The following is a 72089-nucleotide window of genomic DNA, read 5'->3' as shown; positions in this document are numbered from 1 at the left end:
TGTGTGACCCACAACCCATTGGCATGTGGTTTATTGAGGTTTTCAACCCCCAGTAGGCCAACCATTGATAAATCCAAGAAAAGAAAAGTTTCAGAAGAAACAGAACATTTAATTCAACTACATATGATAGTTTTGTGGCTGCTCAAGAAACAGTCAGCCATGGGATGGATTTTGTGGCTCCCAGTGTTTTCTTTTCTGTGGGAAACGGGTCCAAATGGCTCTCTGAGTGTTTAAGGTTGCAGACCCCTGAGTTAGGGATATGAACAAAAGAGAACAAAAACTAATGGGATGACCATGATTATGACAATGTAATTTGAATATTAAAGTCATTTTTTTCTTAAAACTCCTACAGTCCAGTGTATTAATGTTTTTCCATAAAATTTCATAAAAGAAGGAAGGAAAGAAATTGAAAATATTATGTCAGGGAAGTAGGTGTTTCATTGTTTATATTCCATTTATTAAAGTAAGGCTGGAAATATCTGGGGTCATAACTGGTTTCACCAATTTTTGGGAGGTTTCCAAGGTAAGATAAATTTATGTGCCTAAAGCACTCAGAAATAATAAGAGGATTCCCATGACTTGCAACAGCTTCATTCTGGGTCAGTTCTAATTCCAGAGTGGTCTTCAATGAATGTTTCTTTCACTGAACCAGTCATGGAATTATATTTCTTCTTTCTTGCCTCTCATTAATTGTTTTTTAGTATTCAAATCAGGCCTTAGTAGAATGACAAAGCATTTGGGAAAAAATATGCAGCCTAGTAGTCCTGCACTAGATGACAATATGGAAAAGATCTCCACAGCTACCATGTACTTCCCCTTGGTGCTCAGATAGGTTGGAAAAAAGGACAACCAGACACTGCAAAAACACAACAGGCTGAAGAAGATGAACTTGGTCTCATTAAAACTGTCTGGTAAATGCCGACCTTGAAAAGCCACATTAAAACCAACAATGGCAAGGAAAAGCAGGTAGAGTAAGATAAGATAAAACATGACAGTAGAACCTTCATTACATCCTAGGATGATTTCATCTGCCACTAAGTTCATATCAGTATCTGGATATGGGGGTGAGATTGCAAGCCATATGGTACAAACAACAACTTGAATGAGGGAGCAGGAAACAACTATGTAATTATCTAAATGTTTGCCCAGCCATCGTCTCATCTTGGATCCTGGCACTGAAGCCATGAAAGCTAAAATCACAATGATGGTTTTGGCCAATACACAAGAAATGGCTACTGAGAAGATGATCCCAAAAGCAGTTTGTCGTAAAAGGCAGGTCACCTTTTCAGGTTGTCCGATGAATAATAAACTACAAAGGAATGAGAGCACAAGGGAGATGAGGAGAAGGTAGGTGATGTTCCGATTGTTGGCCTTGACTATGGGAGTGTCCTGGTATTTGATGAAGATCCCAAGAACCACCGTGGCAATGCAAGCAAAGATGAGTGAAGTAGTGGCCAAAGTAGTCCCTAATAGGTCTTCATAAGACAGGAAAACTATCTGTTTTGGGAGGCATGAATCGTGGTTGTTATTTGGATACTGTCCTTCTGGGCATGGCAAACAATCATCCATGTCTATGAAAACAAAGGAAATTTAGCAGAAGCAAAAGCAATAGTATTTAGACTTATATATCACCCCATAGTACTTTGCGGCATTAAAGTAACAGAGTCAGTATATTGCCCGAACAATTTGGGTTCTCTTGTTACTGAATTCAGAATGATGGAAGAGTTCAGAATGATGAAGTTTCAGCCAGTCAGAATCAAACTCCTGGCTGTGGGCAAAGTTCACTTGCAATACTGAATTCTAACAACTACATCATCATGGCTCAAAATTTAGCAAAATGGTCCCCAGTTAATGCTTCAAATAGAGCCATTGTGGGAGTTATAGAGCTATTATCTACGGTAGAAGCACTGATAAACCATTTGATAATGGTTTGATAAACCAAATTTTTAGATGCCAGTTTTTCATCTCAAATTGAATTTGAGGTTCATTATAAATATTCATCACCATGTTCAAAATGGCTGACAGGAACAATATCTGGGGATAAGGAGAGTTTCTAGGAGAAATTAATCTCACAGGTTTTCTAAATAGTTTGTTTAGAAGACTCCACAATTTCATTGCTTATTTACAGTGTAGCAGGTAGCTTGACTAACCTAAAAATTGGGGCGACGCAAACCTTTAATATAAATTTATGCAAATTAGAATATGCATGTGATTAGACTCATGCATTAGGGACATGGTGGCTCAGTGGTTAAAATGCTGAGCTTGTCGGTAGAAAGATTGGCAGTTCAGTGGTTCAAATTCCTAGTGCCGTGTAACGGGGTGACCTCCCATTACTTGTCCCAGCTTCTGCCAACCTAGCAGTTCAAAAGCACATTAAAAAATGCAAGTAGAAATATAGGGACCACCTTTGGTGGGAAGGTAACAGTATTCCGTGCACCTTTGGCATTTAGTTATGCTGGCCACATAAGCATAGAGAAGGCTTTGGACAGTGCTGGCTCTTCAGCTTTGAAACAGAGATGAGCACCACCCCCTAGAGTCGGGAACAACTAGCTCATATGTGCAAGGGGAACCTTTACCTTTATCTTTAGACATAGCCAGAAAAGTTTTTTTTTATTAAATAGAATAGCACATCAGGTTTTTAGTGAGAAATTTAGAGCAGAACTACAAATGCAATGCCAGTCTTAAGAGAAGTCTACAGTATTTCATCAACAGCCACCTTGAGTCGCCATGTGCAAGTAATATAAATTTTCTATAAATAATACAGTTTTTCTTGTAGAGTTGATGTTAAATTTCCTTTAATTTCCAGAATCTGTACTATCCTTTTGCATTTTAGCAACAGTAATTGCCTGGAGGTCTTAAGGCTGAGATGACAAAGTTTATCTTTTGCGGAAGTTAATTGGGGGAGGGGAGGGATAAAGTACTTTCCTACATTTCACTCATCTCAAACGTTTTTGTAAAATATCCTATAATAAACACATACATTCTGAAAATATTTCACATAGGTTTTAGTAAGTTAGAGGTAATGGTAACTAGTAAATTAGAGGTAATGGTTAAAGGTAATGAAGAAAAATTACCTTTCTGATTTGTCACCTTCCCTTCTGGACATGAAAAGCAGTCATAGCAGCAAAATGGCTTTCCTTCTATTTTGACCTTACTTGAACCAGAGTGACAATAGTCATTACACAGGGATTGGGGTCTTTTCTGAATGAAGGAGATGAAAAATAAAGGAATCAGTCTGGTAGCTCTGCCATGCCATGTGGCATTCCTTTTATTAAACCATAGATACATATTTGCTATATTTATTGTTTGAGAATGAGATATTGTCAGATGACTATTATGGTTATCACTGCCTACATGGTGTGTAAGTTTCATGGCATTTATAGTATTCATCTTGGATCTGATGAATGACACACACTAAACATTGAGCAGCAAACAGGTTCAATTTACCTCAGATATTGGTCAGTTATCCAAGATAATGCCCTCATTCTACTTACTATCAAAGTCAGCTTCTCAACAACAGCATGGAAGTAGTTTACTATTGTCCTCCAAGATTTTTTTTTTCACAACCCAGCCTATGTCCTGGAATTTTTATTTAGGCAACTCTTCCAGTTCTCAATAAGAATCACATACCACTTTTTAGAGCAATTTAATTCAAAACATGATTTCAGTATCTCAATACGGTAATTAATGTTACAGTTGGAAGAGTAGAACATCACTTTCAATATTCATAATGTGGTTCAAAATTGTCTTCAACCCTAAGCAAAATAGTGTGTCCATCCATTTAAGTTTTCTAGTCCATAAAATGGAATCCTTTAGAATGTCAATCATTTTGAGAAATATCTGAGTGTCATATTATTCAGAATGTTGTCAAGATACTGTGATATAATTTTACACTAAACTATATAGCACATCAAATTCAAAACAGAAGTAAAGTATCAGAATAGATGAAGAAGTCAATTTTTAAAAACAATATCTATTCAAAAATGTAGGTTACCTATACAAAATATGTACCTGGTTAAATCTTGTAGGCCATACAATAGAGTCCTCATGAATCGTGAGAGTTTTGGAGGTAGATGGGTTTGGGTCTACCCATCCAACTTTGACTTTTGCAAATGTGTTATTTTCATAGGTTACCCAATTAAAAATGTCAAATCCAGAAATTAAATGTCCTTTGTCATCAAAGGAAATATTTTCTCCAGCACTGTTTCTAAAGAAAGTATTTCTTATAAACTTGTGGAGCTAAATTGAAGAGAAGATAGAGAGGAAATGAGGCCATGGAGAACATTCATAATAATCCTAACACAATTTAAAACTAAGATGAATGAGCACTGATGATACCTAGCTTGGATAATGAAATATCTGCAAGAAAACAAGAGAGCATCCTTCATTTCAAACCTGAGTTAGAAATATTGTCTGTTATTGGTAAGACAAATAATTTTGAAGGGGAAAACCTACAGGAGAAGGAGAAGGAGAAGGAGAAGGAGAAGGAGAAGGAGAAGGAGAAGGAGAAGGAGAAGGAGAAGGAGAAGGAGAAGGAGAAGGAGAAGGAGAAGGAGAAGGAGAAGGAGAAGGAGAAGGAGGAAGGAACATTCAAGTCAGTTGCTCGGATGCTATCTGAAAGTTTTGGAAAGAAATTTGGAAGAGTAATGCCTTTAATATAAGAGAAATTGCTTTCATTTATTATGCTGTCTTTCTCTCTTTATTTAAGAAAAAAATCAGCTTTTTTCAAATCAGATTTTGGTAGAGGAAAATTTATAATGCAAAAATATTATCAAGTTTTGACTTTGAGATTTGAGGATTAGATTGGATTTTTCTGGGAGGGAAAATGGAGCATTTTAATATATGTTTGTTTACATTTGACAATTTATTTTGTGTTACATTAAAATTTAGAGAAAATTATATTATGGCTCCTTTTTTAATTATTATTCCCTTCTCCCTTTTCCTTTTATGTTAGTTTATATTTTAATGTTTAACTTGGTAATTTAATAAAGGTATTATAAAAATATAACCTAGGAAAGGTTTGCACTATCTTTACAGTAATGAAAACATGGCCACACACACAAATCAAAATCTTTTTTTGTACAGAAATATATAACATTTCATCTCTTCTTAACATTCTGAATATGTAATACATATTCAGAAATTATATATGTAAAAAGTAAGAGGGAAAAATCAGAAAGAGAAATTTGTTCCTTCTTTAATTATTTAAACATGATGTATCTTCCCTTAATTTTTGCAATTTTCCCCAGAAGGCAACCAACATTACATCTCAAGATCTCTGATAAATATTTATGAGTTAAGGGAATAATTGCTCTTTCTTTGGGCCTCTTTTACATATCTTTCCTGGCACTTAAGTGGTAATATATCCTTTAAGAGTGATGGTAGCACAGTGGTTAGAATGCAGAACTTCAGTCTACTTCTGCTGACTTCTGGCTGTCAGCAGTTTGGCAGTCCGATTCTCCCCAGCTCAAGGTTGACTCACCCTTCCATCCTTTCAAAATCAGTAAAACGAGGACCCAGATTGTTCGGGGCAATATGCTGATTCTGTAAATTGCTTAGAGAGGGATGTAAAACACTGTGAAGTGGTATATACCGTATTTTTTGGACTATAAGAAGCACTGAAGTATAAGATTCACCATAGTTTTTGGGGAGGAAAATAAGAAAAAAGCTGATTGGTGAGTGGACGGCCTCCTGGAATACCCCCAATCCGCTGTTCCCAGAGGTGAACTTTAGCAACAGGTTCATTGGTTGTGAGCTCTGTGCCTTGCTTTTTTTTCCAGCCTCTGAAACTTCCCTTTAAGAGGCTTTTTTCAGCTTCTGAAACTTCTGTTTCAGAGGCTGGGCAGGGCTACATTCAGTGTATAAGACGCATCCAAATTTTCACCCTCTTTTAGGTGGGGGAAGGTGCATCTTATACTCTGAAAAATATGATAAGTCTAAGTGATATTGCGGGTATTGCTAATAATTTGTCTCAATATTCTATGTTGTGACATACTTAATTATCTAATTAAAAGAGCTCTTCTACATTCTTGGAAGATACCTGCCAGGGCTCTTCAAGTAGATATTGTTGTCTCCTGCTTTTTATCATTGTCCTCTCTTTTGACTTGGATGAAGTTATGGCATACAAAGCATATGCCATAATGTAAACTGCATTGTAGATACTATAACTGTGGCCAGACATCCTTGTTTCAAACAGGGTCCCAGGCAGACTATCCAATTTTTCTTCTCCAGTGCAGATCTTCTCATTTCTCTGTGGTAGACTGAAATCTGAGAAATCACAATTAAATGCATCTTTCCAGAAAATTCGGATAAACCCATCTCTGGTTTCTAAAGCAGGTTTTCTTTCCTTTAAAAATTGCTGGAATCCTCTAGAATGATTTGAATGAACAGCAAGTGACAGAGCACCATGAAGGAAATGTATGTCCCAATCTCTTAGAAAACCAGGAGATGCAAAATCCATCTGGGCTGTCACAATCCACACTCGGTTTTCAATTGTTATATCATAAAACTGTGAAAAGTGGAAAATTGTTCTTAAGACACTCATAGTATGTATTTCACCTTGAATAATAACAGTATTGGCAGTAGTTCCTATGACAATACGTGAGGTTGCAAACCATTCTATTGCAGTTTCAGCAATGTCACTTGAAAAAGATGTTTTGGGCATGGGTTCTAAGAAGTCCACACAGATACCCTTCTGAGAATATAAAGGAAGTATATCCTGTACGAACACATCTCCATTGTCATCATCATAAACAATTGCACCAATCCAGGTCCACTTGAAATGCAGTAGTAACTCTAGAATGCACATATATTGATGGGTCCCACTTGGAAACATTTGGTGAAAAAAATCTTCTTTGGTTTTGTCATTTATTATTGGAGAAGACCCATATAAGACCTTGACCAAAAAAATAAATAAAATAAAAATGGGAAGAGCTCAGTAACAATTAAAAAAATGAACCTTCTCATACTTTTAGTAGAAAAAGAGATCATTAGAATAGTTTTCATTCTTTTTTCTTTTCATATTTTTACCTTACAGTATATACTCTTGTAATTTATATATTTCTTATGATAAATCTTCAATGCAGTATATTTGTTCTAAACCACATGAAATATAATGATTTATTAAGATTTTTGCTATTGAACAGTATTGATTTCAATCTTTACACGTACGTTTACACTTTCTAAAGATTTTTTTCAAAAGCTCCTGATCATCGATTCTCAGTAAATGTAGAATTTATATTGATGTATAGATGTATTACTGGAAAATATTCCCATTTATAATAATTACAACACAGTTCCCCAAAATTTTCAGCACCCAAATATAGACTGAACAACTACTTTCTCAGTACTTCATAAATAGATTTCCTAGCAAACCAATAAGGTTTCCATTTTCTATTTCATTTAAAAATAAACATAATGAACCTGAACCTTTCATCTTTTTTTTACCTGCGGAAGTTTGTAGGCGCTCAAGATGTTGGTCATGTGGAGACAGACTTCAGAAGTAGGTCCCCCAATGACTCCCACAATCCTATTCTGAATATCACATTTGTAGTTAGGGATGAACTTTTCCTGAGTGGATAGAAGTTCCATTGAGGCTAGATAAGTCCACCTTGCCAAAAAATAGCTGTTTAAGATATGGAATCCCAAACTGACATTGGGTAAGATTTGGAGATTCTCATTGAGTTCCTTCACAGCAAATGCCAAGGCCAAGATGTGCTGGTAATTCTGAGTGAACATCCTAGGTTATGAGCAATAGTTTCCTGGTTACCACATTCTTTAGAACTTATTACTAATTCTATGTAGATAAGGTCATTCTTGTAACTGACCCCATGAAAATAGAAGACTGATTGTATTGAATATGTTTGAAATCTATAATAATCTATAATATATACATGAATAGTAGCAATCCTTTCTAATGAATTAAATTCACCCCAATATGTTATATACTTTTTTTTTTCATATATTAAAAGCCTGAAGCAGATATTGTTTGTCTATAAGAAACACATACCTGTGAAAGGAATAAAAATCTGGAGAAGAGAATATAACTGCTGCACAGAATAAAAAAAATGAAATAATAATTTATATCAGATCACCTGCCTGGGAAAATTTAGATTAATCAAAAGATAGCAAGGAGGGATCCTTGGTGATCTCTGACTTTGTTTTCTGCAGATGTTTCATCAGTAGAGTTAGCTAAATTAACAGAATAACAGAGTTGGAAGGGACTTTGTAGGTCTTTGAATCTAATCTCCTCAATCAGAAGACCCTATACCTTCCAGACAAGTCGCTGTCCAGTCTTAAATACCTCTAGTGTTGGAGTACCCACAACTTCTGGAAGCATTTCGTTCCTCTGATTAATTGTTCTAAGTGTCAGGAAATTTCTCCTTATTTCTAGGTTGCTTCTCTCCTTGATTAGTTTCCATCCATTGCTTCTTGTCCTGCCTTCAGGTGTTTTGCAGAATAGGTTGACCCCTTTTCTCAACCCCTTAGATATTGGAACACTGCTATCACATCACCCCTGTGTGTGTGTGTGTGTGTGTGTGTGTGTGTGTGTGTGTGTGTGTGTGTTCTAGAGAGGAACTTTAAATTTTGAACACAAGTAAACTTTTCTATTCTGTGGTTTTCATTTTTTCAAAGTAGAAAATATTTTTTTATATACAATAGGTGATTGTATCTCACATTCATCATCAAAGATAAATATAGGAAGTTATACATGGGAGTTCTGGGTATACTATCATACCTTGTACAATTTGCAATTTTCAGTAAGGATAAGCACATAAAAAATATTTATGCTCCAAACTATTGAATAAAATTTGTCATCTTTTTCTCTTCTTTTCACCCCTAATTTGGAGCTACAGAACAAACAGCTAGATGAAGTGAAGGAACATGAAAGCTATCTTACCACATAGAAAATGTATTTTATTTTTCAACCTAAGGTACTTACAAAAGGTCATCAAACGTTTCCTCAGAAGGCGGCTTCTGAAATGTTACTGGACTTGAAAAAATGTAGACTTGAGAGGTAATGCTAGCAATAATAAAATCCCCAGGCTGGTAATACTTGTGGAGAACAGGCAGAGGTGCCTTAATAGGACACTTAGCCAGAGGAATCTTTCTCTGACCATAAAGTGCAACTACTAGGATTACCATCAATGCCAAAAATAACATGACTTTAACTGAGAGTCTTCTTGCTTTATTCCAAATAGTCTGCCCCTTACTGATTTTTTTAACATTGATAATTCACGTGACATCACTCAGGTGACTGAAAGTCAAAATCCTATAGAATCAACTACCAGGAATTCTAGCAATGTAGTTCTTCCTGTCTCATCCCTGATGAAAGGGAACATTAGATCATTGTTCATATCAATAAAAAATGAGATATTAGTACACTTGATTAACCTCCTGTCCTGAGGGAATGTTCATGAACCCAAAGTTACTGTATAAATTTAATTATGGTTATTTCATAATTACAGTGAGATGGGGAATAGTTACCAATTTTGAATTCTGTATTGTTTCAAAAAGTTTCAGAGCACAACATGTTGATGTTTATAACACTTTGTGATGTCTTCACCCTAATCTATCTCTTTGAAAGAATTGTCTGTAGTAGTACCTGCCCTCTGAAATGAGATTAGCTACCCCTAAGATCTGGAGTCCCCCAACTCTTTGGATTTCTACACACACACACACCTCAGTGGTGAGATGCTGCTGGTTTAACAACCAGTCTGGTGAGTGTGTGCTTTGCGCGCAGCGCTGAAAATGGAGCATTTAGAAGCTCAGCTGCTTACCTTCCAAGTCAGCAACAATAAGTAGAAGAGCGAGGGGAGGAAATCAGCTGTGCCACACAATTAAAATGAGGTACAAAGCAGGAAATAAAGGACAGGATAGAGTGGGGGTGGGTACGCGGGGCCAACTGATCGTCGGAGCTACCGATTTGCCCGAACTGGTTCAAAACAGCTGAATACCACCTCTGACACACAGTCATATACTATCTATCTATCTATCTATCTATCATTCATCTATCTATCATCTATCATTCATCTATCATCTATATTGTATACATATTTATACATATACACATACATATATGTTCAATACATTAAAAGTATACAAAAGTAAATAAAGATAAATTAAGGAAAAAAGAAAAGTAAGAAAAAAAAAGGAAATGAGTGAAAAGACATGAAAACATATACCGTAGTTATATCTCCCACATTTATTTTATTGAATAACTATAATCTCATGCTTTTCTCAATCTTCTTTGGCCCTTTTATTCCCCAATTCCAAAAATTATCATTTTTTTCTTTCAACAAAACATCCATATAAGTTTTCCAGTCATTCAAAAAAAAATTTTTTTTTCCTGTCAGCTTTGCCATTTTTGGTCAGCTTTGCCATTTTTGCAAGTTCAGTTAATTATATAATTAACTTTGTCATTTTTGCAAGTTCAGTTAATTATATAATTAACTTTGTCATTTTTGCAAGTTCAGTTAATTATATAATTAACTTTGCCATTTTTGCAAGTTCAGTTAATTATATAATTAACTTTGTCATTTTTGCAAGTTCAGTTAATTATATAATTGAATCTTACACTATGGCATTTTGTTACTTTTTCAGCTTTTTGCACTTAACAAGCTTGCCCTGTTACTCCAAATCTGTACTTGCCTAAGAAGAGCCATAAAACTCTGGCTCTTTACCAGGCCTTTGTTGAGAGAGACAATGAATCCTCAATTCATTGTGCTGGCCATATTTTATTTCTTCATTTGTACTGATTTTATTGTAATTTCTTTGTTTAATTATTGTGAGCCATCCACAGTCAGGGACTCTCTTTTTGAAAGTCAGATGGCATAAAGATGTAATAAGGTATGTTTAGGTTTACTTCAGTGCCTTTGTATTAATGCCTTGACTCTGGCCATTGCTGGACCAGTCCCTGCAATTTTTGTGTCAAGAGTTTTCAGAAGTGTTTGTCCATTGTGTTCTTTCTAGGGTTGAGAGCGGCTGGCTCCAGGTAAAGCTTGTGACTAAGGGCCAGAATTTATAGTTCCCTTGTTTGTAGCCTGATGCCATAACCATTAAATGCTCCAGAGATATTGTGAAAGATGTTCAAGGAGTTGAGAAAAAATGAGATTGAAGTAAAATGGAAGAAAAATGCTAGAAGAAAAATGTGCAAACATGGAACATACACACATAATATTTTCTAAAAAAATAAGACCCACCCCAAAAATAAATCCTAGCCTGATTTTTTGGGGGTGGGCCCAATATAAGCCTTACCCCAAAAATAAGTCCAGAGGGATGGGTGTGGACAGCACAAGAGCCGGCCCCTTAGTGCAGTGCAAATACTGGTAACTCCGAGCATGGAGGCAGAGGCATGGGGGAGGAAGGTGATTCCAATGCCCCGCATGGGTCCTTATTTGGTGCAGTCGCAGGCAAGCTGAGAGATGGTGGGATGGAGTGGGCAGTGCATTAGAATTGCCTCTGCCTCCGCCTGGCTCCGCTGTTTACTTTTCACCCAGAGGGAGACGAAGCTTTGAATCTCTGTCATTTCTCTGTCTTGGTGAAAAGTGTTTGGGCACCTATGGGGTGCTTGGGAATGGAGAAAATTGCTCCAAAAACATCAAGTGAAGGAAATGGAAGTAATCTGGGGAAAGTGGTGAGATGACTCTGAAGGGGCCAAGGAGTAGGTGGGTCATGGAGGGAATCTTTCCTAAAACACTTAGGTGCATGAGAGTGAAAGAGGAATAAAAGAGTGAAGGAAGAGGGTACCTTCACCTTCCCCACCCAGGCTCTGCTTCCCCCCCCTCCAAATTCTTCATGGCCATTGGGAGCCGAAGGGGACATGAAAGAGACTGAAGTGGCTGGGAAATAAGATGGGCAATCCACAGTCACCCCCAGATTGATCAATCTGGATGGGGGGGGTGAGTGATTTGCAGAATCCTGTCCCACCACTAGTAAGCCGGGGCCAGGGAATTCTTGACACTTCCCCAGGAATGCCAGGGAGGGGAGGAAAAGGAGTGTCACAACAAAGATTTGGGGTGTTGGGTGAGAAGCATGGATGGGGATAATCCATCCTAGCACTCACTCTGTTTTGTTTAAGGGGATTCCTCAGGAGAGGGAATAATGGCTTGGGAAGGAAGCACCCAGGTTCAGCTGCAGCAGGATATACCAGTTGAATGTGCTGTGTCTCCTTTGCAGAAGGGGTGGGGGAGGCCTGTTCTGATCAACATGTAGCAGCGTAGTACAGAAGGTGGGAGAAGAGAGAGAGAGAGAAAGCCTCTTGATTCCTGTGCGTGTCTTTTCACTTTTCACTAAGTGTAAACTTGTATTTGTGTGTGTGTGTTGGGGATGGAGCTCTTCCAGAGGGAGAAGAGTGCATTTTGAACATTGTCAGCAAATATACACACAACCCAGCTAAAGAAACCGGGGAGAGCAAACTGTCTCCCTCTCCAGGAAGGGATCTGGAGCCCACCCAGGAGAAGCCTGGATCAAGTGGGGGGTGGGGGCATTTTCTCCTTGGAGTCAAAAAGGGTCCTGGGTTCCACCAAGGATAGGGAACATAGAAAGGTGTTTCCAAAATGAGGAGGGGACAAAAGGCTCTTTATCTTGCTCTATGGGTGGGGCGCATAGAATTATGGGCGTGCACGATCCCCCCGCACACACCCCACTTTTGGCACAGGATGGCAAAAAGGTTAGCCATCACTGTGATAGGTCATCACCATCATATTAATAATATAACAAAATAATAATAATATAATAACATTAATACTTAACATTTAACATCATCTTCTTTAACAATTCTCCTCTATACCAGTGAGATGGTTCTGCCCCAGGTGCCTGATGGACCCGGAAAGGTTCCTGATGGAGCTTGGGCCATTTCCTGCCTCCTTAACCCACGATTTGTCTGAGGCCCTGGTGGCGGCCTGGGAACAGGCTGAGGTGGGGGCCTTGGATCGAATCGTGCCTTTGCGGCCTCTGACCTGATGCAGATCCCAGGTGGCTCCATGGTTTACCGCGGAGTTCAGGGAAATGAAGTGTCGGAAAAGACACCTGGAGGGCAGTTGGAGATCCTCCCGGTCCAAATCTGACCAAGCACAGTTAAGAACCCATATTAGGACTTAACTTATGGTGATGGAAGCAGCGAAACGTCAGTATTTCGCTGCTCTCATTGCATCTGCAGAAAACTGCCCAGCTGCCCTGTTTAGAGTGACCCACTCTCTTCTCAATCATGGAGCGAGGGAGGACCCCTTGCAGGCAGAGCTGAGGATTTTGTACAGTTTCTGCAAGATAAAATCTCTCAGATCTGGACTGAGTTGGACTCTGACTGGGCAGAGTCTATCGAGTTGACAGGGCCCTGTCTTGAAGGTAATGTCTGGGTTGGGTTTGAGCCTGTTTCGATGGATGAAGTGGACATGATTATGGGTCGACTGGGTGCCTCCACATGTTTATTGGATCCTTGTCCCTCCTGGCTTGTTTCTTCAGCCAAAGAGGTGACTGGAGGCTGGATTCAAGTGGTTGTCAACGCTTCTTTAAGGGAAGGGGTCTTCTCCATCACACTTAAAGAGGCGGTGGTTTGACCCCTCCTTAAGAAGCCCACCCTTGATCCAGACTCCCTTAACAACTACCGTCCAGTCTCCAACCTTTGCTTCATAGCGAAGGTTGTTTGTTGAGTCCGTGGTGGCACAGCAACTCCCGCAGTTCCTGGAGGAAACTGACTACCTGGACCCATACCAATTGGGTTTCAGGCACAGCTACAGCACGGAAATGGCATTGGTCACCCTAGTGAATGATCTCTGGCGGGCCCGGGACAGGGGTTGCTCCTCCATCCTGGTCCTTCTTGACCTCTCAGCGGCTTTTGATACCATCGACCATGGTATCCTACTGCAGTGACTCGGGGAGTTGGGGGTAGGAGGCACCGTTTTACAGTGGTTCTTCTCCTACCTCTCGGGCCGCTCGCAGTTTGTATGGACATGGGGAGAGAGATCCACCCCAAGGCCCCTCACATGTGGGGTGCCTCAGGGGTCAGTTTTCTCCCCCCTGCTCTTTAACATCTATATGAAGCCGCTGGGTGAGATCATTCGTAGTTTCAGGGTGAAGTACCATCAATATGCTGATGATACTCAGCTTTATATCTCCACCCTGGACCACCCTGGGGATGCCCCTTCTGTGATGTCCCACTGCCTGGAAGCGGTACGGGCCTGGATGGGAAGAAACAGATTCAGACTCAACCAATCCAAGACTGAGTGGCTGTGGATACTGGCATCTCGTAATCTAGTGTCCCATCACTTGTAATAGGAGGGGAGGTTCTTACTCCCTCAGAAAGGGTCTGCAATCTGGGTGTCCTCCTGGATTCGTGGCTATCTTTAGAAGACCATTTGACAGCCTAGTGCACCCTTTCCTAGACCGGGATGCCCTTGCCATGGTCACTCACACCCTTGATACATCTCGGTTGGACTACTGTAATGCCTTCTACATGGGGCTGCCCTTGGGATGCACCCGGAGGCTACAGCTAGTCCAGAATGCGGCTGCGCGGGTTGTTATGGGGGCTTCTCATTACTCCCATGTGACACCTCTCCTGCACGAGCTGCACTGGCTACCGGTGGTCCTTCGGGTCCGTTTCAAGGTGCTGGTGCTCACCTATAAAGCCCTACATGGCTTAGGCCAGGGGTACTTGCCAGATCATCTCCTGCCATCCTCCCATCATCCTGTGCGCTCCCATAGAGTGGGCCTCCTAAGGGTGCTGTCAGCCAGACAATGTTGGCTGGCGGCCCCTAGGGGGAAAGCGTTCTCTGTAGGAGCGCCGACCCTCTGGAATGGGTTGCCCAACAGCCTTAGGACAGCCCCTGACCTCCTCTCCTTCCGCCGCGAATTGAAGACATGGCTCTTTCATCAAATGGTCTGATCCGTAGGGGTGATTTTAAACAATTTTAATCAATTTTTAATTGGATTTTTAATGTTTATGTAATTTTTGTTCCATTCTTTGTAAGCCGCCCTGAGTCCTTCGGGAGAAGGGTGGCATATAAATTACATAAATAAATAAATAAATAAATAAATAAATAAATAAATAAATAAATCATTTCCTCCATTTATATCTCCTCCTTTCTAACTTCTGTTTCTTTTCTGTTATCTAGCCATTGATAGATATGTCCCATATCAAGAAATATTCAGTTTCTTCTTTGTCCTTAATAGCAAGTGTTAATCTATCCATTTCTGCACAATCTAATATTTTTTTAAATTACATTCCCCTCAGACAGAATCTCATCATTTTTCCATTGTTGCGCAAATACATTTCTAGTTGCAGTTACTATATGCAGAATCAAATATGCAGTCTTTTTATCATATTTTTCTGGTAGAATGCCCAACAAAAATATCTCTGATTTCAGGTCTATATGTTGTTTTATCATTTTTTCCAGCCATATGTGTTTGTCCAATATTTTCTTGCTTTTGGGCATGTCCACCACATATGGTAATATGAACCAGATGCTTGATTTCACTTCCAACATTTATCCAATCTGTCTTTAAACATTTTTGCCAATCTTGCCGGTGCAAAATGCCATCTATAAAACATTTTATGTGGTGGTGGTGGTGGTGGTGGGGTGTTTGGGGATTGTTATGTGTGTTGGACCTGGTCTTTGGGTGTTAAGTGACTTTCATTGTATGGGTATACTGTGTATATACGTACAATGACAATAAAGTTATTAAATTAAATTTTATACAAATTTTCTTTATATGCAGTTGACATCATCAATTTAATATTTCTATCCCACAGTTTCTGCCACTTGTTTAATTCTATTGCATATCCAAAGTTTTTAGCCCAGGCAATCATTGTCTCCTTTACCTGCTCACTTTCCAGTTTAACACTTAATAAATAACAATATAGTTTCTTTTTCAATTAATCAAATTCAACATTGAAACAATGAAATTCAACAGTGAAAAACGTAAGGTTCTACATTTAGGGAAGAAAAACAAAATGCATAGGTACCGTATATGTGGTACCTTGCTCAATAGTAGTATCTGTGAGAGGCATCTTGGAGTCCTAGTGGATAACCATTTAGATATGAGCCAGCAGTGTGCAGCAGCTGCCAAAAAAGCCAACACAGTTCTGGGCTGCATAAACAGAGGGATAGAATCAAGATCATGTGAATTGTTAATACCACTTTATAATGCCTTGATAAGGCCACACTTGGAATACTGAATTCAGTTTTGGTCACTACGATGTAAAAAAGATGTGGAGACTCTAGAAAGAGTGCAGAGAAGAGCAACAAAGATGATTAGGGGACTGGAGGCTAAAACATATGAAGAACAGTTGCAGGAACTGGGTGTGTCTAGTTTAATGAAAAGAAGAACTAGGGGAGACATGATAGCAATATTCCAGTATCTCAGGGGTTGCCACAAAGAAGAAGGAGTCAAACTATTCTTCAAAGCACCTGAGGGTAGAACAAGAAGCAATGGGTAGAAACTAATAAAGGAGAGAAGCAACTTAGAACTAAGGAGAAATTTCCTGACAGTTAGAACAATTAATAAGTGGAACAACTTTAATTATTATACAGAAGTTGTGAGTGCTCCAACACTGGAAATTTTTAAGAAGATGTTGGATAACCATTTGTCTGAAGTGGTGTAAGTTTTCCTGCTTGGGCAGGGGGTTGGACTAGAAGACCTCCAAGGTCCCTTCCAACTCTGTTATTCTATTCTATTCTATTCTGTTCTGTTCTGTTCTGTTCTGTTCTGTTCTGTTCAGTATCTGATCTGGTTCTGTTAACTCTTCATTAAAACCATACATTTTAGAATCTTTCTCATAACAAGATTGTATCTGCATATGAGGCCACCATGCTATATCTATCCCATGACTACTAAGTTCTTGAACAAACAAGAGCCTTTCATTATGCAACTTCCTCAGTCAAGCACCCGGTTCTCGCCTCCCATTCCTGCTCCACTTACACCTTTCTTTTTGCCTGCCATGCAACAATCGCACCTTCCTTTCGCACATTTCCCTGAAGATGGAAGGGAGGCGATCATAAAAGTGATTTCGGGCATCCCAGGATGAGCGGATACAAGCTACTTTTCATTTCTAATGAGAGGAAAGAGGCAGACTTTGGTGGGGGGGAAGCTTTATCTCCTTCTGGGAGAAAATGTTGGGCAGCTACCACCGGCCCCATCCTCTCCATCCCGCTGTCTGCATGCCCGTGGCCTCAATCAGGGCCAAGCTCTTGGCATGTCCCAGCTTCCACCCACCCTGCCAGAAGGGCAAAGAGCTCCTGCAAGGCCATCAGCAGTATAGGCAGCCACTTGGCAGCCAGCACAGCACCTACTGCAGCCAAGAAGTGTCCTAGCAGCAGCTGAGCCAGCAGACAGGGCAGGTAAAGGCCAGGGCATGCCGAGAGCTTGGCCCATTGTGGCAATGGGATATGTCTCAAAATGAAAAAAAAAACGTATCAAAAAATAAACATGCACTTGGTCAGGAAGGAGAAAAGAGACCACATTCTAAAACAATATTTTGGTACTAAACTGAGGATTAATACCCTTTTTTTGAAAGAAAATATCATTTTCACTTGCAATTGGGGAACAAATATGTCAAGGATGAAGCAGTAAAGATGATGGAATTTGCAGAAAAAGGAAAATTAAGCTGCTAGATCAGGGATGAAGCAAGTACTTTGATTAAAGACTAGAAAATGTTTGTGGACTTTTTGATGAGAAAGGAAAAATGATCTGGGGATTTATAGAATGGAATGGAATGGAATAGAATAGAATAGAATAGAATAGAATAGAATAGAATAGAATAGAATAGAATAGAATAGAATAGAATAGAATAGAATTCTTTTATTGGCCCAAGTGTGATTGGACACACAATGAATTTGTCTTGGTGGATATGCTCTCAGTGTACATAAAAGAAAAGATACGTTCGTCAAGAATCATAAGGTACAACACTTAATGATAGTCATAGGGTACAAATAAGCAATCAGGAAACAATATCAATATAAATCGTAAGGATACAAGCAACAAAATTACAGTCATACAGTCATAAGTGGAAGGAGATGGGTGGTGGGAACGATGAGAAGATTAATAGTGCAGACTTAGTAAATAGTTTGACAGTGTTGAGGGAATTATTTGTTTAGAAGAGTGATGGCATTCGGGAAAAAACTGTTCTTGTATCTAGTTGTTCTGGTGTACAGTGCTCTGTAGCATCATTTTGAGGGTAGGAGTTGAAACAGTTTATGTCCAGGATGTCAGGGTCTGTAAATATTTTCACAGCCCTCTTTTTGACTCGTGCAATAGACAAGTCCTCAAGGGAAGGCAGTTTGGTAGCAATTGTTTTTTCTGTTTTTTTATGGACCTGCTAATTTTAAAAATATTTAATATGAGAAGAAACATGATATACTTTTGGGGAGGAAATGAAAGGATCAACCTATTTTTAAAAAGATAGGGCCAAAAATAGAGTCAACCTATTTTTCAAAGCATCAGAAGGCAAGACAAGGAACAATGGATGGAAACTAATCAAGAAGAGAAACAATCTAGAACTAAGGGTAAAATTCCCAACAGTGAGGGCAATGAACCAGTGGAACAGATTGCTTCACAAGTTGTGGGTGCTTCTTCACTGGGTGAAGTTGTGGGTGCTTCTTCACTGGAGGCTTTTAAGAAAAGACTGGGTAACCACTTGTTTGGAATAGCATAGGGCAGTGATGGCTAACCTTTTTGCCATCACATGCCAAAAGTGGAGTGAGTGCAGGTGGTGGTGGTCGCGCATGCACGTGCCCACACCCATAATTCAATGTGCCCTCCCCCTGTGCATGTGCACTCGACCCCCCCCACGCTCCCCAGGCCATGGTCTTTCAGAGGAGGGCAAAAAGCAGGCCTTCCGGTACCATCGGAAGTCAGGAAACAGGCCGTTTCAGGCCTTCACAGGGCCTCCGGGGGGTGGGGAAGGCCATTTTTGCCCTCCCCAGGCTCCTAGAAAACCTCTGGATCCTGGGTAGGGCAAAAAACGGGCCTTCCAGTCCCACTGGAAGTCGGGAAATGGGCTGTTTCCGGGGTCCGGAGGGTCTCAGGGGGGGAGGCCATTTTCTCCGTCCCCAGAGCAAAAATGGCCTCCCCCCGGAGACCCTCTGGAGGCTGGAAACAGCCCATTTCCCGACTTCTGGTGTGACTGGAAGGTCCAAAAATCAGCTGGCCGGTGACACATGCGCTCTGGAGCTAAACTAGGGCAACGCTGGCATGCCCACAGAAATGGCTCCGCGTGCCACTTCTGGCATGCGTGCCATAGGTTCACCATCATGGGCATAGGGTCTCCTGCTTGGGCAGGGGGTTGGACTAGTAGACTGTTATAACTCTCTATTCTGTTAAGGCCACAATGTCTTCTCTTAAGGATTTGTTTTGTTGAACTGCTGTGAACAAGATTGGAAGTTGCTTCTTTATACCTCTATTCTTTTTTTTTCTATTGCTACTTATTTTCACACTTTTGGTTCACTTTTTTCTTCTTTTTCCAATTTCGCATTGTATTACTTTATGGTTATCTTTTATTTGTGAGAAAATGTTCAATAAAAATATTTTTTAAAAAATGGTTATATACTGTAAATTCATAAAAACAGAATGATAACACAGATTGAAGAAATGACACATCTATAATAAAGCATATGTAATTCACCAAAGAACAATCAATAGGGATACAATGCTCCCCCCTCCAGCCAAAGGCTTGAGAAAACTGCCAGGTTTTCAAAGATTTATGCAACAGAAACAGTATAAGAGCCGTGATGTTGCAGTGGTTAGAATGCAGTAATTTGGCAGTTTGAATCTCACCAGGCTCAAGCTTGATTCAGCCTTCCATCTTTCCAAGGTGGGTAAAATGAGGACACAGATTGTTGGGGACGATATGCTGACTATGTAAACCACTTAGAGAGGGCTGTAAAAGCACTATGAAGCACTATATAAGTCTAAGTGCTATTGCTATTGGGATAAGTCCCAATAGCTGGCCCAGTTTTACCAAAGAAATCACTCTACTTGATCATTTTGGATAGGCAGAAATTTACAGATGGGCAGTCCCTCAAATACTAAATATCTTTGAGGGCTTTATTGGTAGAAGCAGCACATTAAATTGCAGTTAAAACCAACTGGAAACCAACTAAGTTTGTGAAGCAACGATGATCCATACACATAATGTGGCAGGTCCAATATGGCCTGCCCTGTTTTATTCTAAACCAGTTCCAATTATTGAGTGTTTTTCATTGACTATTCAATACAGGTAGTTGTCATTTAGTGATCACAACTGGAAGCAGCAACTTGGTCTTTAAGAGAAGTGGTTGTCAACTAAAACCGCAACTTTGTTCACAGATGGATTTCAGCTTCCCTTTGCTTTACAAACGTTTAAATCAGTGGTGGGATTAAATTTTTTTACTACCAGTTCTGTGGGTGTGGCTTGGTGGGCATGACAGGGGAAGAATACTGTAAAATCTCCATTCCCACCCCACTCCAGGGGATGGTTACTGCAAAATCCCCATTTCCTCCCAATCAGCTGGGACTTGGGAGGCAGAGAATAGATGGGGGTAGGGCCAGTCAGAGGTGGTATTTACCGGTTCTCCGGACTGCTCAAAATTTGGTTCTCCAGAACTGGTCAGAAGCTGCTGAATACCGCCTCTGGTTTAAATGTTTTAATGTTGTTTAAATGGCAGTAGTTAAAGGGGGATCACCTGTATATTATTCATTGAAACATTAGCTTAAAATTATATTTCTTCTTTCTTGCCTTTTAGTAACTGCCTCTTATTGTTCAGATCTGGCCTTAGTAGAATGACAAAGCATTTGGGGAAAAAGATGCAACCTAGTAGTCCTGCACTAGATGACAATATGGAAAAGATCTCCACAGCCACCAAGTATTTGCCCTTGGTGCTGAGATAGGTAGGAAAAAAGGACAACCAGACACTGCAGAAACACAACAGGCTAAAGAAGATGAACTTGGTCTCATTAAAACTATCTGGTAAATGCCGGGCTAGGAAAGCCACACTGAAACCAACAATGGCAAGGAAAAGCAGGTATAGCAAGACACAGTAAAACATCACAGTAGAACCTTCATTACATCCTAGAATGATTTTATCTGCCACTAAATTCATATCAGCTTCTGGGAATGGGGGTGAAGTTATAAGCCATACAGTGCAAACAATGACTTGAACAAGGGAACAAGAAACAACAATGAAATTATCTAATGATTTCCCTAGCCATCGCCTCATCTTGGATCCTGGCACTGAAGCCATGAAAGCTAAAATCACAATGATGGTTTTGGCCAACACACAAGAAATGGCTACTGAGAAGACAATCCCAAAAGCAGTTTGTCGTAAAAGGCAGGTCACTTTTTCAGGTTGTCCGATGAATAACAAACTGCAAAGGAATGAGAGCACAAGGGAGATGAGGAGAAGGTAGGTGATGTTCCGGTTGTTGGCCTTGACTATGGGAGTGTCCTGGTATTTGATGAAGATCCCAAGAACCACCGTGGCAATGCAAGCAAAGACAATTGTGGTAATGACCATACTGGTCCCTAATGGGTCTTCATAAGACAGGAAAACTATCTGTTTTGAAAGGCATGAGTCATGGTTGTTGTTCGGATACTGTCCTTTGGGGCATGGTATACAATCATCCATGTCTGAAAAAATGAATGAATGAATGAGTAAATGAATTGCTATTAGGACAATATAGAATATTCTGCAATAATTAAAACATGGGTAATTCTGAAAGAAGACGTTTAGTCCAGTGGGCCTCCTTAATACTTCAATGGGAGACTGCCTGAGAGTTAAAAATCTTTTGGGCAGACTGAAATCACTTCTATAATATGGTCAGTAAACATGCACAGAATTGAACCCAACTCAAACTAACGTTTATTTTTATCCCTCTTTGATTAATTCGCTGAATATTGGAACTGATTTAAAATGAGATCAATATTATTTGTCATAATTCAATTTAAAATTCAGCAAATTTAATTATAGTTGTTAGGTTTTTTTCAATCGGAGATATGGCAGAAGTAGATTTATTTATTTATTTTTATTTTTATTTTTGAATTTGTATACCGCCCTTCTCCCTGAGGACTCAGGGCGGTGAACAGCCAGATAAAAACATCAAATACAAATATTAAAACACATTTTAAAATATATATAGATTTGGCCCCATTAATTAAAACGATAAGCAAAACAGAACAATTAAAAAACCCTTAAAAAGAAATTAAGCCAGCCCGGCTTGTTGAAAAAAGAAAGTTTTAAGGGCACGGCGGAAGGCACTGAGGTCATGGATTCTCCTTATCTCAGGGGGCAACTGATTCCAGAGGGTAGGTGCCCCCACAGAGAAGGCCCTCCCCCTGGGGGTCACCAGCCTGCATTGTTTGGCTGATGGCACCCCGAGGAGGCCCTCTCTGTGGGAGCGCACGGGTCGGTGGGAGGTCGTCGGTGGCAGTAGGCGGTCTTGAAGATAGCTAGGCCCTATGCCATGGATCGCTTTAAAGGTGGGAGCCAGTGCAGTTCACGCAGGAGCGGTGTTACATGGGAGCGCCACGCTGCTCCCGTCACTACCCGCGCTGCTGCGTTCTGGACCAGTTGGAGCCTCTGGGTGCTCCTCAAGGGAAGCCCCATGTAGAGAGCATTGCAGTAATCAAGGTGAGAGGTTACGAGGGCATGAGTGACTGTGCACAAGGAATCCCGATCAAGAAAGGGCCGCAACTGGTGGATCAGGAGAACCTGATAAAAGGTCCCCCTGGTTACAGCCATCAGATGTTCCTCCAAGGACAGCTGCGTATCCAGGAGGACTCCCAGATTGCGAGCCCTCTCTGTGGGGGCCAAAGACTCGCCCCCAATAGTCAGTGATGGAGTCAACTGACCATATCGGGATGCCGGGAACCACAGCCACTCAGTATTTATTTATTTATTTATTTATTTATTTATTTATTTATTTATTTATTTATTTATTTATTTATTTATTTATTTATTAGATTTCTATACTGCCCTACTCCCGAAGGACTCAGGGCGGTGCACAGCCAAACAATAAAAACACATACAATACAAAATTTAAAAAATAGAATAAAATCAAATTAAATAATTTTGGCCCTGACAAATTTAAAACCCCAAACTTTTAAAACCAATTTAAAATTGAATATATAAATACTAAAAGATATTTAAAATTTTAAAAATCTTTTATAAAAGAGGGGGAAAATTAGGCCAGGCCGGCCTGGTGAAATAGTAAGGTCTTTAAGGCGCGGCGGAAGGTGCACAGATCCGGGATCCTCCGTATCTCTGGGGGGAGCTCGTTCCAGATAGTAGGTGCCCCCACAGAGAAGGGTCTCCCCCTGGGGGCCACCAGTCAGCATTGTTTGGCTGATGGCACCCGGAGGAGCCCCTCTCTATGGGAGCGTACCGGCCGGTGGGAGGCTATTGGTGGTAGTAGGCGGTCCCGCAAGTACCCGGGTCCTAAGCCATGGAGCGCTTTAAAGGTGGTAACCAAAACCTTGAAGCGCACCCGGAAGACCACCGGGAGCCAGTGCAGCTCGCGCAGGAGAGGTGTTACATGGGAACGCCATGTCGCTCCCATTACCACCCGCGCGGCCGCACTCTGCGCCAGTTGGAGCCTCCGGGTGCTCCTCAAGGGGAGCCCCATGTAGAGAGCGTTGCAATAGTCCAGGCGGGAGGTGACAAGGGCATGAGTGACCGTGCGTAAAGAGTCCCGATCCAGAAAGGGACGCAACTGGCGAATCAGGCGAACCTGATGAAAAATCCTCCCGGTCATGGCCGTCAAGTGCTCTTCTAAAGACAGCCGTGAATCGAGGAGGACGCCCAAGTTGCGAGCCCTCTCCGTGGGGGCCAATGATTCGCCCCCAATAGTCAGTGATGGCGTCAACTGACTATATCGGGACGTCGGAAACCACAGCCACTCAGTCTTGGATGGGTTGAGCCTGAGCCTGTTCCTCCCCATCCAGATCCGTACGGCACCGGGACATCACTTCAAGGGCATCGTTGGGGTGATCCGGGGTGGAGATGTACAGCTGAGTGTCGTCAGCGTACTGATGGTACTCCACCCCGAAACCACGGATGATCTCGCCCAGCGGCTTCACATAAATGTTGAACAGGAGAGGCGAGAGGACCAACCCTTGTGGCACCCCACATATGAGGGGCCTCGGGGTCGACCTCTGTCCCCCTGTCAACACAGACTGCGACCGGTCAGAGAGAAAGGAGGAGAACCACCGCAACACAGTGCCTCCCACCCCCAACTCTTCCAACCAGTGCAGCATGATACCATGGTCGATGGTATCAAAAGCCGCTGAGAGATCTAACAGGACCAGGACAGAGGAGCACCCCCTGTCCCGAGCCCTCCAGAGATCATCAACCAACACGACCAATGCCGTTTCCATGCTGTACCCAGGCCTGAAGCCCGACTGGAACAGATCCAGATACGTCGTTTCATCCAGGTGCTGGGGGAGCTGTTGCACGACCACACTCTCAACAACCTTCACAACAAAGCGAAGATTGGAGACCGGACGATAATTTACCAACATTGCCGGGTCCAGGGAAGGCTTCTTGAGGAGAGGCCTCACCACCGCCTCTTTCAAGGCGGCGGGAAAGTCACCCTCACTCAGCGAAGCATTTATAATCCCCTGGAGCCAGCCTCGTGTCACTTCCCGGGAAGCCAGTACTAACCAGGAAGGACACGGGTCCAATAAACAAGTGGTCGCGTTCAGTCTACCCAGAATCCTGTCCACGTCCTCAGGGGTCACAGGATCAAACTCATCCCAGATAACATTCTCAAGACCTGCCCCTGTCTCTCCCCCTGAGACTACCCAGTCGGAGTCCAAATCTTCCCGAATCTGAGTGATTTTGTCATACAGATACTGAACAAAATCCTCGGCTCTACCCTCCAAGGGGTCCTCCCGCGCTTCCTGGTGGAGCAGGGAGCGGGTCACCCTAAAGAGGGCGGCCGGGCGATTATCTGATGACGCAATAAGAGCAGCAAAATAACTACATTTCGCTGCTTTTATCTTGGAAGGGTTGAGCTTGAGCCTGTTCCTCCCCATCCAGATCCGTACAGCCTCCAGGCACTGGGACATCATTTCAAGGGCATCATTGGGGTGGCCTGGGGTGGAGAGGTACAGCTGAGTATCATCAGCGTACTGATGGTATCTCACCCCAAAGCCACGAATGATCTCGCCCAGCGGCTTCACATAAATGTTGAACAGGAGGGGCGAGAGGACCGACCCCTGAGGCACTCCACATATAAGAGGCATCGAGGTCGACCTCTGCCCCCCTGCCAACACAAACTGCGACCGTTCAGAGAGAAAGGAGGAGAACCACCGTAACACGGTACCCCCCATCCCCAACTCTTCCAACCGGTGCAGCATGATACCATGGTCGATGGTATCAAAAGCCGCTGAGAGGTCTAACAGGACCAGAACAGAGGAGCAACCCCTGTCCCGAGCCCTCCAGAGATCATCAACCAACGCGACCAATGCCGTTTCCGTGCTGTGCCCAGGCCTGAAACCAGACTGGAACAGATCCAGATAGGATGTTTCCTCCAGGAATTGCGGGAACTGTCGCGCGACCACACTCTCAACAACCTTCGCCAGGAAGCGAAGGTTGGAGACAGGACGGTAGTTAGCCAATATTGCCGGATCCAGGGACGGCTTCTTGAGGAGAGGCCTCACCACTGCCTCTTTCAAGGCCGTGGGGAAGTAACCCTCACTCAACGAAGCGTTGATAACACCCTGGAGCCAGCCTCGTGTAACCTCCCGGGAGGCCAGTACCAACCAGGACGGACACGGGTCCAGTAAACATGTGGCCGCACTAAGTCTCCCCAAAATCCTGTCCACATCATCGGGAGTCACAGCATCAAATTCCTCCCAGATAACATTCTCAAGACTATTCCTCGTCACCCTGCCCTGATCTACCCAGTCAGAGTCCAAGTCCCCCCAGATCTGAGCGATTTTGTCATGCAGGTATTGTCCGAAATCCTCCGCCCTGCCTTCCAAGGGATCCTCCCGCGCTCCCAGGTGGAGCAGGGAGCGGGTTACCCTGAACAGGGCAGCCGGACGATTCCCTGATGACGCAATAGAGGCGGAAAAGTAATTGAACTTTGCCGTCTTTATCGCCACTAGGTAGGTCTTAATATGCGACCTTACCAGTGTTCGGTCAGATTCAGCATGACTGGCCCTCCAACCGCTCTCAAGGCGTCTTTTCCGGCGTTTCATCTCCCTCAGCTCCTCGGTGAACCAAGGAGCCGCGAGGGATCGACACCGGGTCAGAGGCCGCAAAGGCACAACTCGATCCAAGGCCCCACCAGCCGCCCGGTCCCAGGCAGCTACTAGGTCCTCGGCCGAGTCGTGTGCCAGATCATCAGGAATTGGCCCAAGCTCCGTCTGGAACCTATCAGGATCCATCAGGCGCCTGGGGCGGCTGTGATTGGATGTGTATGTGATTGCAATATATATGTGACTGGAAAGAGCCAATATCCAAGAAAAGAATTTAATTGGATGTAGCAACTCAGCAAGTATTTAATAAGGTAGAGCCTTAGCCTCAGAACGTATGATTGCACATTGTATCTTCTATTGATTTTACCAACATTCTCTGGACTTCTAGCTGTTTTACAGCTGATATTAAAATGTTTCTTCTTCCTCAGGTTCATGGGAAGTTATTTAGGAAGTAGGTGCAAAGTTTTGCTTTATTTCATTCATACATTCTTTATTTCATTCATACATAGGTTAATAGAACCCCTCTTTCTGAATACTCTTCTACCCTCATGTGCATGGACTGGTTAGTTCTTTAAATATAACTTGCTTTACCTTTATGATTTGTAATCCTATTTTCTGGACATGGAAGGCACTTGTAGCAACAATATGGCTTTCCTTCTATTTTGGCCCTACTTGAACCTGAATGGCAATTTTCATTACATATAGAACGTGGTCTTCCCTGAATGAAAGAAATGAAGAATTGGTTTGGTGTTATTGACATGCTATGACTGCAATGATCTTTGCAAATAGGATACTCATGCCAGGGAGGAATTCCTCCTACAGAAACACAAACATATACAAAGCAACTGGTTTGCTGCTGTATATATATTGCTTGTGTCAAACGTAAGAAGTCAGGAGCCAGAGTAATTCAATACAGGTTTATTGCATGCTAACACTCTATCCAATAATCTGAACTACTAACAGTTAAAACAAATGGGTGGTAGATAAGCGTCAACAGACCTCAAGGTGGGCTGGATTTAGATCTCTTATGAGTATGAATACTGACCATGTGCTTAACCCCTCCTTTGGACTCAGCCTGGTCACCTCCTACATCTTGAATGCATCAGAAGTCCCTAGGCACAAAAGGGCCTTCACTAAGACACTATGTCATACCCTCCCTTAGCCATCCTAGTAGATCAATATAGGAAGACTCCCTCCTTGCAGTAGCAATATCCTTGTAACTCTGGACACATGAGTTTCTCTAGTGTCTATGTTACAGACACATTAACCCTACCATTATTAGAATATTCAGGACTCACGGGACAGATTCCTACTTACCTGGGTTTTTTTAAAAAAAATATATTAAATCTGCCACAAGCATCAGCAGTTTATTTTTCTTAAGCCAGGATTACTTAAAATTTGTTGGATGATCACTTCTCGCTTGTTTTGGGGATTCAAACGTATAAAGTAAATTCAAGGTCCCCCTAATTTACCACGTTAAAGATTTGATTTGAGAAGTAAAACCTCCTTCCTTTCTTCCTTCCTTCCTTCCTTCCTTCCTTCCTTCCTTCCTTCCTTCCTTCCTTCCTTCCTTCCTTCCTCTCTTTCTTTCTTTCTTTCTTTCTTTCTTTCATTCTTTCTTTCTTTCTTTCGCTACCCAATTCCAAACTTCTCAGGGATGTTTATAAGAATTAAAAATACATAATTTAAAGAAACAAGACCACCCAAACAAAACCACCTAAATAGCATTGAAAAACGGGGAACAGAGTCAACTATTAAAATTTCAGAGGACTTAAAGTATGGGAGCTATATTTATCTTGCTTTTTAAATATTCAAAATGGGGACTGAACTCTCTGCAAATCTACACAAATATGTACCTGGTTAAATCTTTTGGGCCATATAATGAAATCCTCCTGAATGCTGAGTGATTTGGAAGTGAAAGAATTTGTCTCTACCCATCCAACTTTGACTTTTGTAAATGTATTATTTGAGTATATGACCCAGTTGAAAATATCAAATCCAGAAGTTATATGTCCATCGTCATCAAAGGAAATATTTTCTTCAGCACTGTTTTTAAAGAAAGTACCTCTCAGAAACTTGTGAAGCTAAATTGGGGAGAAGGTGGAGAGAAAATGATGCCATGAGACAACATTCAGAATAGTCCCAATGCAGTTGAAACACCTGGGTAATTATCTAAGCAGAATTCCCCAAGTGGTCAAAATGGACCCCTACCCCAAAGCATTGATTGGATTAGGTATTGCTATTGTTGCTGCTCATATTTGACATTGATTGATCCATGCTATCAAATCATTTTTACTCCTAGCAATCTCATAGGTTTTCTCCCTAATAATCTATCTATATTAGATAAATATTTATTAAATTATTTTATATAATAAATGTTTGTGGATTGATGAAAATCCTAAAGCTTCATGAAGTTGAATTTTTTAGAATGAAGTAAAGTATTTTGGGTCCTCTGATCTGCAGAGACCACACATTAAACATGGTTGAGGTGGATTTGCACAGACAGGAGGAGGAGGAGAGGGACAGGGACAGGGACAGGGAGAAGGAGAAGACAGCACTTGATCTATTCAGGCAGCATGGTGACATCAACTAAAAAGCTGGGATGACACATTTGAGAAAGTAAATGCCTTTATTGCAGCAAAATATGCCATTTTGGAAGACATGTTTGACATTTTACATATTTCATCTATTGGCATTCCAAATGGAGAGAAAGGGGGGGAGGGAGGGAGAGAGAGAGAGAGAAGAGAAATTTTAAATTCTCAAATTGACATAAACCTATGCTGATGAACCTCTCCATAAAGATCAGATAGAGCAACTAATAAGTGATAAGTTATCATGGTTAGTTTGGTATTAATTTAAATAGAAATGCAGGCAGTTCATCAACATAACTTTATATATCAATTTTGAGTGTGTAATCTGTAAAATGTATAGATCATTATTTCAATTAGAAATAAGAGAGCCACCCCATCATTTAAATGCAGGTTGGCATACTGAACTTGGAAATTTCATTCAGGAGACAAATTGGCAGAAATTATCTAAGATTTAATGTGAGAACAACAGTGGAAAAATATATATTGTTAGAACTTGATTCCAGACAGATTAGGGCATAATTATATAAAAAAATATTTCTTCTAAATCTTGAGAAAGTGTCAAAAAAGGTGGGTTTTTTTTTTTTACTTTTGTGGTGATCATATGGTAAAGTTATACCCTTTTGATAAAAAATGGGGATAAGTACCATGAATAAAGAAAGAATTGAATGTTCCCCCAAGTTAAGTTTAACAAATTTATTTGCAGGACCAAATCTCAGGTTTATAAATAAGGAACTTGTTATCTCTTTAATAACAGCAGCTAAAATGACATTGGAAAACTCAATATAACGTAATAGTTGAAATGTGGATTAACAAGCCTCTTTAATTGCCACATTAGAAAAAAAAAGGAACAGATAAAGTTAAAATAAGGAGATATCTGAGTCAGTAATCACAATTTCATCAGATTTTAATTGATTTTATGGTTTACCTCAATAGCAATAGAGTATAATATGTGGACAATACTTCACCTGTATGGTTAATCTGTACATGTACAACATCTATTTATTTACTTTTTAGTAGCATTTTGGTATTCCTATTTTTTTCTATGTAACTTGAATTGATATTGATTAAGAACTTGATAATGTTTATGAATTGTAATTCAATAAAAACAATGAAGAGAGAGAGGTGGGGTGGGGGAGAAGGTGATTTCCTTTCATAATTGTCTTAAATCTCCTTCCTGGCATTTCTGGTGATAATAAACTACATTAATATGATCACTTGGTTTAATATCTCTTCTCAACAAAGTAAAACCATTCTATATTTGTACACATGGTACCTGCCATGGCTGTTCATGTAGTCCTTTTTGTCTTATCTCCTTCATCTTTGCTCTCTGTTTTGAGGTGGATGAAGTTATTGCATGCAAAGCATATGCCATAATGTAAACTGCATTGTAGACACTATAACTGAGGCCAGACACGCTGGTGTCAAATAGGGTCACAGGTAGAGTCTCCAGTTTTTCCTCCCCAGTGCAGATCTCCTCATCTCGCTCTTCTACAGTGGAATTTGAGAAGTCACACTTAAAAGCATCTTTCCAGAAGATTCTGATGAAGCCATCTCTACTTTCTGAGAGAGGGTTTCTTTCCTTCTGAAATTTCTGGAATCCTCTAGGATAGTTTGTGTGAACAGCAAACGACAGAGTCCCGTGAAGGAAATGTATGTCCCAATCTCTTTGAAATCCCGGAGAAGTAAAATCCATCTGGGCTGTCATAATCCACACTCGGCTCTCAGTTGTTACATCATGAAACTGAGAAAAGTGGAATAGCAATCTCAAGACACTAATAGTGTGTATTTCGCCTTGTATGATAATGGCATTGGCACTACTTCCGGTGACAATATGTGACGAGCCAAACCATTCCACTGCAGTTTCAGCAACATCACCTGAAAAAGATATTTGAGGTATTTTTTCTAAGAAGTCTACACAGATACCCTTCTGAGAGTAAATGGGAAGTATATCCTGTACAAATAATTCTCCATTGTCATCATTTGAAGCAATCACACCAATCCAGGTTCATTTGAAATGCAGTAGTAACTCAAGAATGCCCATATAGTGATGGATCACATTTGGAAACATCTGGTGGAAGAAATCTTCTTTGGTTTTGTCATTTATTGTTGGAGAAGAGCCATAAATGATCTTAGGATAGAAATACATGGGATATACGGAAACATCATGGCAATAAATCTTTTGAAAATGAAAGGTTTCTTATTTATTTTATTTAGTGTATGGCGTCTACAAAGATCATGCAATCACTGATACACAACACTGATAAAACACATTATACATACAAACAAAAATATAAGTTTGAATAAAGCAATAACAAATAGGTCTGCATAAAGTATGTGGACAAACAATACACAAAATAAAATATTAAATTAGGGTAAAACCATGGTAAAATTTCCATAATATGGCACTCTGCTAAACACATAATTCTCACAGCACTGTTTTATGCCTAAGCAAATCTAACCATGTAGTAAGACTGCATTACTATTCTCCTTCTCTTTGGAGCTTTCCATTTTGTAACACCTGTGGTGTCCAAACTCCTACTTACATTTACAAAACCTCAGTCTTTCTCATCATCTTTCCATGCATGTTGCTTACCTGTGGAACTTTGTAGATGCTCAGGATATTTGTCATGTGAAGACAGACTTGAGAATTAGGTCCTCCAATGACACCCACAATATTATTGTGAATATCACACTTGTAGTTTGGGATGAACTGGTCCTGTGTGGATAGAAGTTCCATAGAAGCAAGATAGGTCCATCTAGCAAAGAAATGGCTGTTTAAAATGTGGAAGCCCAAACTCACATTGGGTAAGAGTTGATTATTCTCATTGATTTCCTTCACAGCAAATGCCAAGGCCAGGATATGTTGATAATTCTGAATAAACACCCTATATTAAAATAAATAGTTTAAGGCTAGACGTATTTTCTAGATGGTAATGCTCATTCCATCTAGACATTTTGCTATAAAAAAATTAATCTGTGGAAAACAAGCATTTTGAGTCAACTGCATAGAACACGTTTTGGAAGTTACGAAGATATTTTTCATACACAAAATAGTTCCAAAATATTTCATTCTTACAGGTACAGATGTTCAGTTTTACATAAAATATTGAAGATACCATATTTAGTGGCAGTACTGTGGCTGTCTACCTATCCCTATATCAATCCATGCTCTTATTCAAGGTGGTTCATGTACTTAATAGTCTTTATTGAAAGACATGACAACATAACAAGATGACAAGATGAACTAAAGATAGAAATATTTTTACACTTTTACACGTTTTTAATAATAGACCTGAACAATCAACCTCAATCTTGCCATAGAAAATTTCTGTGATGAAGGACGGTCTGGTCTTCTTGTACTTCTATTTTATTTATTTATTTATAATTAAATTTATATATCGCCCTACTCCTGAAGGACTCAGGATGGTGAACAGCCAAAAAAGTAAAATACATATAATACAAACGTTAAAAACCATTTAAAATACATTAAATACTTTGGCCCAATTTAAAACACCCCAATTTATAAAACAAATTTATTTGACCAAAAGATGTGAATGATAGTCCTATCATGTCTGTCTGTCTCTCTTTCTCTCCCCTTCTGTATTTTTCATGTTTTAATTGAATTCATTGAATTTAATAAGCTTTGAATCTATTGCTACTAATATGAGAATTAAAGAGTTGTTTATTTTTTCTCTCCAGCTACTGTATTCCTGATTTTCACCTCTTCACAGTTATTAAGGTTCCATCTTTAACCATCTTGGGGACTCCTCCTCCAAAGTTCAAGAAATGAAAGTCAACATACAGTATAAGGACTTAAGCACAGACTTGAATTGAAGTTTGAAAAGACTCCTTATAATGTAAACATAAGATAACATGGGACGCAGTGGCTCAGTGGCTAAGACACCGTCAATTGAAAGGTTGGCAGTTCAGCAGTTTGAATCCCTAGTGCCGTGTAACGGGGTGAGCTCCCGTTACTTGTCCCAGCTTCTGCCAACCTAACAGTTCAAAAGCACATAAAAATTGCAAGTAGAAAAATAGGGACTACCTTTGGTGGGAAGGTAACAGCGTTCCGTGTGCCTTTAACATTTAGTCATGCTGGCCACATGACCACAGAGATGTCTTTGGACAGCGCTGGCTCTTCGGCTTTGAAATGGAGATGAGCACCACTCCCTAGAGTCGGGAACGACTAGCACATATGTGCTAGGGGAACCGTTACCTTTTTAAGTTAACATGATAAAATAATATTTTATTTTATATTTTTATTTCATTATAAAAATGAAGTTGAAACTCTGAAAAGAGTCCAGAGAAGAGCAACAAAATGATTAGGGGGCTGGAGGTTAAAGAATATGAAGAATGGTACAGGTATGACTAGTCTAATGAAAAGAATGACTAGGGGTCACTTGATATAAATGTTCCAATATTTGAGAGGCTCCTGCACAGATGAGGGGGTCAAACTATTTTCCAAAGACCAGAAGGCAAGAAAGGAAACAATGGTTGGAAAATAACCAAGGAGAGAATCAACCTAGAACTAAGGAAAAATTTCCTAATTATGAGAGCAATCAATCAATGGAATAGCTTGCCTTCAGAAGTTGTGGGTGATCCATCACTGAAGGCCTTCAAAAAGAGACTGGAAAACCATTTGTCTGAAATGGTACAGGGTCTCCTGCTTGAACAGAGGGTTGGAGTAGAAGAACTTTGAGGTCCCCCCTATGTTCTACATTGTTTCCTTCCCTCTTCTGTCCCAAATTGTTGATTTAAGTACAGCATCCCAGAATCACATAAGTAATTGGAGAACTTTACCTGGTCAAAGATAGCATGCATCTCATATATAAAACCTACTTACACAAGGTCATCAAAACATTCCTCTGAAGGCTGCTTCTGAAAACTGATTGGATTCAGAAAAATGTGGATCTGGGAGAAAATTCCTGCAATGATAAAATTGCCTGGCTGATAATATTTGTGGAGAATTGAAAGAGGTTCACCAACAGAACACTTAGCAATGGAAACCTTACTTGAGGTATAGGACAGAGTTCCTATCACTATCATCAGTGCCATAAATAACATACTTTGTCTGATAGATTTTCTGCCGTTTCCCAAGGTATCTGCTCCTATGTTCACATTTGAATATTGGTATTAAAAGGGTAACATTTATCTGATCTAAAGCCAGAACTCTTCAATATTGGCCCCCAGTTATCTCAGCAGTGTAACCCTATCTGTATCTAGTATCACCTCTGTGTGAGATATAAAGTATTAGTATAGCTAACTATTGAATTATCCTAGTACCAATAGGGAATATTTGTAGGCCAGTAAGAGATAACATTAATTGTGTTTATTTCATAATTATGGTGGGATGGAAAAACAATTACCAACCTGGAATTCTAAAATTTAAAATAACACCAGATTTCAGCATGTTTATAGTTCGCACAATTGGCAGCTGGCATTTTCCCAAACTATACTGAAATAATAAGAGAGAGGTCTATAATTATCCATATAAAGTTAAATCCTGAAATTAATCAAATAATAAATAAGGAATTTTATAATATATATATATATATATGTTTTCTTCTAGCCAGGTTTTCCCTACGTAGCCAAGGTTTTTTTGTAGCTCCAGCTCAGTAGAATCTCATCTACTCGGTTCTGGGCTTTTTTCTTTTCTAACACCTAGCAAGCTCTCACTGCTAGGTGGGAGACCTAAATAGATCCATTTCTAGCTCGTTAGCTGTCATCAGAGAAAGAGCTGTCATCTAAGAAAGAAAAGAAAAAAGCCCAGAACCGAGTAGATGAGATTCTACTGAGCTGGAGCTACAAAAAAAAACCTTGGCTACGTAGGGAAAACCTGGCTAGAAGAAAACACACATAAACCCTACGAAGAAGTAAGAAAATTGATACTATGCCTTTACAGGGAGGATATGGGTGTGGCCTACTGATGACAGCTAATGAGCTAGAAATGGATCTATTTAGGTCTCCCACCTAGCAGTGAGAGCTTGCTAGGTGTTAGAAAAGAAAAAAGCCCAGAACCGAGTAGATGAGATTCTACTGAGCTGGAGCTACAAAAAAACCTTGGCTACGTAGGGAAAACCTGGCTAGAAGAAAACACACATAAACCCTACGAAGAAGTAAGAAAATTGATACTATGCCTTTACAGGGAGGATATGGGTGTGGCCTACTGATGACAGCTAACGAGCTAGAAATGGATCTATTTAGGTCTCCCACCTAGCAGTGAGAGCTTGCTAGGTGTTAGAAAAGAAAAAAGCCCAGAACCGAGTAGATGAGATTCTACTGAGCTGGAGCTACAAAAAAACCTTGGCTACGTAGGGAAAACCTGGCTAGAAGAAAACACACATAAACCCTACGAAGAAGTAAGAAAATTTATATATATATATATATATATATATATATATATATATATATATATATATATATATGTATGTATATATATATGTATATATGGAACATTTATTTAAATTAATTTGTCCTTGTCGGGTAACACTTTACCAGTTCCAGCATGAGTCATTCCTCAATTTTGGAATATTTTGGAACTCAGATGGTTCATATCAGCAAACTTATTGAAAACACAATTAGCAGATATTATCTCAGAATCATTGTACCATATCTGTCAAAAATCCTAGAGCACCTGAGGACTGGAAAAGAGCTGATGTGGTTCCCATCTTCAAAAAAGGGAAAAAAACAGACCATGGAAACTACTGACCAATCAGCCTAACATCAATACCTGGGAAGATACTGGAAAATATAATCAAAAAACAGATCTGTGAACATCTGAAAACAAATAAAATTGTACAGTAAGTAGAAGCCAGCACAGGTTTGTTAGAAACAGATCTTGCCAAACAATCAAAGTGACTAAATTAGTAGACTAGTGAAATGCTGTGGACATAGTATACTTAGAATTCAGTAATGCATTCAACAAAGTAGACCACAACCTACTCTTAGTGAGCTAGAAAAAGTATCACCACCAGATGGATTTGTAAATGGCTGACAAATTGTACTCAATGAGTAGTCCTTAATGGTACTACATCTATATGGAGGGAAGTAAGCAGTGGGTACCACAAGATTCCATTTTAGACCCAGTACTCTTCCTTCAGAACTCTGGGATGTAATCTGCCAGGCCCCAGTGATTTACTGTATATTCATCAAGATCAGACAGGTGTTCTCTTACCATTGCTTATCATAGTTTTTATTTCTTGTCTGTCTTATCTTGCAGTAATATTTTAGTTAGATTTTTGGTAGGTTGGGCTATAGTTTCTTTTTCCGTGAAGACTGATGCTAGTCAGTCAAGCTCAGGATCCTAAATGATCTTGACAGACTTGAACAATGGGCCCTATCCAACAATATGAAATTTAATATGGAGGAAAGCAAGGTTATACACCTAGGCAGGGAAAACCAAAGGTACAAATACAGATTAGGTGAAACCTGGCTCAGAAACAATAACTGTGAGAGGAACCTTGGTGTCCTAATGGACAATCACTTAAATATGACTTTGGTAAAAAGATAGCCAACTGACTACATGCCCAGGGAAGGATCCCTGAGGGTTTTTCCCCTGGAATGTAGCTTCTTCAACTATCAACAGAAAGAATGGCATTCCTTTAGTTTATATGAGTCTTCTGGGGGAGGAAAAGTCCTAGAATCATCCCACAAGATGACAACCAAAGAACAAACATAGTTAAACTGATCCCCAATGTTTCTTCATAGGATAGGAAAATTATATATTTTGAGATGGAGGAATCTTGGAAATCTGTTTGGATTTTGAAACATTCAAAACAATTAATCATATCTGAAAATGAAAGCTTTAGACTCATTGAGGATTTATTTAGTTATTTATTTTCCAAAGGGTTTTGAATAATTCCATACTTACCTTTTTACAACTGAACAGTATTATGAAGATAAGCTACTACCAGAAATTTGGGGTAAAGTGTTATAATATCCCTTGTTAGGGAAACCTGTAAACTTAAATCTTTGGGGCCTGCTCTAAAGTTGTTTCATGTAGATTTAATATTTATAAGTCTCAATTAATACTGTGCTTAAAAATAAGTAAGGTTTAAAAATGTATTAAACAAAAAATATTAAACAAGATGCAGGTAGTCCTCAACTTATGACTGTAATGGAGCCTGACAATCATCGTCATAAGGCATGATAGTCATAAAGCCATTGACTTTTTTTTTTGCAGCAGTCATTAAGTGAACCTGAAGTCATTAAGTGAATGCCATGGTCATTAAGCAAACAAATGGTTCACTGGGTACTGTTTTGCCAAAATCCAGAAGTAAATCTTGGGAAAACTGTCATAAAACACATTCATATGAACATGGAAAGTATGCAAATGGCCATAAATGTTGCCATGTTTCCAAGCACCTGTAGTTCAGACACATGACCATGCTGAAGCCCTGACCATTGGAACCCTAGGTAGATCATAACTTTGAAAGATTGCTAAGTGAACCGTCATAAATGAGGACTACTACCACACATTTGGTACTATGGATCTATTATGCCTGAACCATAACAAAGGAACTTGTTTTGTTTCAGAGATGTTTTATCATTCGGAGGCCTCCCTGACTGCCTATAATTCCCAATCTGAAAAAGGTTAATGAAAGAAACCTAGAGATTGAAGGAAACTTTGGAAGGCTCCAGACCACTTGAGGAAGATTGCTCAGTAAAAGATAGAACATTTTCACACCCTCCTGGGCCAACTCATTGCAATGTAAATGGAGGAATGCCAACATTACTGGCACATGTCCCAAAGATGCCTTTTCAAGAGACAACTGGATTTTCTGGTTTTTCTTTGAAGTTGTTTCACTTCTCATCCAAGAAGCTTCTTCAGTTCTGACACCTATGAAGCTTCTTGGATGAGAAGCAAAATGTCTTCAAAGAAAAACGAGAAAGTCCAGTTGCCTCTTGAAAAAGCACCTTTGGGACAACCATGACCTGGATGACTGAGAATCTCCATAGATATTACTGGCACATGAAAATAGTTTCAAATATCTTAGAAATGAAATATGGTTATTTCCAGGCTCCAGTTGTGGACTTCAACATTTTAGATCACTAGTAATGTTGATCATATCCTTCTTGCTACCCCAAAATGGGCCAGAAATAATTAGGGGAAATAGAATTTGTAGCTATTATTCTTAGAAACATTTCTATCCCACATTTCTTACCTTCCTGGTTTGAAATTTTTTCTGCTGGACATGGAAAACAATCATAACAGCAAAATGGCTGATCTTCTTTCTCTGCTTTAAAATGACCTAAAGGACAATGGTCATTGCACACAGACAAAGGCTGTATCTGTAAAAAAAGAACAGAGATATTTTGAATGTTGTCAATCAGTCTTATAGCTACAATTAAGAATGGGTTGACAATATCATAAAGTACATTCCTTATACATTTGACTAGACATGGAACTGTACATGGAAAAAGACTTATCTTTGGACTAGCATCTATCCAAAATGAAAGGATGCAGCACATGTCTTTAATCAATCAAATCCATATACATGTCTTCATAAAGATGGTAGAATCAAAGCCAACACAACCATTAGTAGAGCATTTTAAGCAAAAAATTCTGAAGTTTTCTTAAAAGATTATCAACATATTTAAGCACAAGTATAGTAGAAGAGAGAAGCACGTTATGTCCACAGATACAGTACTATCTTGACTAATTCACAAGAATACAGAATACAAAATAACAGAGTTGGAAGGGACCTTGGAGGTCTTCTAGTCCAACCCCCTGCCTAGGCAGGAAACCCTACACCACTTCAGACAAATGGTTGGCCAATCTCTTCTTAAAAGCTTCCAGTGTTGTAGCATTTACAACTTCTGGAGGCAAGTCGGTCCACTGATTAATTGTTCTAACTGCCAGGAAATTTCTCCTTAGTTCTAAGTTGCTTTTCTCCTTGATTTGTTTCCACCCATTGCTTCTTGTCCTGCCCTCAGGTGCTTTGGAAAGAAAGAGTATTGGGTAGAAGGAAGGGTGACAAACACCAAATATCTTCACAGTTTTAATATATAGCCAGAAATATATGAGTTTATATGGATTTTATCATGTAAGAATGTATTCATTTTTATTCACTTATTAAATTTATATGCTGCCCATCTCACATCTCACAGTGTAAAATGACGTGAATCTGGGAAATTTAGCTATTATTTCAAAGTACTTTATCAATTGGAGAAAACACAAGGGATAATTATAGAATTTGCATAAAAGGGTGGTTTTGCACTTCAATCTGGTTACTTGGGAAGATGATGATGAACTATTTCAGATATTTTATAAATGTACCCTAGACCTACCTGATTGAATCTATGAGGCCAGACAAGAGCATCTTCATGAATGGTGAACACATTTTCTGGAAAAGCCATAGGATCAATCTTTCCCACTTTAATTCTAACAAAAGACCGATTGGGGAAGGTGACCCAATTGACGATATCAAACCAACTTCCAATTCCCCAGTTTGCTCACAGAAAACTCCCCCCCCCACATTGTTGTTAAATGACACTTGTCTTAAAAAGTAGTGTAGCTGAGATGGAGAGACAACAAATATATAAGGTCATGGAAAAAGATATATCTGAACAATGCTCCTTTAAGTGATTAGATTTTTAAAAGCTTTCAAAAGTCTTTGGAAGAATAGTAGCAATGGTGCAAGGAATTAAATTAGGATTATCATGGCAAAGAAGCAGAGATGCAGGCTGGGAAAGAAAATAGAATACAAAATTAAATGCTTGACATGCAAAGATTTATTAATGTGTACAGTAAGAAGAAAGAAAGAACAAGAAAGGAAGGAAGGAAGGAAGGAAGGAAGGAAGGAAGGAAAAGAAAGAAAGAAAGAAAGAAAGAAAGAAAGAAAGAAAGAAAGAAAGAAAGAAAGAAAGAAAGAAAGAAAGAAAGAAAGAAAGAAGAAAGAAAGAAAGGGTAACATCAATTTTCTCATTTTTTTGGAGCCAGATTATTGGAATATTGAGGAAGTAGTAGTTCCATGGACAGAAGCTGAAGAACAATTGCTTGAATTTAGTGACATTTTTAATTACGAAATTAATATGAACGATCATAGAGATTTCATAGAAAATGTTTTAAAAGATTCAAAGAACTGTGCAATTCCTCACAGTATTAAAAAAGCTAAAGATATTGTCAGAACAATTGCTGTGAGTTCAGCAGAAGCGGAAAGGGGTTTTTCAAAAATGAATGTCATATGTTCAGAACACAGAACTCACCTGTTTCCAACATAACCAACCTGAAGACCATTAGTGTAATTGGCCTACCTCTAAAAGAATGGGACTCTATTCCTACCATCCAAAAATGGTTGAGAGCACATCATCACAAAGCAATGATCCTCAAGTCAAGATAAAGAAAATTGCAAGTGAGGAGGGCGCCAATGAAAGAACGATGTGGAAACATCTTAAAGTTAAAGGCAAATAACACTTTTATGTGAGTAATTGTGTACAGTGGTGGGTTGCCCCCGGTTCGTTAAAACTGGCGGAAGACCCCGACATCATCAAAACGCTTTTACGCATGTGAACCGGTAGTAAAGGTAAGTAGAAGCCAAGTTGGTGCAGTGGTTAGAGTGCAGTACTGCAGCTACTTCAGCTGACTGTTAGTTCAGCAGATCAGTGGATCAAATCTCACCGGCTCAAGGTTGACTCAGCCTTCCATCCTTCTGAGGTGGGTAAAATGAGGACCCAGATTGTTGGGGGAAATATGCTATTTAGTATACCGTCTTTGGTGTTAGCCGCCCAGAGTCCTCGGAGAGTGGGCGGCATAGAAATATGACTAATAATAATAATAATAATAATAATAATAATAATAATAATATCCACCCCTGCTTATGTACCTCTTTTATTGTTTTGTGTACTTCTTTTATTCTTATTTAAGTATCAAGTGCACAAAATTAATAACTTCCTTTTTGTACATCTTCTTTCTGCAGGTCATTCATTAGAACAAAGAAGTCAGTGAGGTCAATATGGCCACGTTCACCCAGCCACATGACCACCAAACCATGCCCACCCAGTCACATGACCACCAAGCCACACCCACAAGTCACATGACCACCAAGCCATGCCAACCAAGCAAGCCCCCCCCCCCGAACCGGTAGTAAAAAAATTTGAATCCCACCACTAGCCTAAATCAATAATTAATGTATAATATGTTTTCCACACAAGTCCTAAAAATAAAGAGACCCCAGTTGAACAAATGAATCAAAAACTTTATTCTTGTTCATTTATTTATTGAGCAGTGCTGATCCATAGAGTAGCTGAGGGTCAGAAATGTCTGAGTGGCTGACTATGATAACAACAATGCATGGATACACCCAGATGAATGCAACGATGAATGGGATGTCTACAATTATTGATTTCACCATCAAACTAAAGCAAAAATAATCAATGCACTAATCTCAGTAGGAAAATATTAGATGTCATCTAAAGCTCAAGAATAATAATTAAGATTAATTCTTAAAGAAGCCATCAATGGCGAGACAGTAGTCATCATGAATAAGACTAAATTATTCTCAGGGAAGCTGAGAAGATCTCCAACATCACCAACTTCAAACATGTCTCCCCAGTTTCCAGAACAACATATCTCCCAGGCTTTCATGACTAAAGGAGAGAAAGAAGAGTTGGCTCCATTATTTCTGGATTAGCACCTTACCTGCTGCACAATATTGGCTCTCAAACTTTCAGGATTGTGGAAAGGGATGTTAATTTGACTTTCCTGTATGATGAGGGAGAATATTGGGAGAAGTGGCAAATAAGGCACTCATGTTATCCCTTAGTTTTTTATTAACAGCATCGCAAAACACCCACAAAGATGATAAACTTTTGGCTTCACATGTACCAGGAATGTGTTTGATGTTATGAGTCAGGGGTGAAATTCAGCAGGTTCTTACAGGTTCTGGAGAACCAATAGCGGAAATTTTGAGTAGTTTGTAGAACCAGCAAATACCACCTCTGTCTGGTCCCAGAGTGGGGTGGGAATGGAGATTTTGCAATATCCTTCCCCAAGGAGTGGGGAGGGAATGGGGATTTTGCAGTATCCTTCCTCTGGAGTGAGGTGGAAATGGAGATTTTACAGTATCCTTCCCCTTCCATGCCCACCAAGCCACACACACAGAAATAAAAAAAAAATGAATTTCATCACTGTTATAAGTGATATAAAATAAGCATTTTCTTTCCTTTTGACAGGGATGCTGTGAAGCTCATAAAATGCAGGACTTAAATCCATTCATTTTTAAGATTAATGCACATGATATCACTAATATATTTTTAATATCTTTTTCTTGATTAGCTATCCCTTACTATTCTGATTAAGACTCAGAATAATCATCTAAGATGATTGTTCAAAGAAAAGATGCAGGGCAGTTATCTAGGTTATGAAATGAACTTCTCAGTGCAATTGGCTTGCATATCATATTGATGTGATGATGGAGGGAAGAATACAGAAATACAAACGGGGGAAAAAACTATGTGCTAAAAGTGACCAATTCAGCTTTCTACGTAGGGTCTGATGTTGAAATGATTTTCATTTCTTCATTAATTGCTTCTTCTTGTTTAGATCAGGTCTCAAAATAATGATATAGCATTTTGGGAAAAAGATGCAGCCCAGTAATCCAGCTGCTGAAGCCAAAATGGAGAAGATCTCCACAGCCACCATGTATTTTCCCTTGGTACTCAGATAGGTTGGAACAAATGACACCCAAACACTGCAGAAGACCAACATGCTGAAGGTGATAAATTTGGCTTCATTAAAGCTGTCAGGTAAATTTCTAGCTAGGAAGGCCACAGTGAAACTGACAGCAGTCAAGAACCCCAAAAAGCCAAGGACTGTATAAAACATTGTTGTTGAACCTTCATTACATTGCAGAACAATTTCTTCTGCCATGGAGTACGTGTCAGAATCTGGGAAGGGGGGAGAAATTGCCAGCCACACTATACAAAGGATGAATTGAGCCAGGAAGCAAGATAAGACAATATTGGTGGCCAGCCTTTTCCCCACCCATTTCCTTATTTTGGATCCGGGCTTGGTGGCCATGAAAGCAAGGACCACTATGATTGTTTTTCCCAATACACAAGAAAGGGCTACAGAGAAGAGGATGCCAAAAGCAGTTTGTCGCAAGAGACATTTCACTTGGTCAGGTTGCCCAATGAAGAGCAAAGTGCAAAGGAAAGAGAGCAGGAGAGCAGCAAGAAGGTTATAAGTGAGGTTCCTGTTATTGGCTTTCACAATAGGTGTTTCCTGATGTTTAATGAAGATCCACAGCACCAGAGCTGAGAGGACAGAAAAGAAGACTGCAATTACTTCCAAAAAAATCCCCAAAGATTCTTGATAAGTTAAGTAAATTATAGTTTTTTTAAGGCAACTATCCTGATCCTTGTTTGGATATTGATCCTCTGGACATGGGAAACAATCATCTAAGTCTGAAAAAGAAACAATTCATAGAAACATTAATATTTTGAAGTGTCATCATTTTATTTTCAGTATGCCCTGATTTTACAGCATTCTGTACATTTAGTGAGTTCCCATCTCAATTACTGAATTGCCCTTTATATGGTGCTGCCCTTAAAGACCATTTCAAAGCAATAACTTGTCTGCAATGTAATGTCACATGGGCTTACACTATGTGTGCTCTATAACTCACTTGTTCTACTACTCCTGCATGAGCTATACTGGATCCTAGTTGCTTACCATGGGCAATTCAGTTTGCTGGTTATCACCATTATGTCCATGAATGTCAGTGGATCAAGTTATATGTTGCCTAAGCCTCCATGGCTTAGGGCCCGGTTATTTACGAGACCACCTTCTGCCACCGATAACCTCCAACCGGCCAATTCGCTCCCACAGAGAGGGCCTCCTCATGGTGCCATCGGTCAAGCAATGTCGACTGACGACCCCCAGGGGGAGAGCCTTCTCTGTGGGGGTACCTGCCCTCTGGAACAAGCTACCCCCAGGAATACAACTGATCCCGGACCTCCGGACCTTCCATCGAGCTTTGAAGACCTTCCTATTTCAGCAAGCTGGGCTGGCTTAAAATTTTAATGGGTTATTTTAAGGGTAACGGGTTTTAATTTTTGGGAAGACAATTCGATTTAATTCTGTTTTAAATTATTTTAAATTTTATATTGTGTGTATTTTAATTTTGGCTGTTCACCGCCCTGAGTCCTTCGGGAGAAGGGCGGTATACAAATTTAAACAATAAATAAATAAATAAATAAATAAATAAATAAATAAATAAATAAATAAATAAATAAATAAATAAATAAATAAATATGTGAGACCATGGTCAATGGTATTTATCTTTCTCAATAACTCAGATTGATAGGCATGCCCCAGTTCTTGTATGTTAAATGTTGTCATATGGGAGTTTGGAGTTGTATCTGGTCTGTAGTGTCAAGGATTGTCCAACACTTGTCTACCTGAATTATGAGGCATTTCTAAACTTTTATCCTTGTGGCAGGCTGGGAAATCCTTGTTGTTTCCCTAATGTGTTGGACTAGGATGGGTGAGGCTGATTAGTCTGACACCTCATGATTTTTTTTTTAAATGCATTTTTAAAGGTTGAGGTAAGCCACCTTATTATATGAGATAGGCAATCTTATAAATTCAAAGTCAGTCAATCATTCAATCAATCTCTGATCTCCGTGTATTTCGCTGTGCCCTCAAAACCTTGTTGTTCCTCCAGGCTGGGCTATCAAGGTAAAGATTTTAATTGGGTTTTAAAAATGGGGTTTTAAATTTGGGGTTTTAAATTGAGCCTATCATTTAATAATTTTAATTTATTTTAAATTCTGTTTGTCTTGTGCTTTTAATCAGGCTGTACACTGCCCTGAGTCCTTCGGGAGAAATAAAATCAATCAATCAATCTTCTAGGTAAAATAGGAAGAACAAACAGGTTGAAACCATGGGAAAAAGTTACCAATGCAAAGTTACCTTCACTTCCAAAAACAAAGGACAAAAGTTTCTTGTAAAAACTGTTTATAATTTTTGAAGCAAACATACAACAGGAGAATTCAATTCTGAGGTTATCTATTGTTAATCCAATTTAGAATGAACTGATTGGTTTTATCATCAAGTAGCTTACTGACGTATGAAGAAAAAAAAAAAGCAATTCAAAGATTTCATTGTTCATATCAGTATGTTCAATCGCCATAATAAGAAAATTAAAGAATTAAGAGCTCAAGTGGTGTTTTCATCTATACTTCCCAAATCCAATGAGGGAACAAACTATTTTAGAAATGAACCACTCATCAAGAGAACTTCAATTTCCTAGACCAGTTATGGCGAACCTTTTAGGGACCAAGAGTCCAAACTGCAACCCAAAACCTACTTATTTATCACATGCCAACATTGCATTATGTAACATGGCAATTTAGCCTGAATAATGAGGTTTTGTGAGGAATTTCACAACCTGACTTCTCCCTTGTGGTACTGGATTTCTTTAACAGCACAACTCAGCAATGATGGAAGTGTAGTGCAGTAGCCTCTGGAGGGCCATCACATCCTTATTCTTTCCTTCCTTCCTTCCTTCCTTCCTTCCTCCCTCCCTCCCTTCCTCCCTCCCTCCCTCCCTTCCTACCTACCTACCTCCTCCTCTGATTTCACCTTCCTTCCTTTAATCCTGTATATTATGGTTCATTATTGTTGGTATTTATTAAAGAATGCTGTGTTAGAAGCATTAGAAGCTTTCAGTGAAAATAAAGTAGTTGTTGTTTGTGGCTGAAGCTATCCCGGGCTGTAATTTACACACAAACACACACACACACACACACACACACACACACACACACACATATTTTTATTCCACTTTCCCTGGGTCCTTGGGAAAGGAATAGTATCTTTTCTCCATCCCCATGTTTAGTAAACCCTAACCTTAACCCCTTCACAGCCTTTTACCTACTATTGTCCCACCTTGCTTTCCGCTCCCCTTAAAATGAGGCTAGGAAAGAAAGCCAGGAGGGGGGAATCTAAAGGGGAGGGAAGAAGAGACCCAGGGAGATCCCTCTCTGAATAGCCTCCTGCCCAGATTTCAACTGATTTCTTTTCTGATCCTCTGACAAGCACCCCGCCCCCCTTTTGGACTCTGGACCTTTATTTATCCCATTTATTGGGGGAAATTGGATTTTTATTGGGTCTTCCCCCCACCCCACGCCAAAAGGAAAGCCAGCCGGGCTTCTCCTCCTAGAAGCCCCCCTACCCTTCCCCCTGCTCCCTGCTCCCTGCTCCCTTTCCCTTACCCCCCCCCCCGCTCAATCCCACTTCGGGGCAGAGGGGAGCGTGCTGGAAATGCATGTTGGGGCGATGTAGGAGCGTGCCTTCTGATGCTCTGCCACTCGGCCCGCAACTCTCCATGCTCCTCCAGGGCTGGCTTGCTGAGGAGGTGAGGAGCAGCAGCCCTGATGACTTCGCTCCCCCCCCACACACACACACACATGTCCACAGACATTGCTTCCTGGCTTCCTCAAAGGTGCCAGCTTGTGTCTGGAGGTGCCAAACAGCAGGACAGCTGTAAGAGCCAGGCCAGGCCTCTCCACCATCCGACTCCCAATGGGAGTTCTTCTGTTGGGCCAGCCACACCCCTGCTGGGCTTTTGTGCTCAGTGCTTGGGTGGGGGAGGCAAGCACTTCCCCATGACATCCCCTTATTTCTCTTGGTCCTACTGATGAGAGCTGGAAGGCTATGTTTTGGGGGATGGTCCACACACCACAAGATACAGTCCTGCCATACTCTCCCAGCCATCTTGTCTGGCAGCAACAGCAAATGTACCATGATGAAGGCAGAATTCTGTTGCCATGCAAAGGCAAGTACAGGGGCACTTCGCTCCTGCACTAAGACTCCACCCATTGCCACCACTGTGACCAGGCGACAGCACTTTCATCCCTCTGCTGTGACAGGGTGACAGGGAGCCTCAGCAGAGGGGTGAAAGAGCTGCATGGGTTACATTGTGGCTCCACATCGTAATGGGCTTCAGGAGGAAGACGGAACTCCACCTCCCCCATTGTGAAGTGCACGAGTAAAAAAGTTCACTCAATCAATTCCAACTTTGCGAGATCTTTTTCTTTCATGAGAATTAGAATTGATTGAGTGAAACGCAATGGAGAAACATGATTGGAGCTGGGCTGGGGTGACGGCATGCGTGCCCACAGAGAAGGCTCTGCATGCCATGTCTGGCACTCATGCCATAGGTTCGCCGTCACGGTCCGTGACCATGGTCTGCATAAAGGACTCAAATGCGTATACCCAAATGCTGAAAGTTGAGGGAACAAACAGGGTGAACTTGAAATACTAATACATGAAGTTAAATATGATATAGTTGCTATACTGAAACATGGTGGGAGGAAATTTATGCCTGGAATGTACTGATGGAAGGATACAAACTATTTAAAAGAAACAGACCTAACAAAAGAGGAGTTGGAGTTGTGTTTTATATATAAAAGATCATTACATCTCTACAGATCACTATATCTCCCAGTCTAGCACAATCCCAGTGGAGAAGAAAAACAACAGCTCTCAAAAGAAACCAGCATGGCTGCATAAAAACCTCTCTGATAAATTGAAAGACAAAGGGGAGAAGTATAAAAAGTGGAAAGAGGGGCACATAAGTAAGGCAAAATATCAGCAAATAGCCTGAGCCTGCAAAGATGAAGTTAGAAAGCCTCCTAGAATTCATATAGGTCAATATAAAAGGGAAAAAAAGAATGACTTTGCTATAGGCATATACTACAGATCACCCAACCAATCAGAAAAAATAGATGAACTTCTTGCTAAACAAGTAACAAATCTATGTAGGGAATATGTCACTGTAGTAATGGGAGACTTTAATTACCCTGATATCAACTGTAAGAAAACCTCTGCAGCAAATAGGAAATTAAACAGATCCCTACCCAACCTAGCTGACAATTTTGCCATCTGAAAGATAGAGGAGGGAAGTAGAGGAAAAGCTATACTAGACCTAGTTCTTATTAATAGAGAACAAGTGATAGAGGCAGTTGAAATTGCCAGAACTTTGGGTGAGAGTAACCATGTCATATTGGAATTCAATATAATGCAAACAGAAGCAATAGAATCTAATACAATTAGTGTCTTAAACTATAAAAGAGCTGATTTTAACAACTCAAGAAGTGTGGGGAACTCTGCAAAATATTATCATAAAAGCCCAGTATAGCACAATACCACTGAAAATGAAAAACAAGAAATCCAAGAAGAAATTAGCATGATTGCACAAAGATCTTTTTGATAAACTAAAAGACAAAAAGGACAAGAAGAAAAACAATGGAAAGAGGGACACATAACTAATGCAGAATATCAGCATATAGCTGGAATCTGCAAAGATGAAGTCAGGAAAGCTAAGGCTCAGAATGAACAAAGATTTGCAAGAAAAGTCAAAGATAATTTTTAAAAAGTTTATTTCAATGTCTAAATAACAAGGAAAATGTCAAGGAAACAGTAGATCCACTAAAGAGAAAAGATGGCAAGGAAGTAACAGGCAGTAGAAAGAAAGCAGAGCTGCTTAATTCATTCTTTGCATCAGTCTTCAAGCAAAAATAAACTATACAGTAGTTCAACCTACCAAAAACCTAACTGTAAAAGACAGACTAGAAATAAGAACTAAAATAAGTAAGAAAATGGTTAGAGAATAACTATCTGATCTTGACAAATCACTGGGACCTGATAGTTTATACCCCAGAGTTCTGAAGGATCTGGCAGATGTTATCTCAGAAACATTGTGCCATGTCTTTCAAAAATCCTGGAACACTGGGGAATTACCTTAGTACTGGAAAAGAGCTGATGGGGTTCCCATCTTGAAAAAAAAAAGGAAGGGGAGGAACTGACCCAGGAAACTACAGGCCAATCAGTGTACCATCAATACCTGGGAAGATACTGAAAAAGATAATAAAAAAAACAAATCTGCAAACATCTAGAAACAAATAAAGTTATAACTAAAAGCCAGCATGGGTTTGTTAAAAACAGATCATGCCAAACCAATCTTATTTCATTCTTTGACAAAGTGACTAAATTAATAGACCTGTGAAATGATGTGGAGATACCTATAGTAGAGACTATAGTATATATAGTATAGACTTCAGCATGGCATTCAACTAAGTGGTGTAGGGTCTCCTGCTTGATCAAGGGATTGGACTGGAAGACATCCAAGGTCCCTTCCAGCTCTATTCTGAATCTAATATTAAAATTCAGCCCGTTTATATTTATTATAGAATTGATACATTTAATATATTCCTTTGCTTACCCAATTGGTCAGCTATCTTCCCTTCTGGACATATTTTACAGTCATAGCAGCAAGATAATTTCCCTTCCACTTTTATCTTGCTATGGCCAAGAGGACATTCCTTGTTACAGATGGAAAGAGGTAATGCCTGTTCATAAATAAAATGAGAATTCACACAAAAATTTATTTTTGTCAGATTATTCTTTTCATCAATTATACATGTACAAACTCTTTATATTTAGTCCAAGCATTGGTGTTGCATGTTCCAGTTTTCTTCTTGGTGTAAACCACTATTGGAATTACTATCCCTTAAAAAATAATAAACATAAAATTTATCTATATAAAATTATAGATAAATGAATGTGTTACAAATGTAGAAACAGATAAGGAAGTTTTTTTTCTATCATATCCTTTCTTTCACTGATTAGTTCATATTTTATTTTTAGAAATAATACATGCATACTCTTCCCCTTGAATGAATTTTATAGGTAATGTGCAATCTTTGTGGGAATGGTGCTGCATTTTAATTAGACGGATAGATAGATAGATGATAGATTAGATAGATAGATAGATAGATAGATAGATAGATAGATAGATAGATAGATAGATAGATGGATGATGGATGGGTGGGTGGGTGGGTGGGTGGATGGATGGGTGGGTGGGTGGGTGGGTGGATGGATGGATGGATGGATAGATAGATAGATGAAAGATAGATAGATAGCATTTTTTTAAAAATCATTCATTCAAATACATTTTGATATGAATGCAATATATTTAATGTGATTATGCATATTTATACATATATTTATGGGTTAAGCCACCCAGAGTTGCATGGAGGCAAGATGTGTGGGAAACAAATTTAATAAACAAAATTAAATAAAAATTTTTAAAAAATGAAATATATTCCAGAAACAAGAATCAATGCAGGCTATTTCAATGATCAGACAAAAACTTGGATTAGTTAGTTAATTATGTAGCTAGATAGACAGTTAAAGTCTTCTGCAAAAATTTTCTAATTTTATCTTCCTCTTCTTTTTTTTGAAAACATTTTATTAAAAGCTTTAAATGGAATGTAGAAACTAATGAACTAATACAGAATAAAAAATATGATGAAAATCTGAAAGAAAGAAATAACAAAAGTTTTAAAAACTGGTTAAAAAAAAGAAAGAAGCAGCTCCCAATTTATTTATTTTTTCAGCAGGACAAGATTTATTACAAAGTCATCTCTTATTCTAGGATTATCCATTTCTTAAATCATTGAAACTACAGATCATAAATGCATTGTTTCTTTTTTCATGCAAAAAGTGTTGTCAGGGGTTTCCAGAAAGCTATATATGTCGATATTAATTTTTTTCTAATCAAACAATTTGATCAACCATCCCCTATTTCAGAGGAGGTTATTAAAAAGTTAATTCTAAAGTACTGAAATCATGAAATTAGTATTTTTTTAAAAAAAAAATCATCCTGTTTTAATAAATTTTGTTTATCTTAAGGTACATACACCTCTAAAGTATTTTGCAAATGTACTTAGAAAGAAATCCTGTATACTAAGATAGCTTAGCATTGGAACTACAGAAATACTTTGGACATAGAAATCTTAAGCTATCTCTTTGATCCCAGTAAAGAAGAACATTTGTAGCTCTGGACTGAAATGAGGGGTGCTTGATGCTCTCTGAACTTGGTACCACAATGATGATGTTATTTAGCTTGAGTAATGAAATGTCTGCAAGAAAGCAAACAAACTCAAGAAGGACCAATGACACCCCTCCATACACACACACATCTCTTTGACTTTAGAAGTTTGTCTTCAGATCACATTCAAAAGAAAAAAATACTCACTCACATATCCATGAGGATGCTCCTATGGTTGTAAGTGTGAACAGTGGTCATACATATTTTTTTTTCAGTGTCATTGTAACTTCAATGAATAGCATACAGACTGCTAAATGCTTGCTTACTCCAAATGTTGCTGTGATTGTGATTGTTTAATCATTTACTCCACGGGCATCAAAATTGTGGCATCCTGTTGCCGTCAAGTGATCTATCATGATATATTCTTTTGAATGTGTGGGTATGGCTTATTTTGTGGGTGTGGCTTGGAGGTCATGTGACTGGGTGGGTGTGGCTAGCTGGTCATGTGACCGGGTGGCCATGGCTATGTGTATAGGGACTACTCAGAGGGCTGAAAAAAGTCATTTCTGACAGGTTCTCGCACTTTTGACTGGTCCTCACACTTATGACCATCCTCACATTTATGCCTGTGCAGCATTCTTAACAACCATGTCACTCATTTCACAACTGCTTCTCTTCACCATGGTGACAAGATAGGGCAAAAATGTAAATTGTGAGGACAGTCGTAAGTTCAAGGACTGGTCAAAAGTGCGAGGACCAGTCAAAAATAACTTTTTCAGCCCTCTGAGTAGTCCATATGCACAAAAGGACTACCCAGAGGGCTGAAAAAAGTGATTTCTGACAGGTCCTTGCACTTTTGACCGGTCTTCGCACTTATGACTGGTCATCATTTATACCCATTGCAGCATTCTTAACAACCGTGTCACTCATTTCACAACTGCTTCTCTTCACCATGGTGACAAGATAGGGCAAAAACGTAAAATGTGAGGACAGTCGTAAGTTCGAGGACTGGTCAAAAGTGCGAGGACCAGTCAAAAACAACTTTTTCAGCCCTCTGAGTAATCCATATGCATAAAAGTATATACAGCAATAGAGAGGGATGAAGGAAGGGAAAGGAAATTAGAGTAGGAGTGAGGGTAAAAGAGGGAGGAAGAGAGGAGGAGAAGGAGAAAGGAAGAGGAAGTAGGGAGGAGAAGAAGAGGGTGGGGAAGAGAAAGTAAGAAGGAAAGAAAAGAGAGAGGTGGTAGGTTTGAGGCTGTACAATAAAAAAGATGAAAAGGAAGAAATCCAAACAAATATAAAGATATTAAGATAAAGAATGAATTGTTAAACTTTAAAGAATAAAAGAGAACAAATATGAATAAATAGCAATAATTAGAAACACACATACAATATATTTTCTTTGAACAGAGTATTTGGCCAGTTCACAAATTTAAACAGTGTTTAGTCATTTCAATTAAATTTACAATTTCTATATTTCCTTTTTGCCATATTTATTCCTCATCTATTTTTTTTAAAAAAAACCAATATTACCCTTCATCCTCATCTCTAATCTTAATCAAATTCAATTTTTCCCTTCTATTCTATATTATACCCCTTCCCATTGTCATCTATTTTTATATCCATCCTCACATTGGTTAATTATGTAATATTACAGTTGTTTAATACAAATTCAACATTTTATATAAATCAATTAGTTATATAACTATCTTTTTTGTATATTAATCAATATGAACATGAATATTCCAATTATTTCCATGCAATCCAATTTCTTACAAATCTATTAATTATATTTACCAATAATAATAAACCAAATAATTTCCCCCATATATTCCTCCAAACCACAACTTAACCATTTCTGCTTTCAACACAATATACAATTAATAGTATCTCAATTATTCCAATTCCCTAGTTAAATAGAGCTTTTTTTCTTTTGTGTTTTAAAATCTTGAACTCTCCTCTTTTGCCCTAAATTTCCCATTGTTTGCAGTTTTGCACCTACCTTTTATGGTGAGGAAAAAAAAATCTCTCTCTGCCTCATTTTGTCACATTGCAGCAAAGACCCTGCTTTACTTTCAGTTTCGTTTTTTCAGCATAGGTAGGGGGAAAAAAATCTGCTCCAGCACTGTTTGAAGCTAGCAACAGAACAGAGTCCTGAGCAAAACAGCTGAGAGCAAATCAGCTGAGAGTCGGGAGGCCGATCTAATCAACTTGTGCTAATTAACCTATGCTGAAGCTGAAAGGGGCTGTTTTTCTATTTTTGCAGGCACCGGTCTACTCATTTGTTTTCTTTTAACACTGATCAGCTGTAGGGTGGCCCTTTGAAGCCCTGCGGCAAGAGTTTAAACAGTTTTTTTTCCCTCTAGCCATCAGCTGGGACAGGCAGCATAGATTGGGAATGGGCAGGGTAAGTGAACGGCGACCGGGACAGGAACCGGTTTGGTGGTGTGGCCAGCTAATCTTATTACCGGTTCTCCGAATGATTAATTTTTTTTACTACCAGTTCTTGAGAACCGGTGCAAACCGGGAACAACCCATCACTGATCTGGCATGTGGCTGCCAGTTTGACACCCCTGATTTATTCCATCAATTAGTGGCTAATAATTTCAGGAAAAGGGGAAAATGAGACATTACCTGGTTAAATATGCGAGGCCAAATAGCTTCCTTGTCAGAAATGGTGAGGAACTTTTCTGAGGGAGCCTTGGGGTTGATCTTTCCAATTTGGATTTTCAGAAAGGACTTGTTTGGAAATGTGACCCAATTTAAGACATCAAATCCAGTTTCTAATTCACCATTGGGGCCAAAAGAAATCTGTTCTCCAGCACTGTTGTTAAAGGAGACTTCTTGCAAAAACCGGTGGAGCTAGAGGAAGATGACAAAAAAGAGATAAGAAACAGAAAAGTTATCAGGAATCTTTGAAGGGGATGGGAACATTTCTTTCAATTTGGCCTAGGCTTAAAGAAAAGTAAGCTCTTCCATTTTGCCTTGGTCAAACTATTTCAAACTGGTAAAAAAATTATATTTTTATCAAATGCATTTTTAACTCTCAGCTGAAAAACTGTCAGATGAGAATTCCAACAGAAAATCCAGAAAGGGATAGATCTGAGAAATCACTTTGCTTTGATTGAGCATTTCAGAAATGGGGAATTCAGTTATTTGCCATATAATAGGCAAGATAGAGAATGACATGGTGACCGAGTGGTGAAGACCCATGCATCCTACTTAGAAGGTTCAGAGTTCAATTCTAAGCAGTGAAAACTGTTTCTCCATGAGGGCACAAAGGAAAAATATCTGCTGTGAACTCTGTGTGGCATCAGGAAAGGCATCCGGCCAGTAAACACTCATGTCCATTCAGTTGCCCGAGACTACCCTGAATTAAGGGATTACAGGGTCATAAAAAGAGATTTAATGGAGGCAAGGTAGAATTCCCTGAGACAGACAATTCTAGGCCAAGATGGCTTTTTCTTCCATCTGGGGGTAATTCCAGGTGTTACTTGTGAAAAAAAGAACTTGAAATATTCTTTCTGCAATTCATTAAGAACTTTGTTATTCACTGGAAGTAACACTAAGTATAGTTGCCTTTTGAATATGTACCTTTGACACCTTTGAATCTTAGTAACTTAAAAATTAAGCTGGTGAGGAATAATAATGCTATTCAGTCATAAAGTAGTTTTCATTTTCTACATATAAAATTGTCAAATATAATGGATTGAATAAGATCCTGTACATGCCATTTTAGATATAAAATGAAGTTCGTATGTTACATATTTGTGTGTCTTTATCTAATTCTTAGATTTATATTTTATTTTTTCATTATCTTTCATATGAAAATATCAACTACTTCTATATAGCTTTCAAAACTATCTATAAAGCATTCTAGCTGTTAAAACAACAAAACAAAAGAAAAGAAAAGACAAAACCAGTCTCCTATTCTAGTACTTGATGATGTCCCCAAATTTTGTATTAGCCAATATTACTTGCCAGGGTGATTGGAGGAAGAGCTTCCATTTCCTCTCATTTATTTTTTGTCCCCCTTTGAGTTTGGAAGAGCGCATGGCTTTCAGAGCATGTGCCACAGCATAGACAGCATTGTAGACACTGTAACTATGTCCATTCATGGTGGTGTCAAAGACAGAATTAGGAAGAGTCTCCAGTTTCTCTTCTCCAGTGCAGATCCTTTCAGCATTCTCATCTCTAATATCCTTGGAGAATGGGCATTCAAATGCATCTTTCCAGAAATCCCTAATAAACCCATCACCTTTTTCTAAGTTTGGGTTTCTCTTCTGCATAAATTGTTGGAATCCAGTCAGCTGCTTTGAGTGAATGGCAAAAGAAAGTGCACCATGGAGAAAATCAATGGGCAACGGTCTTTGCATTAGAATGGATGTGAATTCCATCTGGGCTGTCATGATCCAAACTTTGGCCATTCTCTCCTTTGTAATATTATCATGACTGAAAAAATAGATCATTAGTCTCAAATTCACCAAGCCTTCAACTTCAGCATTTAAGATAACTGCAATGACTGTACTTTCCGTGATCATTTTGAATATTTTACCTACATTTTCTATCCACTCAGCAGCTGCATTACCATACATCATCGGAGGAAAACATTCTATAAAGTCAAAGCAGATTCCTCTCTCTGAAAACATGGAAAGCCTCTTCTGAATGAATCTATTACTTTCTTCCTCATACATAGAAACTAACCCAACCCAGGTCCATCCAAAATGCAACAATAAGTGAAGTATTGCTTTAAATTGGTGGTTCTCATCTGGGAACATCCATTTGACAAACATTGCTGTTTCAGTATTTACCAATGGAGCTGATCCATATGAGATCTAAATGGAGAAAGTCAGAACATAGGGGTGAAGGATTTCAATAATAATAATAATAATAATTCGGGGTCCTCATTGACCTAAGACAACTTGTAGGGTCGGCGAACAAGAGAAGCATGGACGGACTAACACAGGGAGTCTGCAAAGTTCCTGGTTAGTCAGATATAGCCTCTCACACCGAGCGACTGAGAAAGCGACCATACTGTGCTGCTAAGAAGCTGGGGCAGCCACAGCTGAAGTGAGGAGTTAAAGACAAAGTGCATCATCTGGGTGAGAGATTGACTCTTTATACTAAAGTTTCTTTTCATACCTGCTTGGAATAAATAGAAAGTGAAAAAGTGAAACGGAGCAAAGATGGGAGGGAGAGTGGGTCTATGACAGCTCTCCACTTCCAGTATTAGAGTGGCAAGGAAAGCAAGTAAATCTAAAGAAAAGAATTAATTACAGAATGAACTGAAAAAAAGGATTTGATTTGAAAACAAGAGAAGATATAGAACCTGACTATATTTTTTAATATGGACAAATGAATTTAAATGAATTGGAACTGAAGAGAGTATTTTGGAAACTACAGAGAATTGGGGGGAAAAAGTCTTCAAAATAAACAAAAAAGAAGATACATCACTCCAAAATGTATGGGATACAATGAAAGCATACATTAGAGGGCTGGCAATACATACTTGGGAAAAAAGAATAAAAAGAAAAGAGAAAAACAGGAAAAGTTAGAAGAGGAATATAAAAAGCTGGAGAAGGAATCACAAAAAGATACACAATATAAGAAAATTTAAAAAAAACAAATGTACTTGAAAAAACATGAAATGAATTTAATTGAACAAGAGGATTTGGCAAATAAATTAAGAGCTTCTAAACATTTTTTTTTTTGAAAATGTAAATAAGCCAGGCAGATGGTTGGCATATAAAATGAAAAAAGAGAAGGAGAAAAAACTAATCAACCAATTAAGAGATGAAAAAGGAATGGTATGTTATAGAAATGAAGAAAAGAAAAAAATAATTCAAAAGTATTACAACAGACTATATAAACAAGAGATAATAGCTAGAGAAAAGATAGAACAATATTTAAGAAAATCCGACCTATCTAAAATACCTGAAAATTATAAAAAAGCACTAGATGAAAGAATAACAATGATGGAATTAACAGAAGCAATCAAAAAAACAAAAGAATGGGAAAACACCGGGCCCAGGTAGATTACCAGCAGAACTATATAAAATACTACAAGATGTACTAAATAATGTAATGTTGGAAATATTTAATGAACTCTTAGTAAACTCAAAGATACCAATTGTTGTGGCCCACCAGCAACCTGCGCGGATCGTGGCTGATCCCGATGACGAGGAAGCTGGTGTGGGGTCGCGCCAGCAGCCTGCGCAGCTGGCGCTCGCATCGGACAGCGAGGAGGCTGAAGAGGATGTGGTGCCAGAGGCAGAGACTTAGCCAGGGCCTTCAGAACCTCCAGAGGCTCCTTCAAGTGGAGAGAGCAAAGTGGAGGAGCCTCTCCCCAATGCTTGAGCACACAGGGTTGCCAAAAGGCAGGAGTGGCTACTCAGGAGGAGGAGGAGGTCTCCTCAAGAGTAAGGTTTAAGGATAATTGGCCACTCCCTTAGCCTATTTAAGTTGCACGCAGTTAGTAATTTTTTGCTGGAAACAATGTGTAATTACTACAGAGTATTTTGTATAGTGAGTGTCTTATTGTATCTTGTTTTCTGGGCTGGTTGCCAACCTTTGCTGGATTTTGTTTATTCTTGGTACGTTATAACTTTGATAAGGACCATTGGTGTATCTCACAATCCTTGGGAATCCGGAGCTAGGGCAGAACACAAACTCATGGATGGAGGCATATATTACTCTTATATCAAAAGAAGATACAGATTTACAGCAAATTAAAAATTACAGACCGATTTCATTGTTGAACGCTGACTATAAAATATTTGCATCAATAATGGTGAATAGATTAAAAAAGTTGTTAAATGAATTTATACACATGGATCAAAATGGTTTTTTACCCAAAAGACAGATTAGAGATAAGATGAGAACAATTTTGAATACTCTGGAATATTACAAAGTGAACTCAGATAAGCATATGGCAATGATATTCTTGGATGCTCAAAAAGCATTTGACAGTGTGAATTGGCAATTTATGATAAAACAATTACAAATTATGGACTTTGGGGGAGATTTATAAATATGATAAAAACAATTTATAACAAATAGTCAGCAAAGGTAATGATGAACGGAGATATGACAGAAAAGTTTAATATAATAAAAGGAACAAGACAAGGATGCCCTTTATACCCATTATTATTTGTATTGTCATTAGAAGTATTAAATAGAAATGTAAGACAAAATGAAGAAATAAAGGGATTGAAAATCAAAAAAGTAGAATATAAACTACAAGCCTTCACAGATGACTTAGTATTTATCTTGGAGGAATCTCAAATAACAGAACCCAAATTAATAGATCAAATAGAAGAATAGGGAGATGTGGCAGGACTGAAAAAAAATAAAGAAAAGACAAAAATATTGGTGAAAAAATACTACAGAAAAACAGAAGAGAGACTTAATGGAAAAACTAGACATTCAGATTGCAAAGAAAGTAAAATGTTTAGGAATCCAATTAACTTCAAGATGAGTAATGATTAAAGAGGATAATTATTATAAACTGAAAAATCAAATTGAAAAAGACTTGGAGAAATGGAAAAAATTACAGTTATCACTGATGGGAAAGATTGTGATAATTAAGATGAATATATTACCAAGACTCTTATTCTTATTTCAAACAATACCGATAAAAGTGGAAAAGAAATATTTTGAACAATTAAATAAAATAGTAATGAAATTCATATGGCAAGGGAAAAAAGCGAGAATTAACATGAGGATGTTACAAGATGAGAGACTTTGAGAGGAGGATTTGGACTACCTAACTGGGAACTATACTATCAGGCAGCAGCACTGACTTGGATGAGAGAATGGATGAATTAAGAAGTACAAGACTATTAACTTTGGAATGACATGATTTACAATTGGGATGGCATGCCTTTTTATGGTATGGCAAAAATAAGATGCAGAGTTATTTTCAAAGACACTATGAAAGAAATTCATTATTATTAGTATGGGAGAATGTGAGAGATAAATATTATTTGAAAATACCAATATGGTTATCTACAATGGAAGTGTTAATACATCCAAATATTATTAATATGGGGACTATTCTTAGATGTAAAGATATACTAACAGATATAAGGGGGATATAAGATAAGGGGGAATTGAAAAAGAAAGAAGAAAGAAGAACAAGGGATTGAAATGGATTGGCATACACAATTAAAAATACAAACAAGATATGAAAAATATGCTAAACTGTATGGTTTTTATTTGGAAATGACAGAGCTGGATGAGATACTCACAGGAACAGATGAAAAAATGATTTAAAAACTATACAATTACTTATTGAGTATTAAGCTAGAAGAAGAATAGGTAAAAGAAACAATGATAGAATGGGCTAAGAATTTAGGATATACAATTGAGTTAGACAAATGGCAGAAAATATGGGAAAGAAATTATAAATGAACGATCTCTACAGCATTTAAAGAAAATCAATAAAAAATATTCTATAGATGGCATATGGCACCTGAAAAATTGGCAAAAATGTTTAAAGATAAATCAGCTAAATGCTGGAAATGCCATCAGATACCAGGATTGAATTATCATATGTGGTGGATGTGTCCAGAAGCAAGGAACTACTGGATTAAAATTAGAACATAGCTAGAGGAAATGATACAACAACATATTGATTTAAAACCTGAACAGTTCCTATTGGGTATCTTACCAGAGAAATATAGTAAAGAGAATATTTATTTGATTATACATATTGTAACTGCAGCAAGAATTGTATTTGCGCAAAATTGGAGAAAAAAGGAGAGAAAATCCCTTTAGAGAGAGAAGTAATTAAGAAAATATTGGAATGTGCAGAAATGAAAAGATCAACATTGGTAATTGAAGAAAAGGAAAAATCAGAGTATTTTAAAGTATGGGAGCAATTATAACAATAGTTTTATATATATATAATTTAGATAATTGATGAATTAATATAAACATAAGAAATTTGGGAACAATGATGTAACAATATAAATGAAAATATAAAGGTATGATAGAAATATAATATGAAAATTATGGAGGACAGAGTAGAAGACACAAAATATGTACTCAGATTAAACACTGAATGATTAAGGATGTATTGTTTGTTTAAAAAAATAATTAGTTTTACATGATATTTGCAATGTTGCTCATCAAGCAAAAAGGGACAGTCCTTTCAAGATATTCTTAATCATGATTTTGCCCAAATTATCATTTCAGTGACCCACCTTTTGAATATAATAAATAGCTGATGAACCCCTCATATTGATCCATTTTTTGTCTCACCTGGGGAAATTTGTAGTTGCATAGAGTGATTGCCATGTTGAGACAGGTGTTAATATGGGGTCCTCCAATGACAGCTACTGTGTTGGTCTGGTCATTGCATTTGTAGTTGGGTATAAATTTATCCTTTGTAGATAGAAATTCCATTGCTAAATGATAAATTGTAAATTCCACAGAATAGTGAGTAGCGATATGGAAACCAAGGCTAACATTGGGTAAAATCCCAGAATGTTCATTGATCTCCTTTACAGCAAATGCCAGAGCCAAAGTGTGCTGGTAATTATGAGTGATGAACCTTCAGTGAGAGTTAGAAACTGTCAATATATTTCTGTTTCAGAATTGGACAGCTGTTGTAATGTATACATATCAATTATACATACATACATAAGAGCCTTGGTGGCGCAGCAGACTAAAGTGCTGTTAAGTAGCACCAGCAGCACTTGCCTGCAATTACTGCAAGTTCAAATCTCACCAGGCTCAAGGTTGACTCAGCCTTCCATCTTTCGAGATAGGTAAAATGAGGACCCGGATTGTGGGGGCAGTAAGCTGACTTTGTATAAAAAAGAACACTGCTTAGGGGAAGCCAAAAGCCCTACTAAGCAGGTATATACAAAAGTATGAAGGCTATTGCTTAATGCATTGTAAGCCGGCTGAGTCTCTGGAGAAGGGCGGCATATAAATCGAACAAAGAAAGAAAGAAAAAAAGAAAAAAAGAAAGAAAGAAAGAAAGAAAGAAAGAAAGAAAGAAAGAAAGAAAGAAAGAAAGAAAGATAGATAGATAGATAGATAGATAGATGATAGATAGATAGATAGATAGATGATAGATAGATAGATAGATAGATAGATAGATAGATAGATAGATAGATAGATAGATAGATAGATATAAATTAGTGTTTATGATTTCTTCTGGACACCTGCAATTTGGTCACTAACATATAGCCCTAGATTGTATCAAACAGAAAAAAACTGACCTAGTTGTGACTACTTAATGTTGAGCTAAGGTAGCATTTAGTCAAACCATATTTGAAATACTGTGTTCAGTTCTGGAGAACTCACTTTAAAAAAATGTATCGATAAGATTAAGCAAATCCAGAGATAGGCAACAAAAATGTTACAAGAGCAGAGAGAAAAAATATCAGGAGATATTAGAGGAAATTAATATATTCAGCCTAGAGGGCAGAAGGAAACGAATACATGACTGAAACCTTTAAATGAATTAAAGAATGTGAATAAGGTTCTAGAAGGCAGTATTCTCAGTATTAATTAAAACATAAGAACATGGGGGCATAATCTCAGAGTGACAGGAGGGAAGTTCAAAACTAATTTTATTATTTCACAGAAAGACTAGTGGAACCATAACCAACTTCCAGAGGAGCTAGTGGATCAGTCATCAGTAACTGAGTTAAAACTTGCTGGGGATAAACATATGACATCAAGACAAAACATTTCTGCCATCAATTTCCTATGTCTCTATCTGATTTTAATATTATCTATATCTTATCTCTATTTTCTGAGAGAAGGAAGCCAGCTCTCTTTTCACACCTTAGATGTATAATAGCCTAGAATATGCCCTAGAGGGTTTCTATTTTATATCTGGATGAAATGAAAGGCAGAAAAGCTCAAGATTAACCAGAGAGCTTCTGCAGCGTTTAGGTTAGACAAACTTTTTTTTATTTTCAGTAAGGGACTTTGTTAAAAAAAGGACGTTTATTGAGGAGAATGAAATTCATATATTTTATGGTTGAGATAATAATATTCATCTCAATTTCAATATCAATATTAGAACAGATTAAGTCTTTGTAAAAATGGACTAAATACGGTCCCTGGAAAGGATCATAAGAACTGACTAGCAACCAATACCTTTAAGCATAAAAGTGAATAAAAATACAGCTTTTAGGTGGCAATGTGGGGGAAGAGGAGGCTGTGTATGAGGAGGGGGAGAAATAGTCGGATACTTACAGGTACTGATCAAGGACATCAGAAGAAGGGAGGCTTTGAAAAGTGACCTCATTTGTTAGAAAAAAAACCTGATAAATAATTGCAGCAATGATTAAATCTCCAGACTGATAATATTTATGAACAATTGGAAGAGGACTACTAAGTTTGCAAGTGTAGGGAAGAGAAATGCTCATCATAGTTGGGGAAAAAAGTAAAACTAATGTTCTGAATATAACAAATTCATTGAAATATGTAGACATCGTAGACATCAAAGAGTAACTCCTACGTTACCATTCAACTGAGGACCATTCATTAACCGTATCTAAAGTTAAGATAATGAACTTTATCTAAAGTTAATAGAATAACAGAGCTGGAAGGGACTTTGGAGATCTTCTAATGAAATATCAGAGATGAAACACAAATCCTTTTTCTCCCTACATGCATGTCTGTATTTCTAAGCATATATTAATAGAATGCAATGTCTTAAACCAAGGTTTAGTTTTGCAGTGTTTGCTGGAGTTCCCTTAAGATTTGGAAAGAAGAGACAATAACTATCCTTAGTTTCTAATCACTACCATTCTTTGCAATGGTGCTTTGAGAAATATCAGAAAGAAACATGTTTATCATATCTCAATAGACACTGCTGCACTGCCATGAACTTTAGGAAGATGTGAAATAAAAATGGGGGAAAGAGAGTTCAAGTGCACAAAAGAAAACAAACTAGAACTATAGAAAAGAAAAGAAAAGAATGGAAATTATTATTATTATTATTATTATTATTATTATTATTATTATTATTATTATTATTTGTTAAATTTTTATACCGCCCTTCTCCCGAAGGACTCAGGGCGGTGTACAGCCAAGATAAAAAACCAACAATATAAAAGTTAAAAACAATTTTAAATTATTAAATAGTTTGGCCAATAATCTAAAATAAAATAACCCATTAAAATAATATTTTAGGCCAGCCCTGCTTGATGGAATAATAGTGTTTTAAGGGCACGGCAAAAGGTACGAAGGTCGGGAATCTGACGAATCTCCCGGGGCAGCTCATTCCAGAGGGCAGGTGCCCCCACAGAGAAGGCTCTCCCCCTGGGGGTCGCTAGTCAACACTGTCTAACTGATGGCACCCTGAGGAGACCCTCTCTGTGGGAGTGTACTGGTCGATGGGAGGCTATCGGAGGCAGAAGGCGGTCTCATAAGTACCCAGGTCCTATGCCATGGAGCGCTTTAAAGGTGGTGACCAACACCTTGAATCACAGCTGCAGCTTGCACAGGAACGGTGTTACATGGGAGCATCGAGTCGCCCCCATAATTACCCGCACGGCTGCATTCTGGACCAGCTGGAGCCTCTGGGTGCTCTTCAAGGGGAGCCCCATGTAGACAGCATTACAGTAGTCCAGACGGGAAGTGATGAGGGCGTGAGTGACCATGTGCAAGGCATCCCAGTCCAGAAAGGGATGCAACTGGTGGATCAGGTGGCTGATAAAAAGCCCCCCTGGCCACAGCTGTCAGATGGTCTTCTAAAGACAGCTGTGAGTCCAGGAGGACACCCAAGTTGCGAACCCTCTCTGAGGGGGCCAAGATCTCACCCCTATAGTCAGTGATGGAACCAACTGACTATGACGGGATGCTGGAAACCACAGCCACTCAGTCTTGGAGGGGTTGAGTCTGAGCTTGTTTCTCCCCATCCAGATCCGTACGGCCTCCAGGCACCGGGTCATCACTTAAAGGGCATAATTGGGGTGGCCCGGGGTGGAAATATACAGCTAAGTATCATCAGTGTACTGATGGAAATCCACCCCGAAGCCACGGATGATCTCACCCAGCGGCTTCACATAAATGTTGAACAGGAGGGGCAAGAGGACCGACCCCTGCGGCACTCCACAAATAAGTGGCCTCGAGGTCGACCTCTGCCCCCCTGCCAACACAGACTGCGTATGGTCAGAAAGGAGGAGGAGAACCACCGTAACCCGGTGCACCCTACCTCCAACCCCCTTCAACTGGCGCAGCATGATACCATGGTTGATGGTATCAAAAGCCGCTGAGAGATCTAATAGGACCAGGACAGGACTCCTGTCCCGAGCCCTCCAGAGATCATCAACCAATGCGACCAATGCCATTTCCATGCTATACCCAGGCCTGAAGCCCGCCTGGAATGGATCCAGATAGTCCGCTTCATTCAGGTACTGGGGAAGCTGTTGCGCCACCACACTTTCAACAACCTTTGCCACAAAGCGAAGGTTGGAGACTGGACGATAGTTTGATAAAACAGCTGGGTCCAGAGAAGGCTTCTTGAGGAGGGGCCTCACCACCGCCTCTTTCAAGGCAGCGGGAAAGAAACCCTCACTCAAAGAAGTGTTGACAATCCCCTGGAGCCAGCCTCGTGTAACCTCCCGGGAAGCCAGCACCAACCAGGAGGGACACGGGTCCAATAAACATGTGGCCGCGTTCAACCTACCCACGTCCTTGGGAGTCACAAGGTCAAACTCCTCCCAGCTAACATTCTCAAGACCCACCTCCATCACCCCATCTGGATCTACCCAGTCAGAGTCCAAACCCTCCCGAATCTGAGCAATTTTGTCATGCAGATATTGCACAAAATCCTCAGCCCTGCCCTCCAAGGGGTCTTCCCGCGCTCCCAGATGGAGAAGGGAGTGGGTCACCCTGAACAGGGTGGCCAGGCGATTATCTGCAGACACAATCAGAGCAGAAAAGTAGCTAGACTTCACCGCTCTGATCGCCACTAGGTAGGTCTTAATATGAGACCTCACCAGTGTTTGGTCAGATTCGGAACGGCTGGCCCTCCAACCATTCTCCAAGTGTCTTTTCTGGTGCTTCATTTCTCTCAGATCCTCGGAGAACCAAGGAGCCAATTGAGATAGGCACTGGGTCAGAGGCCACAAAGGCATGATGCGATCCAAAGCCCCAGTGGCTGCCCTCTCCCAGGCCGCCACTAGTTCTTCAGTTGAGCCATGAGCCAGAGCCTCGAGGAATGGCCCAAGCTCCATCAGGAACCTATCCAGGTCCATCAGGCACCTGGGACAGAACCATCTAACTGGTTCTGTCTCCCTACGGCAACTGTTAGTGGTTTGAAAGTCCAGTTGAAGGAGTGAATGATCAGACCATGACAAGGGCTCGATGACTAAATCCCCTATTTCTATATCATTCTGCCACTGACCAGAGACAAAAATCAGATCCAGAGTGTGTCCCCCCATGTGAGTAGGGCCATGAACTAACTGGGTCAGGTCCAAGGCCATCATGGAATCCATGAACTCCCGAGCTGCCATTGACATTTCGCCAACCGATGGCAGGTTGAAATCCCCCATAACTATAAGCCTGGGGGTATCAACCGCCACCACGTCAGGCAGCTCGGGTAGGGCCACTGTTGCATAGCAGGGAGCCAAGTACGCAATCAGCAGGCCCACCTGCACCCTCTGACCCCACTTCACAAGGAGGGACTCACATCCGGCTGAGAAACAGTGGCCTCCCTCGAGCATAGGCTTTCATTAATAATAACTGCCACCACCCGCCCCTTCCCTGAGCCCTCAGCTGATGGAATGCCCGGAAACCTGGCGGGCACATTTCAACAAGGGGCACCTCCCCTTCCGGACCTAGCCAGGTCTTGGTAATACCCACCAGGTCCGCTCCCCACTCCTGAATAAGATTGTAAATGAGTGGGGCTTTATTTACCATGGATGTGGCATTGCACAACATCAGCTGGAGGCTCAGTCCCTGAGGATCTGAACATCCTGGGGAACGAGAGAAACATTGGGAAGCAGAGTGCGCAATCACTCGAAGATAGCGAGTGCACACTCCCTGAACATGATGTGGCCCCCTGCTTCCACTATATCTGCCCCTCCCACCCACAGTACTGATAGAACAGCCCTCCTTAGGTCGAGCTCCAGCCCCCTCCCTAACATCTGACCCTGTTTCTCTAATGCCGCAGCCCCTCGCAAGGCCAGGTCTTGACCCTGGTGGATTACCCCCCCAAAGAGCAGATGAGCATTTTCTGAATGCTCCTTCTGCTATCTTTTTTTTTCAAGATCTTGTATCAATCAGGAGCATTTTTGAGACCATCCAAATATCCAAATAACTTTTGGGAGTTTTCCTCTTCTCTTCTCTTCTCTTCTCTTCTCTTCTCTTCTCTTCTCTTCTCTTCTCTTCTCTTCTCTTCTCTTCTCTTCTCTTCTCTTCTCTTCTCTTCTTTCTTCTTCATTTTTCTTTCTAATTGTTTGATTGGTTTTCAGTATAGAGCCTGGGACTCACATCATTACAAGAGAGAAGGGATAACCACAAGTCTCTTTCAGTTTTTGAAAATAAGGACATTTTATCACTATGGTACACAGCTGCCCCAGAGTTTAGACAGTGTAGCTAATCCTGGACTCAATTTCCTTATCCCAAAACTTATAGCTCAAGATAATACTTCCCAAGCACTTGAACTTCTTACATTTGTCATTAAAAAAACTAAAGTATGTTTGCTGAGTACTCATTTGAATGAGGGAAGTAAAGTTGAAGTGATGGTATTAGTCAATGAGTTAAAATGTATTTAGGCTTTCCAAAAAGAGCAAGAATCTAATCTAATCTAATCTAATCTAATCTAATCTAATCTAATCTAATCTAATCTAAATCTTCTATCACCATTTACTTAACTCTCTATGTGTCAACTAGCTACATGGAACATGGTTAATGTATTAGTTTGACGATCAGCAGGATCACATTCAAGATCAGATTGCTACTCCTTGTTCACATGGGCTCTCATCACTTGCTCCAGGTCCTGCTGTCACAACAGTTTGAAAGTAGGTGATCATGAATAGATAGATGAGTACCATTTCAGTGAGTAATGTATTGAGGACATTAAACGAGCCTCCAACTGAGTATCCTCCAGACAATGGAGATATCACTGATCAAACTTTGCAATATTTGTAGAATTATGTCATGATATACCTAATGACAATATGATATCACAGGGACTGTCCCTACCCTCCAAGTACCTATCTGAATAGGACTAAAGGATTGTTGTGTTTTCTTTGAATTAAAGGTGTGTGTGTGTGTGTGTGTGTGTGTGTGTTTGTGTAGGAGAGAGCAGAGAGAGAAAGATGTGAGGTAGGCATACTATTCATACATCAGCTATTGAGTTAAAAATTACATGAATAACTGCATGTCCTTAATAAAATGTCATTGTCCATATAGGATTAGGGATAGAAAGAGGAGAAGATATAATGATACAAAAATAAAGAATAGCTAAACAATCTCATGTTTTTAATTTATATAATAGAACTATACTATAAACAGTGGCGATAAAGGCGGCAAAGTTTAATTACTTTTTCGCTCTTATTGCATCATCAGAGAATCGTCCAGCCACCCTGTTTAGGGTGACCTGCTCCCTCCTCCACCCGGGAGCGCAGGAGGACCCCCTGGAGGGCAGGGCTGAGGATTTCGGATGATACCTGTATGACAAAATCGCTCAGATCGGGGGGATTTGGACTCTGACTGGGTAGATTCGGGCAGGGTGACGAGGAACAGTCCTGAGAACGTTATCTGGGAAGAGTTTGACTCTGTGACTCCTGATGACATGGACAGGATTCTGGGGAGACTTAGTGTGGCCACATGTTTACTGGACCCGTGTCCCTCCTGGTTAGTACTGGCTTCCCGGGAGGTTACATGAGGCTGGCTCCAGGGAATTATCAATGCTTTGTTGAGTGAGGGTTACTTCCCCACTGCTTTGAAAGAGGCGGTGGTGAGGCCTCTCCTCAAGAAGCCTTCCCTGGACCTGGCAGTATTAGCCAACTACCGTCCTGTCTCCAACCTTTGCTTTGTGGTGAAGGTTGTTGAGAGTGTGGTCACGCTACAGTTTCCACAATTCCTAGAGGAAACGTCTTATCTAGATCCATTCCAGTTGGGTTTCAGGCCTGGGCACAGCACGGAAATGGCATTGGTCATGTTGGTAGATGATCTCTGGAGAGCGCGGGACAAGGGTTGCTCCTCTGTCCTAGCCCTGTTAGATCTCTCAGCGGCTTTTGATACCATCAACCATGGTATCATGCTGCACCGGTTGGAGAAGTTGGGGATGGGGGGCACCGTATTACGGTGGTTCTCTTCCTTTCTCTCAGACTGGTTGCAGTTTGTGTTGGCAGGGGGGCAGAGGTCGACCTTATTTGTGGCCACTTATTTGTGGAGTGCCTCGGGGGTCGGTCCTCTCGCCCCTTCTGTTCAACATTTATGTGAAGCCGCTGAGTGAGATCATCCATGGCTTTGGGGTGAAGTACCATCAGTATGCTGATGACACCCAGCTGTACATCTCCACCCCAGGCCACCCCAACGATGCCCTTGAAGTGATGTCCCAGTGCCTGGAGGCTGTGCGGATCTGGATAGGGAGGAACAGGCTCAAGCTCAACCCTTCCAAGACTGAGTGGCTGTGGTTCCCGACATCCCGATATAGTCAGTTGACTCCATCACTGATTATCGGGGGCGAGTCTTTGGCCCCCGTGGAGAGGGTGCACAATTTGGGCATCCTCCTAGATACGCAACTGTCCTTGGAGGAACATCTGATGGCTGTAGCCAGAGAGACCTTCTGTCAGGTTCACCTGATTCGCCAGCTGCGGCCCTTTCTTGATCGGGATTCCCTGTGCACAGTCACTCACGCCCTCGTCACCTCGTGCCTGGACTACTGCAATGCTCTCTACATGAGGCTCCCCTTGAGGAGCACCCGGAGGCGCCAACTGGTCCAGAATGTGGCTGCACGGGTAATCACGGGAGCTGCCTGGCTCTCCCACATAACACCGCTCCTGCGTGAGCTGCACTGGCTCCCAGTGGTCTTCTGGGTGCACTTCAAGGTGTTGGTTACCACTTTTAAAGCGCTCCATGGCATAGGACCTAGTTATCTTTGAGACCGCCTGCTGCTACCGGTGACCTCCCACCGACCTGTGCGCTCCCACAGAGAGGGCCTCCTCGGGGTGCCATCAGCCAAACAATGTAGGCTGGTGACTCCCAGGGGAGGGCCTTCTCTGTGGGGGCTCCTACCCTCTGGAATCAGCTGCCCCCAGAGATAAGGAGAATCCAAGACCTCAGTGCCTTCCGCCGTGCCCTTAAAACTTTTTTTTTTCAGCAAGCCGGGCTGGCTTAATATATTTTTTAAATATTTTTAATTGGTTTGCTACTTTAAATTGGGGCCAAATTAATATATATCTTCTAATTGTTTTTAATGTTTGTATTGTATGTTTTTATCTGGCTGTACACTGCCCTGAGTCCCTCGGGAGAAGGTGCGGTATATAAATTTGAAATAAAATAAAAATAAAAATAAAAACTACTTCAGGAGCTACATAGATTATGTCTAATTACACTGGTTGTAATTCAAGTTGCTGGATTTCACCCTTGAAGCTAAGCATGGCACAGAACATGGTAATTATGGACCAGTTATGGGTTAGAAAGATCTTCCAGGTGAGACATTAGTCGAAAACTGAGTTAGTGCACACTAGAATAAGCCACGGATCGACTTTAAAAAACTGAGGTTCCAGAAGTACTTGAGAATGAATCTCAGGTTGGTGCAGATTTTCTGACAAGATGTAGATTAAGTCTTTGTAAGGTGTAGAATGAAAATGGACTAAATACAGTCACTTTAACAGGTCACACCAAATGACTAGCAACTAATATCTTTTAGCATAATACGCTAAAAGCAAGCAATTAGGTTTCATTCAAGCGATATGGTGTTAAAATCAGTTTCATTTTTTCATTAGTTGCTCCTTCTTATTCAGATTAGGTCTCAGAACAATGATATAGCATTTGGGACAAAATATGCACCCCAGTAATCCAGCTGCTGAAGCCACCATGTATTTCCCCTTGGTACTCAAATAGGTGGGAACAAATGACACCCAGACACTGCAAAAGACCAACATGCTGAAGGTGATAAATTTGGCTTCATTAAAGCTGTCAGGTAAATTCCTAGCTAGGAAGGCCACAGTGAAACTGACAGCAGTCAAGAACCCCAGCAGTCAAGAACCCCAGAAAGCCAAGCACTGTGTAAAACATGGTGGTTGAACCTTCGTTGCATTGTAGAACAATTTCTTCAGCCATGGAGTGCATGTCAGAATCTGGAAAGGGAGGAGAAATTGTGAGCCACATCACACAAATGCAGAATTGTGTCAGGGAGCAAGATAGGACAATAGAGATAGCCAGCCTTTTCCCCACCCATTTTCTCATTTTGGATCCGGGCTTGGTGGCCACGAAAGCAAGGACCACTATGATTGTTTTCCCTAATATACAAGAAATAGCTACAGAGAAGATGATGCAAAAAGCAGTTTGTCTCAAGAGACATTTGACTTGCCCAATGAAGAGCAAACTGGAAAGGAAAGAGAGCAGGAGAGTAGCAAGAAGGCTATAGGTGAGGTTCCTATTATTGGCTTTAACAATAGGTGTGTCCTGATGTTTAATGAATATCCTGAGCACCACAGCTGAGATGACAGAAAAGGAGACTGCAATAACTGCCAAAGAAATCCCCAAAGGTTCTTCATAAGTTAAGTAAATTATACGTTTTGGAAGGCAACTATCCTTATCCTTGTTTGGATATTGATCCTCTGGACAAGGAAAACAGTCATCTAAGTCTGAAAAAGAAACCATTCATAGAAACATTATCTCATCAGTTCATTTTCAGTATATTCCAATTTTACAGCAATCTGTAGATTTAATGAGCTCCCAGTTTGAATAATGGAATGGCCTTCATTTGGTTCTGCCCTTGAAGACCATTTCAAAAGCAAAGTGATTTGCATTTCTGTGGACATGCTTTTAACTCACCTAGTTCTATTACTCTGCTTGAGCTATACTGGCTCCTAGTTGCTTACTCTATACAATTCAGTTTTCTGATTATCACCATTAAATCCCTGGATGTTACTGGGTGAAATTATAGGTGAGATCACCTTTCTTCAAGAAGGAATAATTCAAATCTGAGAAATCTACTGATACTTCAAATTAGAAGAAATTGGTTTTATCACCGAGTAGCTCAGTGAAGTATGAAAATAATTCAAATGTTTCATTGCTTCACATCAGTGTGATGTGAAGCTCAGGTTTTTCAATCATCATAATGTTTATTAAAAATATAATTTATATTTATTATATGATTGATACATTGAATATAATCCTTTGCTTACCAAATTGGTCAGCTATCTTCCCTTCTGGACATACTTTACAGTCATAGCAGCAGAATAATTTTCCTTCCACTTTCATCTTGCTATGGCCAAGAGGACATTCCTTGTTACAGATGGAAAGAGGTAATGCCTGCTCGTAAATAAAATCAGAATTCATAGAAAGAATTTATTTTTGGTGGATTGTCCTTTTCATCAACTATCCATATGCAACTTCTAAGGATCAGTTTTGGTCAATGTACCAGATACTGATGTGGGAAAACCTTTAACTTGAGATCCCTCTGAGTATGCTCTCCTTGAAGTCCCCCCATTTTTTTTTATTTTTTTTTGTTGGTGTCAAGTCAAATCAAACATCTATAATGTGGTTTTTGAACAGGCTTGATTAAAAAAGGAGTACTGTAAAATGGATAGTTTAACATAGCAAAATTATTAGGCCATGAAAAGGGAAAAATGAGACATACCTGGTTAAACATGACAGGCCAAACAGCGTCCTTGGCAGAAATGGTGAGTTGCTTTTCTGGGGGAGCCATGGGGTCAATTTTTCCAATTTGGACTTTCAGAAAGGATTTGTTTGGAAATGTGACCCAATTAAAAATATCAAACCCAGTTTCTAATTCCCCAGTGGGGCCAAACGAAACATGTTCTCCAGCACTGTTGTTAAAGGAGACTTGTTGCAAAAAATGGTGGAGCTAAAGGAAGAAGAAACAAAACAAAAAAAAGAGGGGGGGGACCAGGGAACTTGTCAGGAATCTGTCAACCCTGAAGACATTTTGAAGCACCTTCAGGGCTGCCACAGTGAGGCTGTTTGCAGCTGTGGGAAAGTACAGGGGGGGTAGAGATAGTTGGAGTATTGCAGCCATGGTAAAAGCCTTTCCTCTGGGTAGCAAGGACGATCACACCAGGTGCTGGTGAGGCATAGATGGTTAGCATCAGAAGCTGGGACAATGACCTGATTGGAGCATATGTCAAACATTTGGACTGTAGGGAAGGAATTTTGGTTTGGGTGGGGAAAACTCTGGAATCTTCAGAGTCAGGTTTTCCCCAGATTTGCCAATATGACTTTTTTTTTTTTTTTAATTTGATTTATATGCCGCCCTTCTCTGGAGACTCAGGGCGGCTTACAATGTGCTCAGCAATAGCCTTC

The 72089-nt window shown here is 39.7% G+C and overlaps 2 protein-coding genes across 2 annotated transcripts; both read right to left on the bottom strand.

Moving 5' to 3' along the window:
* Positions 1-20690: 20690 nt before the first annotated feature.
* On the bottom strand, positions 20691-39126 carry LOC139324453 (vomeronasal type-2 receptor 26-like). The gene is made up of 8 exons (XM_070954164.1): positions 39058-39126; positions 37932-38058; positions 33611-33875; positions 31568-31652; positions 31361-31483; positions 30041-30694; positions 26768-26894; positions 20691-21601 (listed from the first exon to the last, which is right to left on the bottom strand). Exons 1-8 carry the CDS (start codon positions 39124-39126, stop codon positions 20691-20693), a joined length of 2361 nt encoding a protein of 786 aa, XP_070810265.1.
* A 3151-nt stretch (positions 39127-42277) lies between these two features.
* Positions 42278-65104, bottom strand: LOC139324452 (vomeronasal type-2 receptor 26-like). Its single transcript, XM_070954163.1, has 6 exons — positions 64583-65104; positions 59874-60143; positions 54587-55444; positions 53244-53471; positions 48999-49125; positions 42278-43173 (listed from the first exon to the last, which is right to left on the bottom strand). The coding sequence occupies exons 1-6, from the start codon at positions 65102-65104 to the stop codon at positions 42278-42280; spliced, it is 2901 nt and encodes a 966-aa protein (XP_070810264.1).
* Positions 65105-72089: the final 6985 nt, after the last annotated feature.

The sequence above is a fragment of the Pituophis catenifer genome, unplaced genomic scaffold, assembly GCF_029215685.1.
Source record: "Pituophis catenifer annectens isolate HBS135680 unplaced genomic scaffold, rPitCat1.0.hap2 SCAF_15, whole genome shotgun sequence".
Taxonomy (NCBI): domain Eukaryota; kingdom Metazoa; phylum Chordata; class Lepidosauria; order Squamata; family Colubridae; genus Pituophis; species Pituophis catenifer.
Note: the sequence above shows the minus strand (reverse complement) of the source record. Positions and strands in the feature narration are given on the sequence as shown.

Coding starts and splice junctions, on each gene's coding strand:
- LOC139324453 (XM_070954164.1), bottom strand. CDS start 39,126: ATGGCTTTTCCAGAAAATGTGTTCACCATTCATGAAGATGCTCTTGTC. Junction 33,876..37,931: donor AAAAATTTCAAACCAGGAAG/GTAAGAAATGTG, acceptor ATGTGAACATAG/GAGCAGATACCTTGGGAAAC. Junction 31,484..31,567: donor ATAATCAACTCTTACCCAAT/GTGAGTTTGGGC, acceptor CTATCCACACAG/GACCAGTTCATCCCAAACTA.
- LOC139324452 (XM_070954163.1), bottom strand. CDS start 65,104: ATGTCAATGGCAGCTCGGGAGTTCATGGATTCCATGATGGCCTTGGAC. Junction 49,126..53,243: donor GGCCTCGCATATTTAACCAG/GTAATGTCTCAT, acceptor ATTTATGAACAG/GCATTACCTCTTTCCATCTG. Junction 43,174..48,998: donor GAAGATAGCTGACCAATTGG/GTAAGCAAAGGA, acceptor TTTCTTTTTCAG/ACTTAGATGATTGTTTCCCA.